Source organism: Pituophis catenifer, unplaced genomic scaffold, assembly GCF_029215685.1.
Source record: "Pituophis catenifer annectens isolate HBS135680 unplaced genomic scaffold, rPitCat1.0.hap2 SCAF_18, whole genome shotgun sequence".
Classification (NCBI taxonomy): Eukaryota; Metazoa; Chordata; class Lepidosauria; order Squamata; family Colubridae; genus Pituophis; species Pituophis catenifer.
This window is the reverse complement of record NW_027256898.1, coordinates 3,173,120-3,232,580: the sequence shown is the minus strand read 5'-3', so window position 1 is coordinate 3,232,580 and position 59,461 is coordinate 3,173,120. Positions and strand designations below refer to the sequence as shown.

At 43.5% G+C, this 59,461-nt stretch overlaps 1 protein-coding gene across 1 annotated transcript; it reads right to left on the bottom strand.

Moving 5' to 3' along the window:
* Positions 1-4,145: 4,145 nt before the first annotated feature.
* GNB1 (G protein subunit beta 1) lies at positions 4,146-58,416 on the bottom strand. Its single transcript, XM_070956330.1, has 11 exons — positions 57,742-58,416; positions 23,355-23,462; positions 20,955-20,993; positions 18,823-18,929; positions 16,291-16,354; positions 14,999-15,161; positions 11,472-11,538; positions 9,456-9,657; positions 7,869-8,085; positions 7,018-7,129; positions 4,146-5,492 (listed from the first exon to the last, which is right to left on the bottom strand). Exons 2-10 carry the CDS (start codon positions 23,409-23,411, stop codon positions 7,023-7,025), a joined length of 1,023 nt encoding a protein of 340 aa, XP_070812431.1. The 5' UTR covers positions 23,412-23,462; positions 57,742-58,416; the 3' UTR covers positions 4,146-5,492; positions 7,018-7,022.
* Between the last annotated feature and the right edge of the window lie 1,045 nt (positions 58,417-59,461).

Genomic DNA, 59,461 nt, shown 5'->3' with positions numbered 1-59,461 from the left:
CTATTCTATTCTATTCTATTCTATTCTATTCTATTCTATTCTATTGACTAAAAACGATTCTTAAGAGAGTGAGGGAACCCTAGCAATCCCTCCCCTCTACCTGGACCCGAATTGCAATTTCTTTTTCTTTTCTTTTTTTTTCTTTTCCCTTCCCAAAGCACCTTCTGTTTTATCTACTTAATTATTGTTTTTTTCTGGAGGGTTTCCATTTCGTCTGCCATTTAATGGCTCACCTGCATTTACAACCAGTTTTATCTATTAGAGGTTATCTCTTCTGGATGTGTATCTTGGAGGAATGAAAGATTGATTATGGCCATTTTCAGTCTTGGCAGCCTCGTTGCAGAAGGAAAACAGAAAATAAACAAAAGGCAGCAAGATTATTTTTGGTTTGCAAAATTTTAGCCTTCCATTCAGCCCTTTGAAGAAAGCTTAAGTGTTGGAAGGGTTCCCTCTAGTGGAGCAAATGAGTAAGGACAATTAAAAACTCAATAGTTAAGAATATGTTTCTTAGACTAAGAAAATGGTTAAATTTTAAAAAGAGAATGGGGTTAAGCTAAGGGAATGTCAAAAAAGATTTTATAATCGGGACAATGCCAGAAATTTGAGATCAGCATGTCTGAAAATGAGAGACGCATGGAATTCACAATTCCAAATTTTCCTAATTCTGCGATGTATATAATGGGTGCTATTTAATCATCCTTTCATTTTTGAAAAATGGTCCTGTGTCTCCTGAAACTACTGTTGTGCAGGAATATAAATAATGATAAATATTATTGTTCAGCAATATCAGTATCAACGTCTCGGGAGCCAAGAATCTTATTTCAGGCAAATACATTTGTCGTTATCACTTCTATTGGTGAGAATAAAGGCCCACTTTCTGGAATGTGAAACTGTCTCCCGAGTATGCAGACAATTTCTCCTTATTTGTACACAAATCAAAAGGACATTTTTAAAGCCACTAAGTCGCACTTTAGAGATTTAAAACCTGCTAGGTAGAATGACTTTTAACGAAACAAAGAGGAATTTTGTTTTTTAGATAGATTTCATTGGCCAATGATGAGGCTCTACTGCCTCATAAGCCATCACGTGAAGTTTCTTTTGTTTTTTTAAAAAAATAATCTAACCTGGAAGTGTAAAAAAACAAACAAACCAGGAAGTGTTTAGCTTGCCAACGCTTTTAGGCGCTTGGCAGTGTTGTGGACTGCCAGCTGACAGTGGAGTCATACGAAATGTCTTAATGCAAACAGCCACTTTGCCAACTTTGTGTGGACACAGAAACTAATCCGTCCCGTCTGGACGGGAGACCACCAAGCGATCCCCAAGTTCACGAGACAGGAAAAGGCGCGGTTAAAACAACGGGACCGGACAATGTGCGTATCAAATCAACCCAGATCTTTTTACCTTGCCAGCAGCTTCTTTTTCCGTTATTTTCCCTCCCGACTCAACGCCAGAAGAAAATGATCAATTTTTTTTTTTTTTTTAACGGTTACGAAAAGCTACCGGACAGAGAGATGGTTTGAATAAGCGAACATGTAATTATTTTGTGATTTCTTTCCTGGATCGCAGCCAGCCCTCTTACCCGACCTCCTGGCAAGCTTATTTTCTCGGCTCGGCTGCTACTGCATTTTTCAAGCCGAGACTTCCTGGGACCACAGCGGAGATGCCATCCGTCCAACCGCGTTAAAAAAAAGGCTGGGGTTTTTGCACCCAAAGGCCGCAGGTTTCTTTGGAACGGATTCCAGCTATCAAATCTTTTGATTTTTTTTTTTGCTCTTCTTCCAGCCAGACAATCGTGTCTTATCCAGGATCTGTTCAAACATTTTGATTATCACAATTGAGCTCTGTGTGGATGTATGAATGCATCACGCAAAAATCCCCCACCTTTTGGAGTTCAGGAATTCCTTTTTGGTTTTCCGGGGACTTTGCCAAGATCGCCAATGTCCGGCACGAATGGTAGTGCCAACGTCTTGTTTTCTCTGGTCCCTTCGGGGTTTACAGCACCCATCATCCTTGCCTAGCAGGCTCGAGAGCCTGTGCAATGAGCCACAAACTTGAGTGCACGCACCCTTTTAAACAAATACAAACGTACATTATTTTAGGGCCAAGACTGCAAAAACCTAGTGAAAAAGCCTTTTTGCAGACAGCTTAAAAAAAATAAATAAATATTTGAAATCTTCAGTCAACAAAAATAAGCCTATTCATTTTGCACAATTTAGGGCCTGCTCTCCACTTCACAATTCTCAAATGGCTTGGGCTTAAACAAAGAGAATCCAAGGTTAGTTCTAACCAGAGGGGGTATTCAGCCGGTTCAGGAGAATTGGTAGCGGAGATTGTGGAGCTATGCCGTCCTATTTAGCCACGTTTTCGAGGCCGGCGGAAGGTGTGCAGGCGTGCAAAGTGAGCACACGTGCGGCGAACCGGTGGTAAAAATATGCGGAACCTACCTCTGATTCTAACCTAGTTTAGCCGACAGTGGGATCACACACTTCAAATCTTCTCATTATAAACCTACATCACGCATTACAGATTATAGAATGTGTATATAATGATCTAATGATAGATAAAACCTACATTATATACCGGATGCTAAAAGAGATCCCACAATGAGTTGGTTCACACAACCTAAGACAAAGGCTACCGCTAATAGTTCCTCTGTACTTTGGGATATAGAGCCGAGTTCCAATCCTATTCTGTGCTGGACCGTAATGTGTTGTACACCCAAACACAAAAAAATTAATCGTCGTTTACCAGAGGTGGGATTCAGCCGGTTCGTACTGGTTCACGAGAACCAGTAGCGGAAATCATGGGTTGGCCTGCCCCGGCTCTATGCCATCCTATTTAGGCACTTTTTTGAGGCCGGGTGCATGCGTGGAAGGAGTGTGCGCCAACAAAGCATATGCACGGAAGACCGGGCACATGCGTGGACGAATGTGCATGCTCACATTCGGTAGGGAAATTAACTGAATACCACACCTGGTGCTTACCTAATCACATTTCATCTAAACCCAGTTGGTTTTGGCTTAGCGGGTCGTTGGAAACTCAGCAGTGGTTGCAAACCATGGTTTACGGCATATAACATTTTCTGGAGGAACCAGGCTACTTAGCCATACTTCCCCGAAGAACGACGACACCAAAAAAATGCTGTTTCCGCTCCCAGCAAAAACCACAAGGGCCCTCCGAGCAAGTCATGTCAAACTGCTTTATTACATCTTAAATAACAGTACATTTTAATATAGGATCTATCTTGCATCCAGCTTTCTTGAAGTACACCGACTTTAAAATTAAATACAAAAAGTGAAGGAACCGGGGGGGTGTTGTGTGCAGAGGAAGCTCTACAGAGATTTATCTCAAGGGTGGGGGAGGGCGAGGGGAAGAGGAAAGAGGGTGATTTAAAAAAAAAAAATCCAAAAAAAATAAAAATAAAAAATCAAGATGCCAAATCCAGGCCTTCTTTTAAAAAATAAAATAAAATGCACGATTACAGCACATTTTGTACAGAATGTCGCAGGGGTGGAAAACGCAAGAGAGTGAAAAAGGAAGAGGATTTTTAACAAATCCCTGCTTAGAAAAGAAAAAAAAAAGGGGAAAGGAAAGGAGAGGAAGAAATCGAAGTTTTATCCAAACAATTTGCTGTCCAAATGCTCAACTTTCAAAAATGCAAAGCGAGGAAAAAGGGGCTTAACTGTCTTTCTCCTTTCTCTACCTCAAATTTGAATCTAAGTGATTGTTTAAACAGCTGGCTTTTTGCTTTCAAATTTAGGGTTTTTTTTTGGGGGGGGGGAAATAGAAGAAAGGAGTGGGGAGGGGGAAACGTTATTAAAAACGATACTTCCAGATGTGCAAAAAAAAAAAAAAGTCTGGAGACTTTTCATTCTTTCGGTTGAAATCCGTTTTTTAATGCACCCCCAGTAGCGGCGGTAAGGAAAATCAACAATGGTTTATAACTAGTTGCTTTTTTTCTTTGTTTTTAAAAAAAAAATAAAAGAAAAAGAAAAGATTAAAGGATGAGGTTAATTTCCCGAAAGAAAACACAAACAGAAGGACGTCTTAGTTTTATTATGCACTTCAGCGTTTCTACAGCATGCGATTCTAAGAGAAATCCAACCCCCCCCACCCCAAAATTGGCAAATCCCAAACGTGCCCCCTCCCCACCCCAACTTTTCCATCATCATCGTTTTTTAATTTAGAAAAACCTCCGATCGTGTTTTTCACTAAAAAATAAAAAAAAAATCATATTTGGATCTTGCTTCGGACCCAGCCAAAGGTTCGTTCCACTGGTGGGGTTTTATTTTTCCACCCCCCCCTTAGCCTTTTTTTCCCCCCTTAGCCTTGCTCCTGAAACCCCAACCCACCAAATCTGGTTGTTGATCGAAATTATGGGATAGTCTTCGGCATTAGTCAAACAAACTCAGCAGATAGGAAATGGAAAATTGGCGAGATTTTAGGGGGGACGGGGGGGGACAAAAAAGAAGGAACGTATTTTATTTTATTTTTTTGTTACCCATAGAAGTGAAAAGGTTTTTTTTTTTTAAACATTCAATACCATGTACAGAGTGTGCTTGCTTATTTTCTTAACATTATCATATATATGCAATATTTGTGCAACGATTTGTGACATTAAGACAGAATTTTTTTTTTAAAAAAAAAAGGAAAAAAAAAATAAAGAAAAAAAGAAAAAAAAAACCCAGGGAGTAAATTTACAGCATTTAAACAACCCCCAGAAACATCTGGGTTGGGAACTCCTTTCTCTTGGCTCGAAATTGGACCGTCAAAAGCAAATTGCATTTTTTTTAAAAAATAAAAATAAAAATAAAATTTTAAGAAAGGGAAAAAAGGACATGGAAACATGGACCAAAAAAAAAAGAGGAGATACCGATCTTGCTACGCACGTGACTTCTAAGTTTCAAAGATGAGATTAAAACGAAACCTTCCCACCATTAACCCATAAAGTCAGTATGATTTGCCTTTTTTGTTTGTTTGGTTGGTTTAAACTACAGTGAAACTTAAAACTTTTTTATCTTTTGCTTTTTCTGACAAGGTGTTTTGTTTTCCTTACTTATTTATCATATCGTTTACTTTGCTTTTAAGTTTTGCCCCAGGCATGCTTAACGACAAGCGTGTGATTTCTTTTTAAGGTTTTTTTTTCTTTTTTTTTTCTCTAGACAAACCCCCCCCAAAATAATAATAATGTAATTATAATAATAATTAATAATAACATGTGGTCCCCAATGGAATGCACAATTTTGATCTCTTTTGCTATTTACTGGTATAACCACTGTGGTGATTCCTCTTTGAGAATTGTGCTCTTCGGCGAGATGTGAAAAGAACTTTTGCCCTTTGGTGGTGGGGTAGGAAGGGGGGAGAGGGGGAGGGAGGGAGGGGGGGCAGGGAAGGGGATCCAAGTTAGTATATTGAGTTGGATACATTATTTTAAACTTTCAACCGTTGGGGGGGGGAAATTCTTCTGATCAGCGGGGAGTCCACAGACTGTCCTGCAAGAGAATACACGGAGAGAAAAAAACCATGGTTAGGGTCTGGAATCAAAGCCACTGGGAATTGTCTGTCTGTCTGTCTGTCTGTCTGTCTATCTTTATCCATCCATCTATCTCTATCATCTATCTATATTCCTGTCTGTCTGTCTGTCTGTCTGTCTGTCTGTCTGTCTGTCTGTCTGTCTGTCTATCTATCTATCTATCTGTATATATCTATCTATCTCTATCTATCCATCCATCCATCTGTCTATGTACAATATCTATCATCTCTCTCTTCTATCTACAATATCTATCTATTATCTATCTATCTATCTATCTATCTGTATATATCTATCTATCTCTATCTATCCATCCATCCATCTGTCTATGTACAATATCTATCATCTCTCTCTTCTATCTACAATATCTATCTATTATCTATCTATCTATCTATCTATCTATCTATCTATCTATCTATCTATCTATCTTTATCTATCCATCCATCCATCTCTATCATCTATCTATATTCCTATCTATATCTATCTATCTATCTATCTATCTATCTATCTATCTATCTATCTATATATATCTATCTATCTCTATCCATCCATCCATCTATGTACAATATCATCTCTCTCTTCTATCTACAATATCTATCTATCTATCTATCTATCTATCTATCTATCTATCTATCTATCTATCATCTATCTATCTATCTATCTATCTATCTATCTATCTATCTATCTATCTATCTATCTATCACAGGTAATCCTCAACTTGCAACCACACAATTGAGCCCAAAGTTTCCGTCGCTAAAGTGAGATGTTAAAGGAGCCGTGCTCCGTTTTACAATCTTTCTTTTGCTGCCGCGTTAAGTGAATCGTTGAAAATAGCTAAGTTAGTCACGCGCAGGGGTGGGCCACCGGGGGTTTCGCAAGGGTTCGGGAGAACCTCTAGCTAAGATTCTGTGCAGTTCAGAGAACCCCCCCCAAAATCCCACTCCTGGCTGGCCCCGCCCACTCTGCCCCGCCCCTCCCAGGAGTCCCCACGTGGCTCATTTTGTATGCCGGTAAGTGCAGGGCATGCGCGGAGGCTCGGGGAGGGCGAAAAACGGGCCTACCGGAAGTTTGGGAAGGCCAGAAATGAGCCCGTTTCCAGGCTCCAAAGGGCCTCCGGAGCCTGGGGAGGCCGTTTTCACCCTCCTGGAGGCTCGAGGAAAGCCTCCGGAGTCCGGGGAGGGCCCTCTTGTTAAGCCACATCTCCAGCTCAAGCACAGGAAAGACAGATGGACAGGCAGCTGCTTATATCCCGTTTAAGGACCTAGCATCCCTTAAACTGGAATGCCTTGTTCCTACCCTGATGGTCATTTGATACAATGGTGGTTTCCCTGCCCCTAGAAGTAAATCAGGCCAAGATTAGGCTTGACTCTGTTGCTGATTGGTCTCCCTCCCCAACCCCATAATTTCACTTGAAGTGAAGGTGGAAGCAGATTCCGACCCACATTTTCCTCGCTTTGGGGGAGGGGAGCATGGGAATGGGTACCTACAGGCTTCAGTTCCAGATCTTGAGGAAGCTATCCCACGATCCTGTTGCCACCGCCATGCCGTCGTCGGTCACGCCTAAGCAACTGACGCGATTATCGTGGCCAGCTAAGACGCCTGTGGGGGGAGAGAGAGAGAGGAGAGGAGAATGAAACACAATGCGTGAGGAGAGTTGCAATACAGTCGAGTAGCAAATATATACCACCCACAGTCATCTCATAAGTGTGTGTGTGTGTGTGTGAGAGAGAGAGAGAGAAAGCAGAAGGGGGGAGGGAAGGAAGGAAGAAAAGAATAAGAGGGAGGGAGGGCGATGAAGGAAGGAAAAAAGAGAGGGGGAGGAAGGAAAGAAGAGGGAGGGGGAAGGGATGGAGGGAGGAAGGAAGGAAGGAGAGAGAAAAAGCAAGAGAGAAGGAAGGACAGAGCAAGCAGGAAGGAAGGCAGGAAGGAAGGAAAGAAGAGGGAGGGGGAAGGGAGGGAGGGAGGAAGGAGAGAGAAAGCAAGAGAGAAGGAAGGACAGAGAAAGCAGGAAGGAAGGCAGGGAGGGAGGGGGAAGGGGGGAGGAAGGAAGGAAGGAGAGAGAAAGGACAGAGAAAGCTAGAAGGAAGGAAAGAAAAGGGAGGGGGAAGGGAGGAAGGAAGGAGCGAGAAAGCAAGAGAAAAGGAAGGAAGGAACGAAGGAAGGAAGGAAGGAAAAAATAATCATGAGTGGCTGAATTTGCTCATGGATTTGATATTCATTCATTCATTCCTTCCTTCCCCACTTCCTCCCTCATCCGCCATCGCTCTTCTCCCTCAGCCACTTTTGTCCCCACCCCCCCCCAAAAAAAAAAAAAGAGAGAGGGGGGGGCGAGCCTGACCTGCTCTGTCCGCTTTGAGCGTGTCCCACACGTTGCAGTTGAAGTCGTCGTAACCGGCTAGCAGGAGACGCCCGCTCTTGGAGAATGCTACGGAGGTGATGCCACAGATGATGTTGTCGTGGGAATAAACCATGAGCTCTTGGTCGGCACGGAGGTCGAAAAGCCGGCACGTGGCATCGTCGGAGCCAGTGGCGAAAGCGTTGCCATTGGGGAAGAACTGCGCAGGCGGGGAGAGAGAGAAGGGATTTAAACGATTTACGATGACGGGGATTGGTGGTCGTACGGTCCAGCCAGATGTGGTTCAGCCTGCCTGGATTTGGCATTTCTGTCCATCTATTGAGTCCTTCCCAAGGATCTGGGAGGGGCAGATGTGGCTGCTTAATAATATGAAAGCTTTTTTTTTTTTTTATAAAAGCATACTGTTTTTATGCTTTTAATATTTTATTTGTATGCCCTCTGTGAGGGACATGGTCAATTCCTCGATTAGATAGGTAGATAGGTAGATAGAGATGTCTATCTACATCTCTCTCGATAGACAGACAGACAGACAGACATGCATAGATAAATGATGTAGATTAGATTAGATTAACAAGAGTTGGACGGGACCTTGTAGGTCATCTAGTCCAACCCCTCACCTAGATAGATAAATAGTAGGTAGATAGGTAGATATTAAAGATAGATATGATAGACAGACAGACAGACAGACAGATAGGAAAGAAGGAAGGAAGGAAGGAGATGGATAGATAGGTGGAAATAGAAAGATAGATAGATAAGAAGGAAGGAAGGAGATAGATAGATAGATAGATAGATAGATAGATAGATAGATAGATAAGAAGGAAGGAAGGAAGGAGATGGATAGATAGATAGATAAGAAGGAAGGAAAGAAGGAGATGGATAGATAGATAGATAAGAAGGAAGAAAGGAGATGGATAGATAGATAAGAAGGAAGGAAGGAAGGAAGGAGATGGATAGATAGATAAGAAGGAAGGAAAGAAGATGGATGGATAGATAGATAGATAAGAAGGAAGGAAGATGGATGGATAGATAGATAGATAGATAGATAGATAGATAGATAGATAGATAGATAAGAAGGAAGGAAGGTGGATGGATAGATAGATAGATAAGAAGGAAGGAAAGAAGGAGATGGATGGATAGATAGATAAGAAGGAAGGAAGGAAGGAAGGAAGGAAGGAAGGAAGGAAGGAAGGAAGGAAGGAAGGAAGGAAGGAAGGAAGGAGATGGATAGATAGACAGACAGAAAGACTGACCGACCGATAGAAACAAGAGAGAAAGAGTAGAGACAGGTAGACCAATAGAGAGATATAGAATAGAGTTAGACCGATAGACAGACACACAATAGGAAGATTATATATACACGTCTGTATGTCTGTCTGTCTATCTATCGAGAGAGATGTAGATAGAAAGACAGATAGGGAGGAAGGGAGGGAGGGGGAGGGAATCTTGGCAATAGATCTACCCCCCTAGTAGGAAATCTCATCCCCATTCCCTCGAGGGACATCACAGCATTAGCGGTCCTGATGACGAGGCAGCCTGACCGCCTCCTCGCCCGTCGCCTTGCCTACGTACACAAATGGCATTGATGTCCGACTCGTGGCCGGTGAAAGTCTGCCTGCACATCCCTTCTCGGACATCCCACAGCTTGGCTGAGGCATCGCAGGCACCAGAGACAAAACACTTGGAATCCGGAGCGAGGGATAGGCTCATGACATCGCCGGTGTGGCCGGTAAACGTGGTAGTTTGCTGTCCGGTTTCTATGTCCCACAGGGCGCTGCGGTAGGTAAGGCGGGGAGAACAAAAAAAAAAAAACGCCACCATCATCCAACGACCGAGTTAAGTCTCCTAGCGAGTTTCTCCCCGCCCTAAAATCTCTGCTGGATTCCCACACACAGATCACATTTCTAAATTTGCTGGCGACTTCTCCCCTTTTCTCTGACTCACAGGCCTTAAAAAAAAAAAATCACCTTTATTTTCATTAAAAAAAAAAAAAAGCATATTTCTCCATGATCTGAAGTGGCTTAAAAGAGGGCCATCGCTCTGTCAGCTGCTTGGATGATACGGGACGATCCCAGCATTGAAAGCTTAAGTATTACCTTGGTGGTGCAGCAGACTAAAGTGCTGTTAAGTAGCACTTAGCTGCCAACTGCCTGCAATTACTGCGAGTTCGAATCTCACCAGGCTCAAGGTTGGAGCCTGGTAGTACAGTGGTCTAAAGCACCCTGTTATTAACACAGCTGCCTGCAATTTACTGCTGGTTCGAATCTCACCAGGCTCAAGGTTGACTCAGCCTTCCATCCTTTCTAAGGTAGGTAAATTGAGGACCCAGTTTGTGGGGGCAATAAGCTGACTTTGTATAAATATACAAAAGGATGAAGGCTATTGCTTAACACATTGTAAGCCGCCCTGAGTCTCCGGAGAAGGGCGGCATATAAATCAAATCAAATCAAAAAATATATATATTAATTATTAAATATTAACCTTAATGTGAACGTGGGTAAATATTTACAGGAGTATTCCATGACAATTGAGAATTTTTTTTCTGTTTAAACTTTTCTTCCTTTGATGAGTTAGCTTAATGGAAGTTTGTACTTTCTCCAGGCGAAAATTGATACTTTAAAACTCTATATGTATTATATTACTCTCTGCAATTCTATCCATATTATTATATTTTTTTTCTGTATTTTTTAATAATTTTCAATTAAAAAAAAATTTAAAAAAAAAAAGGTTGACTCAGCCTTCCATCCTTCTGAGGTAGGTAAAATGAGGACCTGGATTGTGGGGGCAATAAGCTGACCTTGTATTAAAAAAAAGAGCACCGCTGGGGGGGGGGAAAGCCCTACTAAGCAGGTATATACAAAAGTATGAAGGCTATTGCTTAACGCATTGTAAGCCGCCCTGAGTCTCCGGAGAAGGGGCGGCATATAAACCGAACCAATAAATAAAATAAATAAATAAATAAATATTACGATTTACAGTAGTGGCCAAAATTGTGGAAACCTTTTGGGAACAGTTGTATTTTTGAGGTATGACGGCTAATAACACAACTTTTTTTTTTTTTTTTTGAGTTTCAAGATAATCCTATTCCACTGCTGGAATAGCCCAAGATCCAGGGGTGAAATGCTCCCGGTTCGGACCGGATCACCCGATCCGGTAGCGATGACGGCGAGTGGTTCGGAGAACCGGTAGCAAAAATCCCTGCCTCGCCCCCATGCCCAGCTGAGCCGCGCAATCATCAGAGGCTTTTTTTTTTTTTTTTTTTACTTTTAAAAGCATTTTTTCTACAACCTCTTTGGGCTGAAGAGGTTGTAAAATAAATGCTTTTAAAAGGCTCTGACGATCCCAGCTGAGTTGCCTGATCTTGCCTGATCCTGATTTCGGGGTACTAAAAATAAACTCCTGCTTGAACATTTGTGCTCGGAGAAAACAGCTTCCTCCTTCTATTTTTTTTTAAAAATGTTTCTGCAGGATTTAAAGACTGGCAGGGGAGAGATCAAGATTTCGACCCAATGTTCAATGTTTTGTTTGTTTTTTGTTTTTGAGCGCGCAAAGCTACAACGGGTCATGTTACCCGAGTTCGGATCTTACCAAGTGGTATCTCCAGAGCTGGTCACAATCTGATTATCATCCACAAACCGGCAACAGGACAAATAGCCTGCAAAAAAAGAGAAAGCGAGAGATGTTGTCAGGCAAACCTTCGAGGCGGTCCAAGAAAAGGGAGCTGGAATCATGAGGACTAGCGCCACCTTTGCTGTAGGGGTGGGTGGGTTACACCAACAGCATCTTGAAAGTCTGAAAGCATGACGCAGCCTCTCCCTTGCCTTTACAGGTAAGTTCTTGATTGGACTGCCATTTTGTCAGAAATGGTGTAGCATCTCCAGGGTCACGATTAAAATCCAGACAATTGACTTGCATTTATGACAGTTGCAGTGTCCTCGCGACCTTCTGACAAGCAACGGGGAAGCCAGATTCACTTAACAACCGTGTGGTGGCCCAAGTGCACTGCCAGCAAAAACCGGGCTTACGAGCTCCGTTTTCGGCTGCGACGGTCTCCTGCAACCCCTCTGCCAGCGAAAACAGAGCTGGGGTGGGGAGGGGAACATGCACCAGTCCTTCGCTATTTCCAGGGCAGACCCCCGGGATAGATCTAAGCACCCCACAGGTAGGATCCAGCCCCCTGCTCTTATCTGACAGCTGCCCTGGCTGCAGCTCTTCCTCCTTCGGTCTCCCCAAGGTTATTCTCACAACCCATAATAGAAAAATATGTTTCAGTTCATTGCAGGGAACTTCCACGTCCCGTATCTTTGGGTTCATTGCCGGCCCACCCGTCCCATTTCAACGGTGAGAAACTGAGGAGGGACGCATTGACGCCGGACTATCCCAGGACAGGACCTGATCCAGTGAGGTATCCCAGGATAACTTCAAAATAAACCAAAAGGCCAGAGGAAAAAACGGTTCCAGCCCTTCGCCGTGAATATTTTTTTTTCCCCTCCTAGCTTTCGACTCAAAGGCTTATTCAGAAAATGTTCCCATCTTGTCCTGTAAACCTGGCCGGATTTATAAATAGCTCTTTATTGCGGTCGTATAACCTCAGTTCCCCCCACTCCCACCCTCCCCGGCGAGTGTTCTCAGAGAGCTGCTTTTCGTCTCCATCCAAAAAGCCGGCAAGCCGAGCGAAGTCAGCGGGACGCAGAGCTTTGCTGGGGGGGGGGGGTGTCTCTTTTAAGAACCGCCAAAGGTTTTCCGGAGCCAAGCTGGCAAGTGGGAGGAAGAGTCCCTGAGCTGAGTCGCGCCTTCAAGTCTTAAATTTTTTATTTTATTATTTTTTTTTTGCAAACAGAAAGAGCAGAGTAAAATAAGGGCTGCTGGATGTCCCGGTGAATAAGGGGGGCTCGTTTGCTTTGGAGAGGATTCGTGTTACCTGACAATTCCATATTTTAAGAAGCTCCGTAGAACAAGAGGTGGGTTATGGGTGGGTTATCTCTAGGGACCAGCGCCCCAAGGCCATATAGGAAAGATGCACAATTCTGGGCTGTGCTAGGATATATTAAAACAAGCCTAATGTTTGGTCAGGCAGCCATCTTTATTCGTTGAATTACACCTTGCTTTTCCTCTACCGTGTTTCCCCAAAAATAAGACCGGGTCTTATATTAATTTTTTGCTCCGAGAGATGCATTAGGGCTTATTTTCTGGTTAAGAAAATAAGGAGGAAATACGATACTAAATGCATCCATCTGGCTGACAATCTTAACTGGGGCTTATTTTTTGGGGGGTAGGGCTTATATTACGAGCATCCTGAAAAATCATGCTAGGACTTATTTTCTGGTTGGGTCTTATTTTCGGGAAAACAGGATATCCTGTACTCTAGGCCACTGTTGAGGAGCGCTGACGAAACACAAACAAAAACAGCGCAAGGTTGGCTTAAGCTCATCCAGAAAACTGGATCCCTCAGATAACAGGATAAAGTCTTCCTGTTAATCCGCAAGAAGGCAACAACAGCTCTACAGGGTTTCTTTGCCAAATACTTTTTTCACTCTCAAGGTGTGTTACATCACTTGTCTTCACACCTGTTATTTCTCTGCAAGAATAACAAACGTTCCCAAAGGAATCCGTCACAAACCAGAACCACACACACACACACACAAAAGGAGACACTGGTTGTCCTTTTGATCCTGAAAACCTTTTAAAATCTGACGCCCACGACCGAGATTCATATCCCATCCGCTTATCCTCTTAAAAAGCGTTCATCCTTTTTATTAGCGCTCTGAACTTCGCCATGCCGAATTTGGTTTAATGGCCTGCGTGCAAGTGGACAGATGCCGATTTGGAGATATTCCCAATAACCTCCCTGGGGAGGTAGAATTTCTCGGGATAATCGTGCTAAGTCTATTATGACAAAAGTGAGATTATCATCTTTTTAATGGCACCCGGGGGCGGGCAGAGGGAAGAAACCCAGCTGTTTGGCATATTGAACAGCCTAATCTCTTGGGACAGATGTAGTCAGTTCTCTATCTCTTCCTCTATGATTGGGGATGGGAAAGTACCACCCAACCACTAAGTCAGTGGCCCCCACAAGCTTTTGAGCCTGAGAGACCAGTTCCATGGAGAGAGATTTTTTCACCGACTGGAGGGACGGTGGTTTCGCGTGCTGCCTGCATCCCGCCGATGGGGCTTCCCTTGTTTGCGCGGACTGGTTGCTGGCATGCCGCAGACCGGGGTTTGGGAACCCCTGCACTAAGTAATACCTTGCAGAACCAGCCCCCACCGCCAGAGAGCCTTCATATCATCTTCTTTTGACGACTCCATAATCCCTTGCGGGGTAGAGTCTGGGCAACTGAATGAAGCTGAGTGTCTACACATAATTCCTCAGAATCGATCTGCTTTCCAATAAAAAAATTGTTGAAAAATTGTTCTAAAGGTATCACAAGTCCAGGAGGCCGCCGACACCGATCTAACAAGCGAGGAATCCAACTGGAACTAAAATCATCATCTTCTTTTAACCATAATCCCTTGCGTCGGGGTGGAGTCTGGGCAACTGAATGGAGCTGAGTGTTTACTGGCCGGATGCCCTTCCTGTTGTCAATGCGGAGTTTTGTTCAGGAGATATATTCTCATTGTGTCCAGAGAGAGAAATATCTGCCTCTACCTAGGATCAAACTCACAGCCTCCTGATTGTGAGGCAAGAGCTCCATCTCTAGGCCACCGCAACCACTCACCTAGAGATCCTTCATATATCCTAGCCAAACTCCCTGCCTCTATGTTACATTCAATCTGGAGAAGTGAAGTTCATACAACCACAGAACATGGAGGCAGTCAATTTAGCCTCCTTTTTAAAAAGCTTGCGATTCATAGATTGAAATTCCCAACATCCCAAGAGGGCTGGGGACTCTGGGAGTCGGAGTCCACATATCTGGGAAAAGCAGAACACTGAACTGAGCATCTTACCTGTTCCAGGAATTACCTAACCTGCTGTAAGGCGAGCCTTCCCTTGAGTTGCACAAAAATTACCCAGAATTTGGGACATATTCTGAAGCCAACAAACAAGGTGACTTTTACAAGGATGTAGCATCACCCAGGGGTCAAATGAACTGAGTCTGGATGGGAGATGGACGTACCTGTGTGGCCGGCCAGCTCACGGCTTACTCGGACGTTGCCTTCACGTGTTTTCAAGTTGTAAATGGAACAAATGTTATCGAGACCACCGCAGGCCACGTAGTTTCCGGAAGGGGCGTATGCGCAGGTCATGACCCAAGAGGAACGCAGTGGGATGGCATGGACCTAGCAAAAATACGGAAAAATAAAAAATGGGATAATTTAGTGAAACAAAATAGGCTTCCGTGAGCAGGTAGATGTTTCGCTGGCAGTTAAGTGGCAGGGGTGTGAATTTCCTGGCAAATTGGAGGAGGGTCCTGTTTTATCAATAAATCATCCTGAAAGAAGGCTAAAGTTGTTCAGACTTTGACACACAAGAAATGGAACCCAGAAAACGAATTGTGGCTTTCTAAAAAGCTGATCTGGCATCGCGTTGCTGCCTTTTAAGCGGTTAATTTTTATTTGGCAGCCATTTAGGGAAAAGGCCTCTTAATCAACCCATGGAAGAGAAGTTGCCTTCGGATGTTGTGGGGAGAGCTTCATCGTTGGAAGCTTTCAAGAAGAGACTGGACTGCCATCTGTCAGAAATGGTGTAGCGGGGTTGGACTAGATGACCTACAAGGAACCCTTCCAACTCTTGTTATTCTGTATCCGAGTTTTGCTAGCACTGAATTGTTTGCAAATGGGCTGCTTGCCTCCTCTTGTTTTTCCCCACCACGGCCCTTTGAGGTAGGTTGGACGGAGAGACACTGAGTGATTTGAACTCCCCGAAGGAGCTTTTACGGCTAAGGGAGGGGAGACACGAGAACCTGGGTTTCCCTGCTCTTAATCTTCACTACTTTAAGTACTATACATGCTGGTTCCCTCTAAGTTTACAAGTGTTGCAATGAATTTTGGGAGAAAATACACTGGAATCGAGAAAATGGAAACTTCTGATAAGATAGCTCTGTTGGGTACTTTAGAGAACTTTGAGAAAACAATGATAGGGGAAATGTTTACAAGGTTAAGTAGCTCTTTGCAAACTGTTAGTAATTTCCATTTCCTGCTGGAATTCCCTGTTTTTCACCCAGCTAGTAGCTCTTAAATGTAATATGTATCTACTGCCAGCAGCAGAGGCTAAACCTGTGTGCGGCTTCAAGAAATAATTACTTTTGGCCTGCAACTTAAAGGAGTAAATGGGCGTGTATCTTAACTCTTCACTAGGGCTACAGCAGACATAAAAAGAACACTGGCTTTAGGGAACAAAGTTGTGTTGAAGTCTGAATGGCTTTGCTGCAATTCAACAACCAGCCAGAACATTTGATTCGTCTCTCACCTTGTTTGTGGTGTAGCTGTCCCAAATGATCAGTTTTCCATCTTGTGATGCACTAACCAGAAGCCTAGAAGAGCAGAGAAGGGAGAATAAATTGATTTTTTTTTTTTTTGGGCTATTCATACAGTGAACTGGGCCAGGCTGGCCTCAATCAATTGACTGAATCTTTCACAAGAGTTTCCCAGTAAATCACGTCGCCTTAGCTTTAACCCAGGAACTGTGTCAATGGCTTCGGCGCTGTTTAAACCCTGGAAGCTTGGAGTGCAGCCATTTGTGCGTTATCTTCGTTAAATGGCCGTTTAACCATCCATGGGAAACACTCGTATGGTTAAGTCCCCGAATCGTGACCGCAATTGAAACCAAAACTTCCACTGCTAAGCAGAGCGGCTGCTAAGCGAGGCATGCCCAATTTTACATCTTTTCTTTTTGTTGCCGTGGACATTAAAAGTGAATCTCAATGGTCGTTGAATAAAGAGCACGGCCGTTATGCAAATCCACCTTCCTTCCCCCCCCCCCCCCCCAATATTGATTTTGCTGGTTGGAAGCTGGAAGGGGAGGTCGCGAGCGGCAATCATGCGACCTTGTGAGGCGGCAACCATTGTAAATCCATGCCTGAATTTTGATCATGTGACTGCAGAGACATTAGAATCAGTGGTATTCAGCCGGTTCGGGCAAACCGGCTGCGGAGATATTTTCAAAGCCGGGCACATGTGCAGAAGGCGCGCGAGTGAGCAAAGCGCACGCGCAGGCCAGGGGCCAGCTTGTTCTGTGTTTGAATGCCATTGTGACACAGTTCATAAACATCAGTTAATAAAAAAAAAAGAGGAACACGGGTTATTTGACTTGAAGAAACAAAAATCGAGTCATTAGTAAAGATTCTTTTCCTTGGATTAAAAACAGCCCTTCCGATACAGCTTTGGTCAATTCCAAAAACAGGGGGGGGGAAGGGGGCTGCCGTCTTTTTGAAAAACAAGCCCAGTTCTCTGTCAACAAAGAAGAATAAATGTTAACTTTTACTTGTCAGCATCGCTTAATGTTTCCCCGTTCTGGAGCAGGAAAAGTACAATTGTAAAACTTTATTAATGACGGCGGTGGCTTTGTTTAAATAAATCTTTCCTCGCTGTGTGTGTTTGTGTTTCGGAGTTTTGCTCAACTCCAGGCCCAAAAAAAAAAAAAAAAAAAAAAATGAACTGGCCTGAAGCTCGTATCAAAAATCCCACCTGTTGTGGCCCATCAGTGGCCTGTGCGGATTGTAGCTGATTCCGACAACGAGGAGGCTGGTGTGGTGCAGCGCCAGCAGCCTGTGCAGCTGGCGCTCGAGTTGGACAGTGAGGAGGCTGGAGAAGATGTGGTGCCAGAGGCGGGGATTCAGCCAGGGCCTTCAGAACCTCCAGAAGCTCCTTTAAGTGAAGAGGAGGAGCCTCTTCTCGATGCACGGGCGCGCAGAGCTGCCAAAAGGCAGGAGTGGCTCCTCAGGAGAAGGTCTCCTCGAGAGTAAGGCTTGGGGCTAATTGGCCACTCCCTTAGTCTATTTAAGGAGGAACACTGATTGCAGCAAGCTGTAGGGAACAACTTTAGTTCACTCTCCTTTGTGTCTGGATTCTCTGCAAAATTGCTTCTGGGCTTTCTGCTTATCTTAGAATTCTGGTAGGCTGTTATGACAGTTTATTAACAGCCTGTGGTCGATAGAGACTGAGTTATTTGAGTAAAATAAGCTTTGTATAGAGTTTGTGTGTGTGCTGCGTTCTTTGGGGTCCGTAGCTGGGACAGAACACCACCACTATGGTCGAAGTGACGTACAGCCGCTTGTTTAGGGACCGTTCTTGACTTACAACCACTTGTTTAGGGACCGTTCAAAGTTCCAAAAGTACTGAAAATAGTGACTCGCGGTTGGTCCTCAGCTAACAACCATTCCTGCAGTCCCATCCTCAAAATTCAGGTGCTAATGGCCACCAGTATGTATTCGTCATGGCTGCTTTGTCCCAGGGGTTGTGTGATCACCGTTTGCCACATTTCCCAGCCGGTTTCCGACAAGCACACTGAATGGGGGAAGTCAGATTCCCTTAACGACCGCATGATCCACTGAACGACTGCACTGAAATGCTTAATTGGTTGGAGGGTTTCCTGCCTAAGCAGGGGGTTGGACTAGAAGACCTCCAAGGTCCCTTCCAACTCTGTTTTCTCTGTTCTTAATGACCGTGGCCAAAAAAGATTGCAAAATTGGGGGCGACTCACTTAACAACTGCTTTGCTTAGCAATGGACATCCTGGGCCCAATTACGATCGTAGGTAGAGGACTCGTCATAAATTGAGGAAAAATAGCTGGGGCGAAGCAGGAGAGGCTCATTATTGGTCATCTGTTGTGTTGCACAAAGCAGTAGCGCAACCAGGAGCTGCTCAGGCTCACCGATTTCCTCCCATCTCCCTTTTTTTTGGGGGGGGGGGGGTAAATCCTTCCCTCTTCTCATGAGAAGGGAGGAATCCTTAGTATCCAACCTTGCGTTGGGGGACAACCTGTCCAACCCAGGTAACTTACCTGGAATCGGTTCCCCAGTGCATTGCATAAATTTTGGCCAAGTGTCCTCGCAGTGTTCGTCTAGTGCGCATCTGAATACGACCCACAGGATCAATGTTGGCTGTGATCTGAAACAGAAGAAGAATTGCACATCATCTGTCAAACAACAGCTACTACCCAAAGGGGGTTGTGTGTGTGTGTGTGTGTGTGTGTGTGAGAGAGAGAGAGAGAGAGAGAGAGAGAGAGAGAGAGAGAGAGAGGGAGGGAGGGAGGGAGAGAGAGAGAGAGAGAGAGAGGGGCAGAGAGGGGAGGGAGGCAGAGAGAGAAAGAGGGGGAGAAAAAGAGAGATGAAGGAGGGAGAATGAGAGAGACGGAGAGAAAGAGACAAAGGAGGGAGACAGGAAGGAAGGAAGGAAGGAAGGAAGGAAGGAAGGAAGGAAGGAAGGAGAGACAAAGGGAGAAAGGGGGGAGAAAGAGAGAGATGAAGGAAGGAGGGAGACAGAGAGAGAGGGAAGGAAAAGAGAGAGCGAGGGAGAGGGGGAGAAAGATAGATGAAGGAAGGAGGGAGAGAGAAAGAGAGAGATGGAGGAAGGCAGGAGAGAGAGGAGAGGGAAAGAGAAAGAGAAAAAGAAAAAGAGGGAGGGAGGGAGGGAAGGAAGGAAGGAGGGAAAGAAAAAGAGAGAGGGGGTGGAGGGAGGCAGGGAGAAAAAGAGGGGGGAAAAGTGAGATGAAGGAGGGAGAAGGAGAGAGACAGGAAGACAAAGAGAGGGAGGGAGGGACAGAAAGAGAGAGATGAAGGAAGGAGGGAGAGAGAGAGGGAAGGAAGAAGGGAGGGAGAGAGAAAGAGAGAGAGGGAGGGAGGGAGATGAAGGAAGGAGGGAGAGAGAGAATAGAACAGAACAGAATTCTTTATTGGCCAAGTGTGATTGGACACACAAGGAATTTGTCTTTGCTGCATACGCTCTCAGTGTACATAAAAGAAAAGATACGTTCATCAAGAATCATGGAGAGGGAGAGAGAAACAGAAAGAGAGAAGGAGGGAAAGATAAAGGGAGGGAGGAGAGGAGAGAGGGAGAGAAAGAGAGAGAGAATATACACTGTAGCAGAGGTATCCAACCTTGGCAACTATAAGACCTGTGGACTTCAACTCCCAGAATTCCCCAAGAGAATTCTGGGAGTTGAAGTCCACAAATCTTAAGAGTGGGCGAGGTTGGGCACCCCTGCCCTAGAGGATGAGGTAAGAGGAAATGCCTGCCAGGGTCTTATTATTGCAAAGTACTAAAGGGCCCAGGGGAATTCGTTCAAAACCTGAAGGTGTCACCAAAAAAAAACAAAAACAAAAAAACAACCCAACCTCTCAAATGGCAGCACCCTAAGAGGAAACCTGATCAGGGCCACTTAAGCCATCATTAAGAAAATAAAACGAGGGGCTTTTTGGGGGTGGGAGCCAGGGTCATGTGATCAAAATCCAGCTGCTCAGCAACTGGCATGTACTTATGACGGTTGCAAGGTCCCAGGGGTCACGTGAGATCGCCTTTGGCGGCCGTCCAACCAGCAAAATCAATGGGGAAAGTCAGATTTTACTTAACTGTGTTACTAGCTACACAACCGTGTAGTGGTTCACTTAACAACGGTGGCGGGGGGGGGAAAAAGTTCGCAAAACTCCACCTAAACAAACGTTTTGTTGAGGAAAGAATAGGGATAGGGATAGGGTAGAATGCAGGATAGGATAGGATAGAATATAGAATATAGAATATAGAATAGAATGGAATGGAATGGAATGGAATGGAATGGAATGGAATGGAATGGAATGGAATGGAATGGAATGCAAAATAGGATAGGATAGGATAGGATAGGATAGGATAGGATAGGATAGGATAGGATAGGATAGGATAGGATAGGATAGGATAGGAAGTTGGAAGGGACCTATGGAGGTCTTCTAATCCAACCCCCTGCTTAGGCAGGAAACCCTACACCACCTCAGAAATGTTGGGCTCAATTGTAGTTGTAAGTCAATGAGCACCTGTATGCCATATTTAAGGGACACAAAACACTTCAATTAAATTTCTCTCTCCCTCTGTCTCTCTCTCTCTCTCTCTCTCTCTCTCTCTCACACACACACACACACACACACACACACACAGCGCAATTACCTGGGCCAAGGTAGCGTCAGCACAGGCTTTCCTAGCATCCTGCAAGAAAAGAAGAAAAGAATGTGTGAATGCTCGCAGAGGAAAAACAGTCAAACAAACAAGAAAGAAAAAAAACCACCGCATTTTTTTTCTCCTGCTTCTGTTTTAAAACGACCGTTCGCCGTCCCAGGGCTGCGTCCCGATAGGGAAAGTGCAGACATAAATACCTTGGGAGGAGGGAAGCCCTTCTCTATTTATCGGAAGCTTATAATCTGCTAAGAATTTAGAAAGCCTGTTAGAGCCAGCATCTCCCTCAATCAAATGGCAAAAAAAGAAAAAGAAAGAAAGAAAGAAAGAAAAAGGGGGTGATGAGGATGAAGGGGGAAGGACGGGTGCAAAAAGGTTTCAGACATGCTAAACCGGATAATCTCTTTATGAAACCCCTTTCCGTTGGGCATTGCAAGCGGCATCAATTCTGCACTGTGCCCGCGTTGGTCTAAATGTTAAAACAGCCACTCCAAATTTAATCCGGTGACTCGTGATTAGGAGGGAATTCCATCATGAGATTTCAATCCGGCGGGGATAGATTTAAAACACAATTATGCTGCTCGGCCGGCTGGAAGATTAGGCCCGTTTTTCGCCCTTCCCAGGCTCCAGAAGCTTTCTTGGAGCCTGGGGAGGGCAAAAACAGCCTCCCCCCCCACCCCCCCTCCCCCCGAGGCCCTCTGGAGGCAGGAAATGGCCCGTTTCCCAACTTCTGTTGGGCCCTGAAAGGTCAAAAATCAGTTGGCCGGCACGCACATGCGCACTGGAGCTAAGCTAGGGCAACGCTCGTGTGCCCACCCATATGGCTCCGCGTGACCTGTGGCACGCGTGCCATAGGTTCACCATCACGGCCTTAGGCATTTTAAGACGTGTGGACTTCAACTCCCAGAATACCACAGCCAGCATGGAGGTTGAAGTCCACACATCTTAAAATGCCTAAGGTGGGGAAACACTGCTTGAGAAAGAGGAGATCTGAGCTCCAGAAAGAATTTCACCAAAAGCTTCTGCTGGATTTTGATCTGCATATAGAAAAGAATAGAATAACAGAGTTGGAAGGGACCCCGGAGGTCTTCTAGTCCAACCCCCTGAAATGGTAGAGGCAGGAAACCCTATACCTGTGATGGCGAACGTGTGGCATGCAGAGCCATATTGGTTGGCACATGAGCTCAGCTCCAGCGCACACGTGGGTGCCAGCCAGCTGATTTTCGGATCTTTTGGGCCCACCGGAAGTTGGGAAACAGGCCATATCGAGCCTCCAGAGGGCCTCGGGGGAGCTAGGGAAGGCTGTTTGTGCCCTCCCCAGACTCCTAGAAAGGCTATGGAGCCTGGGGAGAATGAAAAATGGGCCTACTGGGCCCACCGTGCCATCGTGTGCCAAAAGCAGGGAGAGCACGGGGGAGGGGGGGCACATAGAATTATGAGTGTGGGTACACCCACGACCCCTCACTTTTGGCACGCGATGGCAAAAAGGTTAGCCATCACTGCCTTATACCATTTCATTTTCTTTTTTTCTTTTTTTTACATTTTTTAATTTCCTTTTAATACAAACATTTCATCTTTCCTTAAAGTCTGTCATTAAAGGGTGACTCATTCAGTGTGTCGTCTGGGTACAAATTTTTTGTGCAATAACCATTAAAATTTAGAGCCACGTTCATTATTTATATCTATTCTTGGATTAATGCTAATACATAACGTATCTACTGTTGTAACATTTCTCTTCTTAGGTTATTTGACTTAGTAATACATTTTCGATATTTCGCTCCTCCGCTTTTATTTCTAATTTTCATATTTATTCTCTAACCGTTGATAAAATAACTCCCATATACTGTAATAGTCAGATTCTTCCTTTCCTTTAATTGCAAGTGTTAATCTATTCCTTTCTGCACACTGTAATATTTTCTTAATCACATTTTCATCCGTAGGGATCTCTGCACTTTTCCAATTTTGTGCAAATACAATTCTAGCTGCAGTTATTACATGAATAATCAAATATACATTTTCTTTACTATAAGTTCCATATTCTTGGGGTGGTCATTTTGCGCTACCCTACGGTCACTGCCAAATTGTACTTGGTGACTTAAATATGTCACGGGGCGTAAGAGATGCTGAAAAATGGACTTAAGAGTAAGAAAAAGAAATAGAAAAAAACCACAAACCGATTTCAAGGCCATTTTAATGTGGTTGTTATCTCAGCCCAACGCTACCTTTCATTCCATACAATTCTTTAATTTTAATGATTTTTTTTCATTTTAATGAAAACATCTGTCGAAAGCCAATTTTAGATATCCCCCCCCGCCCAAATTTTTGAAAATTCTATAAATCAAAGATCTCAGGAATATTTCACTGAAGGAGGAGAGCAAATAAATTAATACTTACTCTGATTTGGTTCTTTAGTTGTTCAGCCTCCTGGCGTAACTGATCGAGTTCACTCATCTTCCCGCACTAAAGGTGTACAGCTTTGACACTCCTTAAAAGCTTAAAAACCTGCAAAATAAACAAACAGAAAGTGTGACTCGGCTAATCTTTTGCTCATCAATGAACCAAATATTTATATCGACATGCACACAATGTCAACTTGCAAAGCATCCCTGGCCTGCTCTCGAGTTGCCATAGGCAAGGGGGATGGGAAAATGGTGAAGCAGCATGGCAGCCAATAACAAAAGCACATTCCAGACATATCTCTCTCAAGGCTGTCTCCCAGGGTTACCCACAGCAGCTGGAGGGGAGTGATCTGTACAACCCACAAAATTTTTCTGTTGGCAAATGTGACTGATGACACACCCTGGGGGGAGGGGGGAAACAGGGTCAAGTCTGGGTCGCAAATTACATGGGGTAAGAGTTGGCTTCACTTGGAATGTGCCGACATGAAGCTTGTAATAAATAACTGAATTTCTTTCGAAGCTTGGCTCGAGGCTCATGATTTAATTAGGGCATCCATTGGAACCCTGATACACACATCATCTCAAAATCTTGGGCTAAGAACAAGCAATTCTCGACTTATGTCCACAACTGAGCCCAAAATTTATGCCGCTAAGTGAGACATTTGTTAAGTGAGTTTTGTCCCATTTTACGACTTTTCTGGCCACAGCTGTTAAGGGAATCACTGCAGTTGTTAAGTTAGTGACACGGTTGTTAAGCAAATCAGGCTTGTCAGAAGGTCGCAAAAGGGGATCAAGTGACCCAGGGACTCTGCAACAGTCGTAAATACGAGTCAGTTGCCAAGCGCCTGAATTTTGATCAGGTGACCGTGGGGATGTTGCAACGGTCGTAAGTGTGAAAAATGGTCATAAATCACTTTTTTCAGTCTTGTTGTAACTTTGAACAGTCACTAAATGGACTGTTAAGTCGAGTACTACCTGTAATGCTGAATTATACAACATTTGTAAACTATGCACTCTTCTCCATTATTCTCGTATTATTATTTTTCAAAAGACTGCAAAGGAGAAAATAATTGTGCATTTCACTGCTGGCTGGTTCCTCTACTCAACAATAACGCTGGGATGGGAATTGATTAAACAAACCAAAATAAAATAATTACGTCGATCCATCTGAAGCAGAATTCATGATTAAAATTGGCAACAACTTTTTTTTTTTTATACAAAAAATGAAAAATCTTGATCAAAGAGGTTTCCGCACAGATCCTAAAAGAAATACAGAAAATAAAATAAAAGAAATACTACTTCGCCTGTTATTGATTTTAGATATTTCTGTATGTTTTTCTTGGGTTCGCTCTTGAATTTTCCTTCGAGAAATAGAATAGAATAAAACAGAACAGAAGGCAGAACAGAATAGAATATAGGACAGAACAGAACAAAATAGCACAGAACGGAATAGAATAAGAACAGAACAGAATAGAATAGAATGTAGAATAGAACAGAATAGAATACAGAATGTAGAATAGAATAAGAATAGAATAAGAATAGAATGTAGAATAGAATAGAATAGAATAGAATAGAATAGAATAGAATAGAATAGAATAGAATAAGAATAGAATAAGAATAGAATAAGAATAGAATAAGAATAGAATGTAGAATAGAATAAGAACAGAACAGAATTCTTTATTGGCCAAGTGTGACTGGACACACAAGGAAATTGTCTCCGGTGCATAAGGTCTCCTTATATGTCCAATCACACTTGACCAATAAAGAATTTTGTTCTGTTCTGTTCTGTTCTGTTTCTAGTCTATTCTGTTCCTGTTCTTATTCAAGAGCGAATCTAAGAAAAACTTTTATAATCTATAAACATCATTCAATTCTTTTATCCTGATGAACCATTTTTAGATTTGCCCCCTTTTGAGGTTTATCCTTTTAATTCCCCCCTCTCCCCAAAAAAACATAGCCACTGTCTTTCAGAAATAGCAGCCTGTGGAAGAAATCCCAGTTGCTTTTCCCCAGCTCCAGCACAACCTCTCAAACTACTTTAAAAAAAAAAAAAAATCTTGCACAAAAGCGTGTGAAATGCTGCAGGACGTCTGATGGCAACAATTTCATCTTTTCGTGTTCCCAGACCCTCAAAACTCCCAAGGATCCTTTTCACACCTTACAGAGCTGTAACTGCTGTTTTAATTTCACCCACCCAATTTTCTTCCCTTTCGCTCCCCAGGATCCTAGCAGAGTTAGCCACAAAAGACCCATCTCCCAAGCTGATCTGACGCTGGCAAATGTCCAGCCGTGGCAAAAAAAAAAGATAATATTTGCAAAATTTCAATTTATTCCTTCCGGCCCAAGGTTCTGCTTAAGAGTTCGGAGCCAACCGTCATCCAGGGTTCTCCATTTATCAGCTACGTTGATGGAATTTTTTTGGGGGGGGGGGGGAACCCATGGCCAAGTCCTCCTTTAGCCACCTAAGCCCACAAACTCACACTTTGTGGCAATCTCTCTTTCTCAGACACCCCACCCCCCCAAATTGTGGTTGGGAGGTGGGGGAAAAAATGGGGGGTGGGGGAGAAAAGCATCATTTTGAAGCTCTTGAATCAGAATGTAACCAGTGGCGGGATTCAAATAATGACCGGCTGGGTGGGCGTGGCCATGGTGGGTGTGGCCAGGGGTGTGCGACAAGCAGAACATGGCCTTCTGCACCTCCCGGGAGCAAAAATGGGCCACAGGGAGGGGGGGGGAAAGTAAGACGTGCATTCCCGCGCCCCGTTTTGAGCCGGCAATTTAACTACCGGTTCGCCCGAATAGCACCGCTGAATCACCCTAAGCGATCAATAATTTAAAATAATTTTTACAGGAGCTACCTCAGTCTGAACCTGCAGCCCTTATCCCGTCTATACCCAGGAGCATCTCTGAAGTTCTGGATTGCCGGATCGTTGCTAAGGCTTCCTAATCTCCCGGCTCGAGTTAGCCATTGGTGCAAATCCAATTAAGATGATGCCTGGGATGATCTTAAGTCCAGCCTCTATATCCCGGCGGTTGTTTCAAGAAGCTCACCCCCCCCCCCGGGAGAGACGGTATGATGGAAGAACCATAAGGCAGAGTTGTGGGCAGTTTCTTCCTGTCTCGACGCAATTCAAAATAGTTAAAAGAGAGTCTATAAAGATTCTCAGTCATCCAGGTCACAGTTGTCTCAAAGGTGCTTTTTCAAAAAGCAGCTTTGTTTTTCCTTGGAAGACGTTTTGCTTCTCATCCAAGAAGCTTCATCGGTTCTGACGGACTGGCTCAGAACTGGAGAAGCTTCTTGGATGAGAAGCAAAACGTCTTCAAGGAAAAACGAAGTCCAGCTATCTTTTGGAAAGAGCACCTTTGGGACATGTCAGCCAAGAGTTTCTTTTGAATTGTCTTCCTAAAATGAGAATTAGGACCAAGCAGGTTCTAATTACAATTAGTTGCTGCCTAATCGGGGGGTTGGACTAGAAGACCTCCAAGGTCCCTTCCAACTTACTCTAGTCCACTCCACTCCACTCGTCACTATCCCTAGGAAAATGGACAACCATTTACCTGAAGTGATGTAGGGTTTCCTGCCTGCCTAGAAGACCTCCAAGGTCCCACCCAACTCTTATTCTACATCTATAGTTGTTTTGAAGGCAAGCAGGTGTTTTGAAGTCCTCGATCTCATTTTATTTATTGCCTCCGTCAGGTTGCGGACTTCAAGCTTGCTAGCTTCGGAACATTGCAACATCTATAATCATCAGCCCCTGAAACTCATTCTAAGTATGCGCGCGATAAGGCAACTGGTGATTTTTGCATTAACGGGAAGCTGGTGGAGAAAGGCCACAGACTAGAAAAGGTTCAATCTCTTCTTAAAAACTTCCAGTGTTGGGGCATTTACAACTTCTGGAGTCAAGCTGTTCCACTGATTAATTGTTGTAACTGTGAGGAAATTTCTCCCTAGTTGTAGGTTTGCCTCCAAACTGCCAAATCAACCTTTCCATCCAAGTGCGGGGCCCCTAATGCATTTAAAACTGCCCGAAGCCACTATTTAATAGCAATTTTTGATGGGGTTGAGCTACCGACAGGCAAGGTCCCATCATAAAGACGGCTGGCATTATGGACAACCAGCACAGAAAAAGGCCCTTAGGTAAGGGCATCTAATTATTAGAGGGATGTCTAATTTGCTACCCAGGTTCAATTCGAGGAAAGCAGCAGGTGCAATCCCATTCTTGTGCAGGTGTGAAAATTCTTGCCCTACAAACAAAACAGTTTGCTTTGCTCGAAAAATTCTTTTTTTTTTTTCCCCCGTCTCGTATTTCAGACAAATGGTTATCCAACATCTTCTTAAAAACTTCCAGTGTTGGAGCATTCACAACTTCTGGTGGCAAGTTGTTCCACGGATTAATTGTTTTCACTGTCAGGAAATTTCTCCTTAGTTCTAAGTTGCTTCTCTCCTTGATTAGTTTCCACCCGTTGCTTCTTGTCCTGCCCTCAGGTGCTTTGGAGAATAGCTTGACTCCCTCTTCTTTGGGGCAGCCCCTGAGATACTGGAAGACTGCTATCATGTCTCCCCTGGTCCTTCTTTTCATTAGACATACCCAGTTCTTGCAACCGTTCTTCATGTTTTATCCTCCAGTCCCCTAATCCTCTTTATTGCTCTTCTCTGCACTTTTTCCAGCGTCTTAACATCTTTTTTTTTTTAATATCATGGCAACCAAAGCTGGATGCAATATTGCAAGTGCGGCCTGACAAATCGAATGAACGAATGAACGCTTTGCCAACAATTTCAAACAGTCAAAAGATGTAAAAAGCGTTTTCAGATGTACATTCATGCATCAGCCACGTCGCCTTTCCAAATAATGTGGTCTTCCTCTTTTTGAACAGAAAGGCCATTTTCTTACAGCCAAACGGCTAAACGGGGGGAAACAAACTCGAATCGCCGTTTCAACGGTCACTTGCAACGAACCGAACCAAAACCAAAGTCAATATTCTGGAAAATATTTTCTGGGCGTTAAGAGTTGTAATTGACCAGCAAGTTTTTTTCCAACGGTGCTATCATACCCCCCCACACACACACACAATTTAACACAAATTAAATTAGGGTGGGGTGTTTTTTTGCCTCTGAGCCAAATGACGCTATAATCAGAAAAAGATTGAGAAAGGACTAAGTTAATCAAAGGATGCTACCCGGTATTTTTGAAGCAGTGAACCAATTGAAGAAAGTGAGGCTGATTACTTAAACTCACCTAGTGAACTGCTGTTAAGCCACCGAAATTAAATCCTAATTATTCGTAGGCTAACTGTGCTGTGCTAATATTCACAGCAATAGTTCTTCCCGGGTTTTATCTTAAAATCCCACAGAAACTGCCCAGATTTTCTTTCAAAATGAAATTAAAACAAGCGCTGTTTGCACCATAATTAACAAGGTAAAGCTGTTATTTTTTTTAATAGGGGTTACGGTTGCAACTTTAGTGGTGGTGGGGTCTGTATCAGCCTACCCGTACCAATTATTGATGCCATTAAATATCATGCTAAATTTCGAATTAACAGAAGGACTGCGGCTTTGATTAATTATCGGCATGCTCCAAATCGTAACACTGAGGTTTTTGCCCTTTCTTCAAAGATTTCAGAGGTGAAGTTTCCAACATTTGCATATAGGGGTAATCCTCGATTTACAACAGCTCATTTAGTGACCGTTCAAAGTTACGACGGCACTGGGAAAAGCGACCGATTTACCGGTTTTCACACTTACGACCTTCGCGGCATCTCCCACGATCACGTGATCAAGATTCAGATGCGTGGCAACTGGTTCATACTTATGACCGTCGCTGTGTCCCGGGGTCACGTGTTCCCCTTTTGCGACCTTCTGACGAGCAAAGTCAATGGGGAAACCCGATTCACTTAACAACCGGGCTGCTAATTTATCACAGTGCAGTGATCCACTTAACGACTGTGGCAAGAAAGGTCATAAAGTGGGGCAAAGCTCACTTAACAAATGTCTCGCTTAACAGCAGAAATGTTGGGCTCTATTGTGGTCATTAAGGGCTACCTATATAAGTATTTACAGTTAAATCTTCTTGTGTTTAAAAGAAGGGTTTTTTTTCTAAGTAAGAAGCCTTCACCCCAAGCTGGAACTTATGAAAAATTGAAAACTGACCCACCGCTAAGAACTGAAAACGAAAGAAATCAATAAGGCATCAAAACGGAGAGGAAGAAGCCATTAACCTGACACAAAAATAGTAATTTAAAAGGTTGAACAAAGAAGGAACAAAAGGCCTCAGCACTAGACCACCCCAAAGTAAAGATTCCTCACTTTTACAAACACCTAATAAATACACTTCCCCCAAAATGGATGTTTTACAAGATTAAAAATATCCATTTGCCCGATCGAGAGAACTGTGCTTGCAAACCATCAGTTGATATAATGTGGTTCCATTAATCCGAAAGAATTCCATTCCAACATTTCTGAACTGTCTCCAAGGTCAGCCCCACAAAGAATGCCTTTACAGTGCAGGTAGTCCTCGACTTACGACCACAATCGGGACTAGAAATTCCACAGTGAAGGAAGAGAGGGAGGGAGGAAAGAGTGAGAGAGAGAGAAAGCAAGAGAAGGAAGGAGAAATAAAGCAAGAGGGAAGGAAGGAAGGAAGGAAGGAAGGAAGGAAGGAAGGAAGGAAGGAAGGAAGGAAGGAAGGAAGGAAGGAAGGATGGATGGAAGGAAGGAAGGAAGGAAGGAAGGAAGGAAGGAAGGAAGGAAGGAAGGAAAGAGAGAGAAAGCAGGGAGGGAGGAAAGCGTGAGAAAGAAAGTAAGAGAAGGGAGGAGAGATAATATTTTAAATTTTTGTATTTATGTTTTTTATCCTCTGCCTGTTCACCGCCCTGAGTCCTTCGGGAGTAGGGCGGTATAGAAATTAATTAAATAAATAAATAAATAAATAAATAAATAAATAAATAAATAAATAAATAAATAAATAAAGCAGGAGGGAGGGAAGGAAGGAAGGGAAAGAGGGAAGGGAGGGAGGAAGGAAAGCATGAGAGAAAGCAAGAGAAAGAAGGAGAGATAAAGCGGGAGGGAGGGAAGGAAGGAAGGGAAGGAGGGAGGGGAGGAAGGAAGGAAAGAAAGAGAGAAAGCAGGGAGGGAGGGAGGGAGGAAAGCGTGAGAGAGAGAAAGCAAGAGAAGGAAGGAGAGATAAAGTGGGAGCGAGGGAGGGAGGGAGGGAGGGAGGGAAGGAAGGAAGGAAGGGAAGGAGGGAAGGAAGGAAAGAGAGAAAGCAGGAAGGGAGAGAGTGAGGAAAGTGTGTGAGAGAGAGAAAGCAAGAGAAGGAAGGAGAGATAAAGCGGGAGGGAGGAAGGAGGGAAGGGAGGGAGGGAGGGAGGAAGGAAGGAAAATTGAGGACTGCCCGTAATCTAACCTACCTAGAAGCTTCATAACATGAACTACCTTAACCAAGTTATCCTCACCCAGGAAGGGCTGCAGCTGATGAAGGAATCAAAGACAAGCAATAGGCAAAACTAGTCAAGAATATTAATATCAAGCGAAAACGTGGAATACCTGTCATGGCGGTGTGAACCTGACCTCGGGAGAGCGCGACCTCTCACTGCAATCTCGTTTTCTCGGGGAGATTCTTGGCTCCCTACATGGGCAGATCTCCTAAGCTTCCTAAACCGAAGGCAGACATCTAATCTCACCCCATTCACAACAGGCTTAAAAGCATCATCGTGATTCCTTGGGAGATGCGATCCAACGGCTGGCAAAACATTTGAACAAACTTCTTTTGAGACAAGATGCTGGGTAAGAATTAACTTTTGAAACCTGAGAGAAACCCGATCTGCCTAAACAAGGAACCAAATAATAGTAACGTGAACAAGGCAGTAATATCTAGCAATACGGTTTTTTTTCCGCATAAAATCAGACTGCAGGAAAAAAAAATCTCCCCCATTAACCAGTTAAAGCAATAGCGCTTTAAGACATATATACCGCTTCATGGCGCTTTAAACATTGTCTAAGCGGTTTTACAGAATCAGCCTATCGACCCCAACAATCTGGGTCTTCGTTTTACCAAGCTCAGAAGGATGGAAGGTTGAGTCAACCTTTGAGCCTGGGTGGGATTCGAACTCCTGGCTGACTCAGCCTGCAATACTGCAATTCTAACCACTATTATAATAATTCAAGTGAATTTTTTTTTTAAAAAAATTCCTTCCGTAGCAATGATGTACAAGTAATCCTCGATTTACGACCACAATTGAGCCCAGTGGTGAAATCCAATTTTTTTTTTACTACCAGTGCTGTGGGCGTGGCTTGGTGGGCGTGGCAGGGGAAGGATACTGCAAAATCTCCATTCCCATCCCACTCCAGGGGAAGGATACTGCAAAATCCCCATTCCCTCCCCTCTCCTGGGGGGGGAGGATATTGCAAAATCCCCATTCCCACCCCACGCTGGGGCCAGGGAGAGGTGGTATTTGCCGGTTCTCTGAACCGCTCAAAATTTCCGCTACCGTTACTCCAGAACCTGCTGGATTTCACCCCTGAATTGAGCCAAAATTTCTGTTCAGCGAAACATTTGTTAAGTGAGCTTTGTGTGAAAAAACAGGTCCTAAGTCACTTTTTTCAGCGCTGTTGTAACTTCTAACGGTCACTAAACAAACTCTTGTAAGTTGAGGACTACCTGTATTAGAAATAATTCTTGTCAAGTCTTTTGCTTCACCTCAAAAGTGGTTAGGAGTGTCAAATCTTACGTTTAAAATACTTGGGGGAAAAAAATCATTTCCTTGGGAAAACACATGCTTTCGTGTAGGTATTAAAGAATACAATGATTCAAACATACACCTTCCTCTGGATATATATAGGCCACAGCTTGTTTTTAGTAGATGCTTAAATAGTGATAAAGTGAATTATGGTTGAGAGGGTAAAGGTAAAGGTAAAGGTTCCCCTCGCACATACGTGCTAGTCGTTCCCGACTCTAGGGGGCGGTGCTCATCTCCGTTTCAAAGCCAAAGAGCCAGCGCTGTCCGAAGACGTCTCCGTGGTCATGTGGTCGGCATGACTCAATGCCAAAGACGCACAGAACGCTGTTACCTTCCCACCAAAGGTGGTCCCTATTTTTCTACTTACATTTTTTTTAACGTGCTTTTGAACTGCTAGGTTGGCAGAAGCTGGGACAAGTCACGGGAGCTCACCCCGTTACGCGGCACTAGGGATTCGAACCGCCGAACTGCTGACCTTTCGATCGACAAGCTCAGCGTCTTAGCCACTGAGTTGAAGTCAATTTCTTTTCTATTTTGGAGGAACATCTGGAAGGAAACATTCAACTGTTTGCAGCCGATTTCTTTTCCGTCTTGGAAATTATGAGGCTGTATCCAAGTGTGCCAGTGGTGGTATTCAGCCGGTTCGGATGAATCGGTAGTGGCGACCTGCGGGTGGGCCCGCTCCTGCCCAGCCACCCCTACGCTATGCCATCCTATTTAGCCACGTTTTCTAAGCCAGGTGCATGCGTGCAAGCCCCTTGCATGAGCACCAATCTGGGCCGCTGGTTAAATCTCCAGGCGTTTGGGTGATCCACTTCAACCAACCAATGGTAAGATAATGTCTGGCTTTGGTAAGCTTCCTCCATATTTATCTTCCTGGGTTTGTTGCACTGCGTTCTAATTTCCACGAAAATCCGTCTTAAAAACTCCTGCTACCTGGACTCTCTTCCCCCCCCCTCTTCTGCAGGAAATACAAAATTTATGAAACTAAAAAGTCCCAGTTTGTCTGAAGAGATGCCGTACAGGTGAGAGAGGAACGGCTCATCCCTCGGAGACCAATTAGGAACTGCGGCTGCCGACGCATCTCTCGGATTAAACATTCAGCCCTGACGTGTTTAATTTGTATTAACCAGTGGGTAAAGTAGGGCTATGAAAGCACGGATTAAAGCCCTTTTGAAGCTTTCCTTGCATGACATTCTCCAACCTTCAACACCAGGATAGGACAGAAGACGACGATGCCATCCTCCAACTCCAAGAAAAATCCAAGAACAGGTCAAAAGCACGAGGGCCACCCAAAACACCTTCACTGCAGCCAAATCCCTGGGCCTTCTTTTCAACCGAAGGGGTGGGGGATGGGGAGGAAGCTATTTATTGCTGCCGCGAAAAGAAATCTCACTCAACGCACAGACGGTCCACGCAGCTAAATGCTGGTGTGAAACAATGCCACTGGAATTTGAATTTTTTTATTTTTTTTTAAAAAAAAGAAAAGCTATTTTCGTTCCGCGGGGCTTAAATGTGTGGTGGCAACAGGCCTGTAATTTTAGCATTCAGGAGCAAAGAAAAAAAAAAAAAAAGGCTGCATCTTTGCAGAGCTCAAGAACAAAGGAAACCAATTTATTTTTCTTTTTAAAGGCAAATAGAGCCTCTCCAAACTCTGCAATACTTTTGCTCCAGCCATGCAGGGAGCTAAAATGCAGATTATGTCCGTTTGTCATTTTATTCTTAGCCTTTCTCTCACCCACACTGATTTCTTCATTTTTCTTTAACTGGTTTCCAGTTATTACTGCTGTTCTGGCTGGGGGGGAGGGGGGCGCAAGCATCTCTTAGAGAGAACAAGGGCTTTGGGGCCAGATATATTAACTGGACAGAAGAACATCTATCTAGCAGTGAGAACTAGACAAGGAAAAGGTGGGGGGGGGGGGAAACGGACGTTGCTTACCTGAACGTCCCTTCTAGGCGCGCTACTGGAGAATAGAGGAATATGATGCATCTGGATAGCAGAGGTTGTGTAGATGATGAGCAGCCTGAGCCGAAGGAGGGATCAAATGCGTCATAAGTCCCTACATGCCCGCAACAGATCTTCAGTGCCTTCCTTATCTCCCGCTCATTTCCCTTGACTGTTAGTTGGTCAGATTCTTGTAGCGAGCTTAAGCTTGCAATAAATCCTTTATATTCATTTGAACTGCCCAAATCTCCTGGTTTCCCCGGTGCTTGTGTCCCTGCGTGCCCATAACAGATCTTCAGTGCCTTCCTTATCTCCCGCTCATTTCCCTTGACTGTTAGTTGGTCAGATTCTTATAGCGAGCTTAAGCTTGCAATAAATCCTTTATATTCATTTGAACTGCCCAAATCTCCTGGTTTCCCCGGTGCTTGTGTCTCTGCGTGCCCGTAACAGATCTTCAGTGCCTTCCTTATCTCCCGCTCATTTCCCTTGACTGTTAGTTGGTCAGATTCTTGTAGCGAGCTTAAGCTTGCAATAAATCCTTTATATTCATTTGAACTGCCCAAATCTCCTGGTTTCCCCAGGGCTTGTGTCCCTGCGTGGCCGTAACAGATCTTCAGTGCCTTCCTTATCTCCCGCTCATTTCCCTTGACTGGTAGTTGGTCAGATTCTTGTAGCGAGCTTAAGATTGCAATAAATCCTTTATATTCATTTGAACTGCCCAAATCTGCTGATTTTCCTGGCGCTTGATGGGTTACCTCAAGGATGAAAATATGGTTCCTGGTGGTTACTGGCCATGTTAACACTTTGGTCATCTCTAATACTGGTTTGACAACATGTGGAAAATTCAGCTGCCAGGACAGTTCGTATCTCGCGTGATCACTCTACCCGTGTTCTGCCTCATTCAGATTTCTTTTTTCTTCAGATACCAGGAAGGATTACCAAATTATCCAAGTAATGGCAGGGTAGATCTACAAATTAATGTCCACAATTTTGACCTTTTTATCACTGCCATCTAGTATTTGGAAGCCAAGTCTAGAATTCCAACACAACACTACTAAATTACAGGTAGTTCTCAACTTACAACTGTTTGTTTAGTGACCATTCGAAGTTACAACAGCACTAGAAAATGCAACTTATGAGCGGTTTTTTTACACTTACTACCATTGCAGCATCCCTGGGTTCATGTGATCAAAATTCGGTATGCTTGGCAACTGCATGGACTTATGACGGTTGAAGTGTCCAGGGGGTCATGAGATCCCCTTTTGTGACCTTCTGACAAGCAAAGTCAACAGATCACTTAACAACTGTGTGACTAACTTAACTGCAGGGATTCACTTAATGACTGGCAAGACAGGTCCTAAAATGAGGCAAGTCTAATAACAGTCTAGCTTAGCAATGGAAATGTTGGGCTCAATTGAGTCAAGGACTCTTTGTAAAAACCCCACCAGATACAAAGGACGCATTCAGTTTGTAGGTGGTCCACCTATCCCAAAGATCTGACAGATAAAATATATCCAAAAATGGCATTTTGACCACATACCATTTGTAGCAACAGCATGTTTAAAAAAAAAAAAAGTGTATTTAAGAAGAATGGGAGCTTACTTTTACATCTCAAGGGGCCACATAGCTGCATTGCGAATTTTGTAAAAAAAAATTAACAGAACCATAAAACAAGAGCCGGAAGGGACTTTGGAGGTCTTCTAGTCCAACCTCCTGCTCACGCACAAGACTTTATACCAGGGGTCTGCAACCTTAAACACTCAGAGAGCCATTTGGACCAGTTTCCCACAGAAAAGAAAACAGCGGAAGCCACAAAATCCTTCCCGTGCCTGATTATTTCTTGAGCGGCCACAAAACTAGCATATATAGTTGAATTAAACCTTCTGTTTTCTTCTGAAACTTTTCTTTTCTTGGATTTATCCATGGTTGGCCTACCGGGGGGGTTGAAAAGCTCAATAAATCGCACGCCGGCAGGTGTCGCACATTGGCGGTTGTGATGCAGGGAGCTGCAGCAGAGGGGTGCAAGAGCCACATGCGGCTCCAGAGCCGCAGGTTGCTGACCCCTGCCTTATATCATTCCAGACAGGTGGCTGTCCGGTTTCTTCTTAAAAGGCTCCAGTGATGGAGCATCCACAACTTCTGAAGGCAAGCTGTTCTACTGATTCCATGGATCTCAACCAAGTTTCCGACCAGAAGAATAGTAGTACCTTCTTAAGAGTCCATTCGTTATTGTCAACAGAAATCCTCTTAAAACACCATGTCAAAAAAATAACTACAGTAGCAACGGTGAAGTTTCATTCCCTCTCATCTTCTAGGCGATGAAAAAAAAAACAAGCAAACCACCATCGACTTTCAAAAGGGTTCAACTTTCACTTCAATATTGAAGTTTTTAAGAGCTGTGGAAAAAAAATTTTTCCCCCCAAGCCCGGGAGAAAGAGTTGTTGTTTGAACAAAGGAGTGATTTTTAAATTCCCTTGCTTTTTTCAGAGGTTGTTGAAAGGCCCGGCCGAGTACAACCCAATTCTCCAAATTATTGGTTTGAACTGAGTGTTCCAAGTGCAAACGATTTGATGAAACAGCTGCGAGTTAGAAGGATGCTTTGGGTGTTAAGCATGCGGGCAAGGTCTTTCCGAACGCCCCATTTTAATTCAGATTTTGCTTGCCGACAGGAACTGCTCCATCCGGAAGAGATTCATGGAAACGGTCCAACTGAAGTTCAAAAGAGGCAGCCGGCAAGCTTTAGGTTTCAGGGTTATGACATTCCAGGTACAGGTACAGGTGAAGCTCCGGCTATTTTCCATGAAGAGTTTTAAAGGACGGTCCAGGATTTACATTGCAAAGTTAAGGTGGGTTTTTTTTTGTTTAGACAAGGTGGAAGGCAGCTCTCCGGCGATTTTGCATATCCAAAACAAGAGGGGAAGGATGGACTGCAGTAGGTAAACAGGAGAAATGATAAGCCCAAAGACAGAACTCCAAAAAGCAGCATTCAGAAGAATGTAAAGGAAAAAAAGGAGGAGGGAAGCAGGGTGAAAGAAAATGCAGAGGCCTATATTTGTTCCAAGTAATCAACTGAAGTTTGGATTGGACACCTTTTCATCATCATCTTTTAAAGACCCCATAACGACCCTTGCGGGGTGGAGTCTTGGGCAACTGAATGGAGCTGAGTATTTACTGGCCAGATGCTCTTCCTGTCGCCAATGCGGAGTTTTGTTCAGCAGATATATTCCCATTGTGCCCAGAGAGAGAAATACCTGCCCCGTCCTAGGATCGAACTCACAGCCTCCTGATTGTGAGGCGAGAGCTCCACCTCTAGGCCACCCACCACTCTTGGATTGTGCACCTTTTGCTGGGAATAATCCAGGGGTGAAATGCTACCGGTTTGGACCAGTTTGCCTGAACCGGTAGTAATAAAAGCTACCGGTTCTCCTGAACCCATAGTAAAAAAAATGCTAGCAGTTCAGGCAAACTGGTATTTCCGACAAGGAAATAGAATAGAATAGAACTTTTTATTGGCCAAGTGTGATTGGACACACAAGGAATTTGTCTTGGTGCCTATGCTCTCAATGTACATAAAAAGAAAAGATATGTTCATCAAAAATCATAAGATACAACACTTAATGATAATCATAGGGTACAAATAAGCAATCAGGAAACAATATCAATATAAATCGTAAGGATACAAGGAAATCCTGCTTTCTAGCGAATATAAATCGTGTGGCACAGCTGTCGTCCCACCCCTCTCTGTTCTACTTACCCGAGAAAAGCCTTCTTAATCCTCCTTTTTCAGCACTGCGCGTTAGTGCCTGTGGAGCGCATGTGAGCGAAGAACGCATTTGGCACGTACCGCGCATGTGTGCGCAAAGCGAACCGGTAGTGAAGCAAACCGGTAGCAGACTTCAGAGCATTTCACCCCTGGAATAATCCCATAACCAAATGTTAAGACTCAGGTAGAAGGCAAAAGTTCTGATTCAACTTTGGAATGGGGAAGTTGCTTTAGGCGATTGGGTGTTGGCACCTACCCTAATTAAATCTGGATGTCTTCGCTACAAAAGACGGTTTGGAGAAGAGAATTCTAGCCCCGTTTTTGGAAAATATCGCTAACACGCAATGTGCCCCACGGCAGGATAGGTTTTATCCCTTCGACCCTAATGGGTGAGTTTTTCAGGAGGAGTGAAGGTTCACAACTTCACTCAGGCAGCTTAATAAACCCAGGTAGCCCTCAGCTTACAACAATTAAATTTAGTGACTGTTCAAAGTTATAACGGCGCTGAAGAAAGTGACTTATTGTTGTGGTCTTAAGTCAAGGACAACCTCTGTATGTTGCTTATTGCCTTAAAATGACATACATCTACCAGCTGTAGATCTACAGCTGTACATCTATCTTCTGCTATCACAGTTCCATTGTACGGCCATCATAAAAATCTAAATGTTTTAAATCTCTGAGCTTGGTGGTTTCCTTGTAGACGTTTCATTACCCAACTAGGCAGCATCATCAGTGCAAAACCCTTTATGCAAAACCCAACACGGTGCCTTTTTTTCCCCTTTGCACCTGTTTGACTGCCGCGATCCATGGGACAAGGAGAAACGTTTCCTGAAGGTTAAGGAAAGACCCTGAATAGACGACGAGTCTGAAAAAAAGATAATTCTGTATTCCTTTTGGATAACGTTTGGACCTACGCCAAGTGGTGGGGAGCTCTGCCTATTTAAAGCAACGCTTTCTCCTGAATACAACCAGTTGGCCTAGCGTGCTCCTAAACTATGACGCACCCAGGTGTATACCCATCCTTCCCTTGGGGAAGTTTCCAGCAGACCCTGTCCTTTACAGACCAGCTGTTAGTTAAGATTTCCAAAAGTTTTTCCAAAGTGGCAGTCCTTTAAACCAAATTCCTCATGGATTTTAACGTTGGTTTTGCACACATACATATATATATATATGCAAAATTAACTTATATATTTATTCATTCTTAAGTGCAGAACTTACTGTTCATTACCTTAATCCCCAGAGCTTTTCTTTGTCAACATCGATCAACCCTCCAGTGAGTTAAAATCCCCAATTAACTCCAAATGCCTCACTCCTTGTTTACCATTGGGCAGGGAGAAAAATAGCAGTGAAAAACAAGACACTGTACCAGCCGTTAGTTCTTCCCAGACAGGTGAATAACCCCACATGTATTTATTTTTCTTTTTCAGAGAGGCGCATTTCATACCTACCTGTTCATCCAGTCAGAAGCTTAAAGTGGTTTATGGGTCTGGTATAAATCCAGGTGTTTTTCTGTTGGAAACCCGCACAGCTAGAATTTGCTACTTCTTCCCATTAATAAAATAAAATTCTGGTTTTATCAAGCCCTCCTCAATAACTTGTCGTCATAGGATGCAAATTAAGTCAAATAGTTAAAAAAAAATATGAAGGTTTAAGAAATCAGGAAAGCTCAGGAAGAAAGAAGGATTTCTTCAATCAAGGGCAAATCTGAATTCTGTATATTTATTGATTAGCCCTTGGGCCATATCAAAGTGCAGAGTTCCAGAAAAACAATTTATTACTAAAATTTGATAAAAGCCAATTTAAAATGGAATTGGAATAAAATACAATTTGAAATGAAATTGGAATAAAATACGATTTAAAATGAAACTGGAATAAAATGCAGTCCTAAAATGAAAAAATGGCCAATCTGAATTGAACCTGGTTGCAATGATACTAAAGTCGAATTTTAACCCATCATGCTATCCATATTCTGGCTTTGGGCTAAGTCGACTATACTGACTCCTAGCCTAGAAAAGGGACACAAAAAGTCTGTGTATACACAGGCACAGAATTAGCATTTACGTTGTAATTTCACCCTTTCCAAGGCTCCTTATATTCGTTTTGCAGCCCCCGTGGAGTAAATTAGTGTTAGGGTTGGAAATGGCTTATCTTAAATATGTAAGATCTACCATTAGGATAAGTGCTGTATTAGGGACTTTCCAGCTAATGTTATTAGCAGTTATATAGTTCTTCAGCTTTTAGATTATTTCAAAGCAAACAAGGAACGCGATTGCTGCTTGAATTGTATATTATGTCATTCTGCACGCACAGAATGTACACACAAAATGGCATATCCATAAACTGTAGTCTGCAGCTTTTTAACTACTTCTGTGTCAGCTTCTTTAGGAAAGATATTGTTTTATTCGGTGGTTGGACTGATTAACAGCATGACAAAACTAGAATGGATAAAAGAAATAATGTGTCTGGATGCGTGGCAAATGGGGAAGGGAACAGAACAGAGAAAATGGCATTATTTCCAACAGTAAGGCAATGACTAAGCATTTGAAATGACATAAACCTTCACTAACCCACTTATTGTTGTAAAAATAAACACTTTTTTTTTTTCTTGGTTACCGGGTTGCAAAGTTTAAAAAAAAAAAAAAAGTACAAAAAAAAAAAAAACACCACCACCAGAGGAAGGAAGCCGGCATGAAATTAACGCAGAAAAAAAAAGCCTCACCATTCCTTTCCAGTTTTCATTAGTAATCAGAACAAAAAAGGAAGCCACACCCTGAAGCTTGTACAGTTTCAGACTACATCGCATTCGCCCAAGACTTTTCTGTGTCACGGGGAGAGAGAGAGAGAGAGAGAGAGAGAGAGAGAGAGGGAGGGAGGGAGGGAGAGAGAGAGAGGGAGGGAGGGAGGGAGGGAGGGAGAGAGAGAGAGAGAGAGAGAGAGAGAGAGGGAGGGAGGGAGAGAGAGGGAGGGAGGGAGGGAGGGAGGGAGGGAGGGAGAGAGAGAGAGAGAGAGAGAGAGAGAGAGAGAGAGAGAGAGAAACGTCGAGTGGCTTGGATTTTTCCCACGTTCTGCCACAGGCTTATCATTTCTCCGATCAAAAGCACATCGCCGTACTTTTCCGAAAGGAAAACGAGTTTGCATCGTTTTGGTGTAAGGTTCTCCTACGCCTAAGTCCAGGGGTGGGCAATTGTGGCTCTTTTGCAACCTGTGGACTTCAACTCCCAGAATTCCTGAGCTGTCTCAGGAATTCTGGGAGTTGAAGTCCACAGGTTGTAAAAGAGCCACAACTGCCCACCCCTGGACTAGTCGAATGAAAAGAAGGCCGGGGAGGGGAGGGGGACATGATAGCAGTCTTCCAATATTTGAGGGGCTGCCACAAAGAAGAAGTGGGGGGCAATCAAAGGACCAGAAGGCAGGAGAAGAAGCAAAGGATGGAAATTAACCAAGGAGAGAACCAACAAGGAGCCTTGGTGGCGCAGCGGACTAAAGTGCTGTTAAGTAGCACCAGCTGCCTGCAATTACTGCAAGTTCAAATCTCACCAGGCTCAAGGTTGACTCAGCCTTCCATCCTTCCGAGGTAGGTAAAATGAGGACCCGGATTGTGGGGGCAATAAGCTGACTTTGTATAAAAAGAAGACCTCTCCAAGGTCCCAACGCTGGTATTCTGGTGTTGCCACCAAAGAGGCATCTCACATCCGCTTTCCCCAAATACTACTTCCCAATTCCTTGGCCTTCATGGGTCCTCATAATAGCCCATAATGTGGGTGGCTCCATCTCAGGAAGTTTTCAAGAAAAGTAGGGGAAACCATTTGTCCGGGATGGTATAAGGGGGTTGAACTAGAAGGCCTTCAGAGGTCCTTCCAGTCCTAAGATTCTACGTCATTCTAAGCCAGGGGTCTGCAACCTTAAACACTCAAAGAGCCATTTGGACCCGTTTCCCACAGAAAAGAAAACACCGGGAGCCACAAAACCTGACTATTTCTTGAGCGGTCACATAACTAGCATATGTAGTTGAATTTCTTCTGAAACTTTTCTTTTCTTGCATTTATCCATGGTTGGCCTACCGGGGGTTGAAAAGCTCAATAAATCGCGTGCCGGCGGGTGTCACACATTGACGTTTGTGACGCATATTTTGAGTGACAGGGAGCCGCGGCAGAGGGGCGAAAGAACCACATGCGGCTCCAGAGCCACATGCGGCTCCAGAGCCGCAGGTTGCTGACTCCGGTTCTAAGCAATTCATAAATGAGAGTTAGAGACCAAATTCCAGATTGGAGACATCTAGAGAGAATATAGCATAACAGAGCAACTAAACTCACAGACAACTTGCCTCTTGCATCACCTTTTAAAACATACATGCGGGCACAGACGCTTCTGCGCCAAGGGACCTAAAATGTACAAAAAAACAGGAATCCAGCTGAGAAATAGGAAGTCGGATCGAAACGCTAAAATTGTAGACGCGCCCTTACCATTTAATTTGTACAGTGAAAAAAGGCTGCCGGGTTTCTGTGCATGCAACTGCTAAAAATGGTTGGTTATGAACCACCTCTAAATAGGAGCCACTGATATACGTTTGGGTTTTGGAAGGCGTTCCCTGCAGAGATGTGTCTTGAAAGAATCATTATATCAGCTAACAACATCACGAGGCCGGGAAAGCAAATGCCAAAAGCAATATACTTCATTAATTATTATTTTTTTTTAAAAAAAAGAACCGCACAGACAGACTCAAAAAAGTGGAAGCAATGTGAGATAAATTGCTTACATCAACCCCTTGGCTCCCAGATGTGGCCCAACAGCTGGTTGGTCGTACAGCAAGGGTGGAATAATTCCTTTTTTATTCAACCTGCATCAGTTTCAGAGCAAAGCTGTTAACTGTGGATGTCGGCCATCTTTTTACTAATGTTTGGGGGGTGACACACAATAACTCCAAGGTTTAGCCTCATCCCATTCCCTTTTCAAGCCTCTCCAAACCATTTCCTTAATGTCAGACTGTCTGTCTCCACATTTCATGATCTTGGTCCCTTAAATATCGATCAGGTGTGATATGAAAGGCCATTTAGCCTTTCAGTAACACACATTTGTGGCCACTCGCTTTGAGGATAAACACAATCAGATCTACTCCACTCCATTGTGCCAAGCGGCTTGGTAAGCATGGCTCGCATATGACTGTCACTAAAAACTCTACTTCCCATTGACATAAGGCAAAAAGAAGAGCCACCAAGAGGATTAGGGGACTGGAGGCTAAAACATATGAAGAACGGTTGCAGGAACTGGGGATGTCTCGTTTAATGAAAAGAAGGACCAGGGGACACATGATAGCAGTCTTGCAATATCTCAGGGGCTGCCCCAAAGAAGAGGGAGTCAAGCTATTCTCCAAAGCAGGACAAGAAGCAATGGGTGGAAACTAATCAAGGAGAGAAGCAACTTAGAACTAAGGAGGAATTTCCTGACAGTTAGAACAACTAATCCGTGGAACAACTTGCCTCCAGAAGTTGAGAATGCTCCAACACTGGAAGCTTTTAAGAAGATGTTGGATAACCATTTGTCTGAAGTGATGTAGGGTTTCCTGCCTAAGCAGAGGGTTGGACTAGAAGACCTCCAAGGTCCCTTCCAACTCTTGTTATTCTATTCTATTTCTAAATAACATTTGGAAATAGAATAACATTTTAGTAATCCCAATGATGCCATCGAAGATGTCCGCCATTTTGAAATGAAAATGGGCTTATGGAGAGAAGAAGTCGGAGTACCAGTAACTTCCCCTCCTGTGCGTTATCCACCTAGGGTGAAATGCTACCAGGAAAACAAGAGACCATGATGGTGAGAAGATGTTTTTGTGTCATAAAACGCTAAAGTGAGAAGTCATGAAAATTATTTGGACTACTCTATGGATCTCTAGAGAAAGATGCAACCTAGAAGGAAGGAAGAAGTTTTCTGACGGTGAAAACAATTAATCAATGGAACAGCTGGAGTTGTGGGTGGTCCATCATTGAAGGTTTTCAAGAAAAGATTGGGCAATCGTTTGACCAGGATGATATAAGGTCTCCGGCCTTGAGTAGGGGGGCTGAACTAGAAGACCCCATAGTTTCAGTGTACCGTAAACCAGTGGTCACCAACTGGTAGTCCATGGACCACTGGTGGTCGGTGAGAAAATTTTGGTGGTCCACAGAAAAAAATATTTGCATTTTTTATATTACACTAAATCAGGGGTCCTCAAACTACGGCCCCTGGGACAGATACGTGCAATGAACGTTTGTGTTGCTGCAGAGAGTCTCCCCCTTTTGGGTATTTTTGTGCGGGTTGGAGGAGGGCAGAAATTCTGACTTGGGGGTCTGCTTCAGCCTCCTGGTGCAGGGCTTTGGACAAAGGCTGGAGGGAAGCGCCGCTGGTGGCGAAGAGCCGGAGGGCCTCGTTCCAGTGGGACTGCCTCATGGCCTGGAACTGACTGACCATCTCAGCTCATCTGAGCCTCCAGGTGCCGGTACCTGGCCTTGCACTCCCGCAGGTCTTCCCTCTGCTTGGAAAGCCTATGCTCCTAGTCCTCAGTGAGGTGCTTCTGCTGAGTATCCTTCTCGGTCAGATCCAATTTGAACTGAGCTGTTTTGCCAACTCTTTCTCCTGGTGCTGCTTAGCTCCAACAACTGCTTCCTGTTGGGGCCCTAAAGAGTCCAGGCGGGCAGGCGAGGAGTGGCTGGGAGGGGAGGGGCGAGTAGAGGCTGGCGAGGTGCCCCTGGACGTGAGCGACATTGGGTTGGCCACGCCTACTCAGTCCCACAACCACCTAGCCACGCCCACCCAGCCGGACATTAGGCAGATCGTATTAGTGGTCCGTGGGATTTAAAATTATGAATTTAGTGGTCCCTGAGCTCCGAAAGGTTGGTGAACCCTGCCTTAAACAATGCAATGGCTCTTATGGGGCTCACCGAGAATTTTTGGATGAGAATTTCGGATCTCCTTCGAAGGCCTACGTTTTAAACAATCTCTTCCTCGGAGGGTTACCGAGAGAGAAACAAACAAAGGTCAAAGGTGGAAAGAAAACCAGAGAAGGTAACCTGGCCATGTTCTGAACCTGGAAGACAATACTTCACCTCTTCAGTTCAATCTTGAGATATCTTTCTCCGATTGCAACAGGAAAACCCTTTTCTCTCCCCCCCCCCCCAGCGATTAAGAGAAACGCAGGCGCAAAACGCTCCTCCACCCTAATTTGTTAGAGGGAATTTTTCTGGAGCCTCTGCGAGAGGTGAACCAGGCTGCAGTGCCAGGAGGCTCGCCATTTATGGGAATGGCCCTGTTCTTGTAAGAAATGAAACATCCTGTGTTTATGCAACTGGTGGAAGTATTTTGGAAGGAAGGGGCAAGGCGCGGGAAGGGAGAGGCTGACACAATGCGGAGTTGAAAAGCTGAGCTTTAGCCTTTTATTAATACACTGTGTGCAAACGACGAAGGCAGTTGGGTAACATTCGTGAGGGGAGGAGGAGAAACATATGAAAAGCCCTCCTCATGGGCTCAACCCATGCTCTTATTTCAGGTTGGCCTATCGAGGTTTGAACCAGGGTTAGATGAGAATGTGAAAACGTGAACATGAAAAATCCTCTCATTGTTCAATGATTCCTACTCAGTTTTACCTCTCCAGACTCATCCCAAAGCATCGGGGTCATATAAACAGGATAAAGCATAGAATATCTGCGGCTCGGGATGGAGCCCTTCGTGCTCTCTCTGAGCTTGGTAGTTTTCCTGCAGGCATTTCATTACCCAACTAGGTAACATCTTCAGTGTTAGTAGTAGCTAGGGTCACGAAACATCTGCAAGAAAACAACCAAGCTCAGAGAACACCAAGAGCCCCACAGAATAAAACACGGAAGCCACATTATGCAATGAGCTCAGGATCCCACTCTATCTAGCGTGAAACCCATTCGCATTATCCAAGACAACTAACAACCTGTTGTCCTACGCTGCTACTGAAGGTCTCCTCATCTTACATGCTGCATCCTTGGCCAGATTCAATGGAATCAGATTAGGAGAGAGAGGAGGGCCTGTTCAACCCAACCGAGAATAGGGAAAGGAAGAAAAGCTTGGCGTGGCCTATCTGGCAAACCCTGCAAGCCACTTCCTGTTTAGAGCAGGTGTTCCCAACTCTCAGCTTCCTGTCATGCAGAAGGCTTCTGTGTCAAGTGTGCACATGTGAGCACGTGAAAGCAGAACCAACTTGGCTTTGAGGGTAGGCTAAACTTAAGTCAAGGGGAGGGGGGGAGAGAGAGAGGAAACGATGGCCCTTTTGTGATTGGTGGATTTAAACTCCCAGAATTCCTGAGCCAGCCATGGAATTCTGGGAGTTGTAGTCCACATCAGAAAGAGGCCACTGTGGATAGTGGGAAACTATCCACTTCTCACATCCTAAAATCAAATAATATCTAAAGATCCAAGAGAGATGGTTGATCCCCCTTTCCCTGGAAGGCCTCCTGAAAAACCTCCGTCTATCTGGGATATTTTTAATCTGGACTCCATTCGGGGAGTTGACCACCAAGACTTAAAAGGCCTCTCCTTAAAACTCTATGATACTCTACAAACACCATTTCCTTGCTTCTGATTAGCAGTGAATGTCTTTTAATTGAAGGGAGGAGAAAGACGGTTACCTTGCATTGCATCAGGTTCTAAAACAGTAAAATTATTTTCCACACAGAATTATTATTCTCAGGCTTTGGAGAGTATACAATTGCTTAAAGAAAGCCGAACAGGTGTTAAAAGATGCTTCCTATTTTCCACCATCATAAAACAAGGCTGGAAGATTTGATGGCACTTATTTTACAGATCCCGATTTTTTTTTTTTTAAAGAAAGGAACAGTCTGATTAGTAATGTCAACGTAACTGCGTAGCAATGGCAGGAGGAGTTATTTTAAATTTCACAGATATTGCCTGTTGATTCAAGTAATTGTTAAGAGGCGTCCTCGAAAGGGATTCCTATCGGTTCACGTCAAGCGCTTTTACCTTTTAAATAGAATTTATTTCAACTTGTTAATTTTACTCGGGGAAACAAATTCCTTTTGCATTGGTTCATACGTTCCTATGAATGTTACAGCTTTGCTTATGAAAATAGGACAGGGAAAATGTGATGCATGCACTTACAATTTCACCCCCCAAAAAATTCTATGAGGCTGGGAGGACATCCATTGTTAGTCCATTATACATGGGTGTGAAGAATTTATCTCCTTTTTAAATATTTGAACAAGCATTTATTACTTAGAGAGTCCCATCTGGTGGACGAATTAGCCATTTGGATTGTTTCTATTCATTTAAACTAGATTCATTTCGTTTCCCTCCACTACCACCCTATTATCCAGTAAAATGCCTAAAATGCTAACAATCACAACTGGGATTCAGGATGCTGTGGGACTTTTGAGTTTCAAACACCTCTATTTGAAGTTTTAAGAATCTGAGGGGGAGGGGGAAACCCATTCCCTCCATAAAATTATAAACCGTAAAGACCTGTTTCTCAAAAGACAGAGTGCAGATTTCACAAATAATTAAAACTAGAACTGATAAGCTGTCATAATAATAAAGCCAGAACTTAATAACCTGCACTTAACACATAGAATAAGAGATATTTTGCCTATAAAAATTAAACACAAGATTGATCTTTGCCCCAACACCTCCTGATATCAGTTGTCAATTACAATTATAATGTTCTCCAGCTTCTGTACATCACCTTATATTCCAATTTTCTGCAAGAAGGGGCCCAAATCACCTCTATTCTTTTAATTATTCTATATTTACAGATGGCAGGGCAGCTGTGCTATAGGCAAACCTGTGGCAGATGTTATCCACCATTTCTCACACACACATACACACACACACACATATTCTCATACAACATGCTATCAAACTGATAAAGACTTTAGAACATCACAAGTCCCAATACATTCCATCAATACCTCATTTCTGATGAGTTGATCAACCATTAATCATCTTCCTGGATTCATAGTTATAATTTTCATTTTTTTTCATGTATCACAAGAGTCACTTATTTAAGAAGGCTGGGCCTTCTTAATAATAATAAACACTCAAACCTGATGGATAGATTATAATGTTTGTTATCTAGAGAACACTTTCTCTGCCAACAGAAATACCCCAGATCATATCTTGACATTTCCAAGCAGCAACGAGAAAACATCCTTTTTAAAAAAATCCCAAGAGAACAGTAACCAATCAGAACAATCAATGCAGAGCTAGCGACCAATAGCTGGTGTCTACATAAAGATGTTTCCCATAACATAATCTATTGGGTGACCCATGCTATATTAAGTGATGAGTGCATATAAAGAAGTGAACACACACATACTGAAGGCAGTTTGCATAATTTTAGCATGCTAAGTGATGGGCAAAAATGAAAAAAAGGAAATTAAACCCAGGAATGGTACTTTTGCTAATTTGATAATAACAACAACAACAACTACAACAAAAAATTCTTATTTCAGGAGGGGGGAAAATCTGATATTTATCCATATATTCATTTTTGCCCCTCTGCATACAATAACTACAACAAAAATTCTTATTTCAGGAAGGGGGAAAATCTGATATTTATCCGAACATTCATATTTGCCCCTCTGGGTGTCCAAATTCTAGACAATCTTTCTTTTCTCCAAATTATCAATTGGAATTTGCAAAAGATGGGGAAAGTATCATGGGAAAAACCGAAATCTCTATTCCTCTGGCACCAAAACATCCTTTTGGGCAAAGAATGCTGACTTCAAACCGGTTAAAAGCATATATACCTTGCCTTGCATAGTTTAACTTGGTAGGCCAACTCACTTTTTATCAAAAGGCTGACATACTTTTACTTCCCCTCTGTGATCAAAATTAAGATACACCAGCCACTTTTGACAGGTTTCAAAGAAAATGCTTCCCCACCCACCCAGATACAGTTCTATAATCCTTGTTCAAGGTTAAGACACAGGCTCTTTTAAAAAAAAACACCTTCCCATTCCCTTTTCTCCCCCTCCTTTTTTTCCCCCTCCCCTTAGGATTTCTTAACAATCTTTATATTTGAATTATACTTTTGTTTTGAAACCCCTGTTCATGTTTACTTGCCCATAGGAAATTATTAATGTATCTATTTGCATCTTTATTCTATTTTTCTTGCACCTATATATCTTTATTAGCGACGTTATACCATAGCTATAATGGGAAAAACTACTAGGCTAAACATAAGGGGAAAATCACAACTGTATTAATTGAAGAACCACTACGAAATATTGCTTTAAGAAAATTTACTTATACGTTGTATGTTTTGTAAATGTTTTTTATATGTGTTTTATATGGGTTTTAATAAAGTTTATAAATTTTTTAAAAAAACTTGTATCAAAAGTTGCAGAACTTCTGATTTGACAAAAAGATATTACTTCCTCCTAGATTGCTAAGGGGAATGAAAACTGAATTTCCCACCTAACCTCTCTGAACCTCACGCGGGGGTGGGGACAAATTGGAAAACCCAAAATTGCACAGCCGAAGGTAGGGAAAATGTGAACTCATCTCTTCATCTCATGTGCCTCCAAGCCAGCAGCAGCAGCAGAATTGTTATTCTAACTTGCTTCAGATCAGTTGATAATGGAATTAGCTTACAAGTCTTACCTTGATATGCATCTCCTCATTAAGATGCATTTTTTTTTGGTCAATATTGTCTCTTGCAACTGCCTGTAAGAACATCTTTTGGAAGTAAGATGCCACGAGCTACAAAATTAGCAGCAAATCGATTTTTGCAACCTGGAAGGCAGGTTGCAAAAATTCAAGATTTGGGTCAAGGCAATGCCATCTAAATTCTGCTTATTTTTATGGGTAAGGCATATAAAAAGTAGGTGGAGCTTCGCAGCAACCATCTTCAAATTTTTGGACCCCATCTTCTTGTTTCTACTGACAACTTCTGCATCCATTTTTTTTTCCTTTTAAAAATGACTGTTTTACTGAGATTTTTTTTTTTAATTATCTATTCCCCCCCCCCCCCCGCTGTCAATGGGACATTGTCTTCAACTGGTTGGCCAAGTAAGCACAGGTAGTCCTCAACTCACGACCATAATTGAGCCCAACAATTCCGTTGCTAAGCGAAACATTAAGCGAATTTGCCCCATTTTAAGGCTTTTCTTGCCACGGTTGTTAAGTGAATCTGCTTTCCCCGCTGACTTTGCTTGTAAGGAAGTCACAAAAGGTGACTGCATGACCGGGGGACAGTGCAACCATCATAAATAAATATGAGTCAGTTGCCAAGCGTCTGAATTCTGATCCCATGACCATATGGGGATGCTGCAATGGTCGTGTGAAAAAATGTCTGTAAGTCATTTTTTCCCCCAGTGTCAACTTTGAATGGTCACTAAGTGAAATCTGTTGTAAGTCGAGGACCACCTGTACAAGACCTCCATCTATGAGGCTCAGATGACCAAACAACTAACAGGAATTCTATAAATTCTGCCCTAGGAATTGGAATTATTTTTCCCAGCGTTTCTCAACCATGGCAAGCTTGAAGATGTGTGGACTTCAACTCCCAGAATTCCCCAGCCTGGCAGGCCTCGAATTTCACCGCAGGGAAGGCTCCCAAGTTAGTTATTTCCCTAGTTTACTTCTTCAAAAAAATAATAATTGCCAGCTGGCCCAACAAAGGAAAATGAGATGGGGGTTTTACTAAAGAAGTGAAGTGTGTGTGTGTATGTGTGTGTGTGGGGGTTGGAATGGGGTTGCTGCCAGCCAAATGCACGGTTGCTTTAAAAAAAAAAAAGGCCAAAAGAGACTCTCAATCCACTCCTCTCTTCTTTCTCCGCAGCCGCAGAGAAATTATCTTTGCTTCCTTTCAAAAGAGCAGTGATTCCAAGAAGCCAGGAAATCATCATGAGCTCAGCCTACACTCAAGACAAAATGGCAAATTGTTGTCATCTTCATTTTATTACCTCGGTCCCAATTTCGCAGCTGCAGCTATTCGAGAAGAAGCTCCTTTTGTTGTTTCTCAATCTTTGAGCGCCCCTTGAAGCCATGCGGGGACTTCGATTCCCAGAATTCCTCCCTAGCCTCCGGGGAATTCTGGGAGTTGAAGTCCCACAGGTCTTCAAGTGGCCGGAGAGGGGGGTGTGAGAGAAACACCGGCCTAGACAATCATCATCATCATTTGGGCCACCATGACAGAGTTGGGCTTGAAGCTTATACAATGCTATGATCCTGAACAGGCCTTCAAGTTTAGGGAAATAAAATCCAACGGCAGTTTTGTTCCCCCCTTCTCTTAAATCTCTAGTCGGATTATTCTCTTCTAATAGGAGACTTTTCTTATTGATAATTGTAAGCTTTGTCTTTGTGCCAGTCGGGATTTTGATCTTTTTATCATCCAAGAAATTCATTTGGGGATTTTGTCTTTCAACAAAGCCTCTCCTGAATTATCACATATTTATTTTCCTTCCTGTCTGCCTCTATCATTTTTCTCCCCGTCTCTTTTCCTTACTCCCTTCCTTTATTCGTATCTCCTTCCTTCCTACCTCTCTCCCTCCCTTTCTTTTCTTCCTTCCTTCCTTTCTCCTTCCCTTTCCCCTTTCCTTCCTTTCTCCCTCCCTTTCCCTCCTTTCTCCTTCCCTTTCCCTTCTTTCCTTCCTTCCTTTCTCCCTCCCTTTCCCCTCTTTCCTTTCTCCTCCCTCCCTTTCCCTTCCTTTTTCCTTCCTTCCTTTCTCCCTCCCTCCCTTTCCATCCCTTCCTTTCTCCCTCTTTCTCCTTCCTTCCTTTCTTCTCCTTTCCCCGCTTTCCCACCTTCCTTTCTCCTTCCCTTCCCCTTTCTCCTTCATTCCCTCTTTTTCCTTCCTTCCCTTCCTGTTGCCTACTGCCCTTCTATTTAGAATCCACTTGTAATAACCACTTCAGTAGTACCCACATAAAAACAACTCAACGCTCAAAATATTAAAAGCCAGCCACTCTGAAGTTGTTTCAAAATGTTCTCAAGATAATGGCTCTGAAGCACATGCCTCTTTAATTCTCATTATCCCTTTTACTTCCTGGTGGAGTGAATAATATGGAGGATTCTGTGACCCCCCCCCACTTTTCTCCTGCAAAAATCGTAACTGCTATCCCAGATTATCTATCGTTTTTTCTCACCACCACCCCACCCTCTCTCTCAGGCCAGCATTAGCAGTACCCAGAACGCCACACAGCTACATCTGGATATTAAAATTGAGAATATCAATTACCAATCCATTAAAGCAAAGCCAAAATCCATGGACAGTAAGAATTTAATCCTATTCAGGGACTGAAATCTGAGCCAATTGAAACAGACAGGCAAGGAAATCTACAGGGCTTTGGAGAAGCCTGACTATTTGGCCAAAAAAAAAAGTTCTCACAAGGAGGGACACAGAGAGAGAGAAATTGGGGGGGGGGCATTATTAATGAAACCAATTGCACTAATGAAGCCAATTGCATTATATAGTAATCGAGACGAATCAGGCTTCTCAAGAACAGGCTATTTTTACAAACCCAAGTTCTAGATCCGTCTGAAAAAGTAGTCACAATCTCTTCCTCTGGCTCTACAGAGCTTGAAAAAAAAAATCATATTTTCCGGGGACGTTTGCTATTCATGCAATGAGGAACTAACTTCCTGGTGTTTCACAAAGCTGATTGCTAACTGTCAGCTGTCACCCCTTAAAGGGAAGGACTGGCCTGCAGAATAAACCACACAGCCTATTTAATGTTGATTTAGTCCCATCTCTCAAAAATGTACCCATCCGACTCTCTTGCTTTCCCCTTTTTATCTAGCACAATTCGGACCCATTAGGTTACAGGGACAACATTCTGATGCAAAGCATCATTTGATTAGATTTTAAGGTTTTTAACACAGGCAATTGTACATAATTGTATGTTGGGACACTGCTTGCTGCAAGCTGACCAAACAGCTACAAAAATCAATAGGAGGAAAGTCTACAATGCATAACATCTGGGGACCTACAAAGCTTCATATTAGGTTGTGCCTGGGCCTACATGGCAAAAAGCAGGATAGAAAATACGAAGATATGTATGCAAGACATTGTATTTAATGACAATGCAAAGTGCACCTTAATCACAAAATACTGGAGAGGAAAAGAAACAGGCCCTGAAAAGTAAACCTGATTCCAAACTCAAATCTAATAAAAGAAGTTTTTGATCAATTTTTCTCTCCTACTGGTCCATAACGTTTTAAAACCTACGGTAAAATATTTGGTTAACTGAATTTGAAAATGGTTTATATGATTAAAAGCTGTGTTAACACATGTCTAAGCTGTTTCCTATTTAAACAGGAAATCAAAGTACAATAAAATATTCAACCATATCTAAATTATTCCAGAAATGCTTGATTATTTAAAGCCTTCTTTTTTTTAAAAAAAAAAATAGTCCATTGCTTTTGTTTATATTGTTTCAATTAGATGAGTTTTGCCTTTGCTGATTGTTCAGTATTTTGGCTACAGCACTATTAAAAGTTCAGGATTTAGGTTTACTAAGTGAACATTTATTTTGTCTTAATAAGTCTTCAGATATAGGCTGGGAATACAACCCATACAATTGTAATAGTTGGATTTTTAAATTAAGACTATCATTTTCATGCCAACTGTCATACTTCCAAAGTATTCAGGGCAGCATTATAAACCCAATCTTCAGTTAAATGGTAAGGAAAAATGCAGAATATTTTTGGAATAATTTTTTGTTTAAACTCTGTTCAATTTGGGCTTTATTTTAAACAGATAAGACCCACCGAGTTCAATGTTTTCCCAATAAAGCAACAGATCAGGTATCATTTGGGAAAAAGTGACCAAAACAAGATTTTTACCTACAGAATATTTATTTTATGAAATAATTTCAGGTAAACTGCTGTTTACAGAAACTGACACGTACTGGCAAAGGGCAAAAATTCAGTATTTTACAGATGTGCAAATTCTACCCTTTGGTTTACACAAAACCAAGGTAACCTTTACCAAATAAATAATGAGAACCTTTTTTTGTAAAAGGGATACTTAGGTCTAATCTTCCTACCTTCCTTCATCCTTTGATCTCTTATCCAGTCTGTAACAATTTTAATCAACTACTCCACCCACCCCATGGCTAACAGAAAAGTAGGAGGAGGGAAAAAACGAGAAAGTTTTTTTTAAAAAACCAAACCAAACCAAAGCAGAGCATTTGTCAATTCCCCATCAAAGCACTATCTGTCAATGATGGGGGAGGGAAATCGAAGTTAAAGAAAGCTCTTTCCAGCTGCGAGATTGAAGCTCGGCGAAAAGCAGCGAGATGCCGGGGAGTTGCAAAACGCAGAAGAGAGATGTTTCCTGCAAACGCCATCTTGTTGCAGTTCCCCGGTTCCAAGCACACAAAACATCCATTCATTTCCAGAAAAGAAAAAAAGAAAAAAAAATGGGGGAGAAAGAAAAGAAAGAAAGAAAACAAAAAAAAAAAAAACCTGGGCGAGGGCATGTGAAAGCAACACTCCTTCCTGATGTGCAGTGACCAAAACATTGTTCGATTCTTCCTCTCAAAAAATAAAAATAAATCACAGAAAGGGAGAAGGCAGGCTAAGATGAGATCGGTTTTGTCTGCATTTTCATGTGTGTGTGTGTGTGTGAAAGGCAGCAACGGAGGTGGCTGGTCAGGAAAGCATCACAAAAAGTGTCACAGCCTGCTTTCGGGTTGCACACTCAAAAGACCCAGGAAGAAAAGAAGGAATTGGGGGTTCGATTAAGGGGGGGGGGGTGTTTCTAGGTTTCCTTCCCACCTCTGGATCCCGAAAAGCAGCCAGCCACCTGCTGGCTCCCATTTTTTTTTTCCCCCCAGGAAGGCTTTTCTTTTAAAAAAAAAAAAATTGGCAAAAGAAACATTTGCATGTCTAAAGCAGCGGAAGAGGCAATCCCAGGATTCTCATCTTTTTTACATAAAGAGATGGTGGTGAAAAGAATCACACACATTAAAATTTTAGCTAATTGTCAGAAATGACAAATGGGCAGCCAGGAAAAGGGGCTGTAGATCATTCTCATTTTTCTCTTTTTCGGCGCTTTACTAAAGAAACCCTGTTTTTTCCTTCAGATTTACCCTTTCTTTAAAACCATGCAAAACTCACAGCCTTTTTTTCTACCCTCCCCTCATTTTAAAGAGCTTTAAAAAAAAAAAGACCCTGTTACCCCTCCCAAAGCCACCTTCCTTAATTTGCACTGCTACTTAAAAAAAAAGAAAAGCCTTAAAAAAAAAACACGATCCTTCCACATCCCCTTAGCAACCACAAAGAGCTGAAACATTGATGGCAAAAATAAATTACACAACGCCTATCAAAACAGAGAAGCAACTTTAAACAAGGATTTAAAAAAAAAAAAAAAGACAGCCAAAATTGCACAAGACAACAACAGCAATAACAAAAAACCATCCTCACTGTTTCTCACCCCTCTGTGCCCCACAAAGCATTTTTTTTTCCTACCATGGGAAGAGAGGAAGCAGCAAAATTTTCATTTTTCTTTTTAAGCCCTTCCTTCAAGCCAAAACTTAAGACCGGTGCCCTGGTTTCAGTTCCTTTCAAGCAAGCAATCTTCCACCATTATACCAAATGCACATAATACTCTGGAAAATTTCTTCCAAGCGTATCTTTTTTCCCTTCTTCTTCTTCTTCCCCTCTCTGTGGTTTGGCACCTTTTCCTTCCCACTTTTCCTGCCTTTTCAGGGGCCAGAAAAGACCCTCCCTCTTTCCCCCCCCCCTTCCTATCTCTGCCTACAAGGAAAAACTCCCCTTTTCCTGATGCTGCTGAAATGGGTGGGACTGTGATGATGAAGACAATGAAAAAAGGGGGCGGCTGGGCGGTGTAGATTGCTTTGATTTCCCTATGTCAGCAATCTGGGGAGGGGAAAAAATAAATAAATAAAAAGGTTGGGCTTCTTTTCCACTCACCCCTCCCTAGATCAAAAGAAGGGAAAAGAGAGGACCACATTTCTGAGATTTCGGGGAGGAGAGAGCAAAATGGAGGGGAACCGGTTAGAGAAAGGCTGTGTGTGTTTGGTGGGGAAAGAGGATTTGAAAAAGGGGAAGAAAAGCAGAAGTAGCGGAGAGGGGGAGAGAGAAAAATGGCCAAAGGGAGAAGGGAGGGAAAGACATGGTGGCGGGCCAGAGAAGAAGGGAAAACAGGAAAGGAGGGGGGAGGAAGGAGAAGAGAAAGGAAGAACATTTTAGTCACCCAGGGAGGAGGGAGGGAGGGAGGCTTTAAAAAAAAAAAGGAAGAGGGAATAAAAATGAAAGAAGACAATATCTCGGGGTTGGGAAGGGGAGGTGGGCCTGAAGGAGAAGGGAGCCTGGGTAGAATAAAATAAAATAAAATAAAATAAGGGGAGCATGATTTGGCTAAAAGGGAAAAGGGGGGGAGGGATGGACAACTGGTGGATTTCCATAAGGAGACGCCCTCTCCAGAAAGAAGGACAAGGCCCCAAAAAATAATAATAAAAAAAATCAAAGGGCAGGATGGAAGAGGAACGGATTGAAGTCCCGTTAAAAATCAAGAAATGAAATGATTAATTCGGGTGGATAGTTGGGGGAGAAGGTTTGGGGTCTTTGGGAGGGGGGGGCAAAAGATGGGGAGGAGGAAAACGGGTCCCTAGTTATAGGTCTTGATCAGATCTAGGGGAGGCAGTCATGGGATGGAAGGGGGGGGGGCTTTAGTCTATATATTTAGTCCATGCTTTAGTCCATAGATAGATAGGATAGATAGATAGATAGATAGATAGAGAGATAGAGAGATAGAGAGATAGATAGATAGATATTGATTTCATTCCATGCTTTAGTCCATAGATTAGCATCTGATATATTAAATATATTACAGTCGAATATCAGCCTACATGATAAACTGAGCCAAGCATGGTTTAGTTTTTTTTTTTGGGTGGGGGGAAGAGTTGCATTTTGGAGATAAAGAGGGAAAACAATTGATTCATTGAAATTAATCTAGCTTGCATTTCAATGTGAGGAGGGCTTTGGGGGACTGGATGGGGGGACAGGGGTTAGAGGGGAAGAGAGGCGGATTGAACCAGAGCAAAATAAAAATAAATAACCCTGGAGGAGGAGGAGGAGGAGGACTATTATTACTATTATTATTTATCTTTATTCATTAAACTTGAAACTCGGTCAACTGAACATTCAAAAATGCATCACAAATACCCTTGACTGGTGCTAATGGTTGATACAGGTTGCTGCCAGCGTCCTAGGTATCAAAATAATAATAATAATAATAATAATAATAATAATAATAATAATAATAATAATAACAATATGCTTGGGAAGTGTTCGACTAGTGATTTGGGATACAAAATCCAGCATGGTCATTCGTTTGCTGTGTATACTGTCGTTATTATTATTATTATTATTATTATTATTATTATTATTATTATTTTCCCAGGAAGCATTTGAGAGATTTGGGGAGGGGGATTGCCAGAGATGCAGTGCCTGGGATTCAAAGGGGGGGGGAGGGGGAAGAGAAAAGGGGTTCATTGTGGGTTCAAATTGGGGGGAGGGAGGAGAAAAGAAGGGAGGGAAGGAGGAGGAGGGGAGGGCTAGAATTGGGGGGCGAAAGGGGGCGGCTAACATTTTTGAGCCTGGCTGGGAGATTATTATGGGATTTCCAGAGAGGGGGGGGAGAGGAATGAATAGTGGGGGGGGCAAGGGCTTATTATGGGATGGGTGGGGGCAGACTGAGGAGGGGAGGGAGCACTCCTGCCTTGCTTGAGGGAGGTAAATTGGGGTCTGGGAGCAAGAGGAGGAATATTATGGGATGGGTGAGGGCAGACTGAGGGGAGAAATTGGGGTCTGGGAGCAAGAGGAAGGATATTATGGGATGGATGAGGGCAGACTGAGAGGGGGAGGGGGGGAAATTGGGGTCTGGGAGCAAGGGGAGGGATATTATGGGATGGGAAGCTCATGTCAAACCTCCCCCTCCTTCCCAGTCTCACCTTCCTGGGCGGCCTCGGCTCTTCTTCTTCTTCTTCCTCCTCCTCCTCCTCTTCCTCTTCTTTCTCCTCAGGCGCCCCCGGTCGACCCCCGCCGGCCCGGCTGCCCGGCCGCGGGCGACCTTCTCCCGGCGCTCCCCTTCCGCCTCAGCGGCGCCTTATCGCCTTCCCCGGCCGAAGAAGAAGAAGAAGGGTGGCGGGGTGGGGTGGGGGGACCAGCCGGGAGGCCGAGAAGGCCGCTGTCCCCAGCCGAGACCCCCGCCGGGGAAAAAAAAAAAAAAACGAGGGCGGCGGCCGCAGCAACCACCGCAACTCCGGCGCGCGCGGGCAGGCAGGCAGGCAGGCAGGCGGGCGGGCGGGGGGGGGGTAATAGAGAAACAGAGAAAAAGAGAGAGGGGAAAAAAAAAAAAAAGAGACGACGAGAGAAAGGGGAGCCCCGCTGAGGAGAAAGACGCTCGGGCGGGCACGTTCGGAGGAGGGGGGGGGACGAGCAACGTCCGTCCGGTCTGTCTGTCGGTCGCGCGCGCAGTCCTCCTCACGGTCGTCGTCCGTCCGTCCGGAGGGAGGGAAGGGCGGGTGAGTGAGTGGGGAGGGGGGGGGAGAAGACGAACAGCCGGAACAGCCTCGCGCGAGAAAGGTTGAGGGAGGGGAATACCGAAAGGGAAAAAAAAAAAAAAAAAAAAAACTACCACCCGAGAGAGGAGGCAACGGCGTCTCGCCTGGGCGCGGCAGGCAGGCAGGCAGGCAAACAGGCGGGCGGGGGTGAGGGAGGGAGTGAGGAGGGGAGGGAGGAGGGCGTTCCCGGCCGGCGCGCACGCGCGGGCCCCGCCCCTGCGGCCGCGGCCGGGAAACCCCGACGGCGACCCCGCCTCTCGGGCCTCCGCTTTTTTTTTTTTTTTTTTTTTTTCTCCTCAGCTTCCTCCGACGCCCCTGAGGGGGGGAAACGCCAGCCAGGGCCTCGGCCGGAGAGCCTGGAAGGGCGGGCAGGAAAGAAGGCTGCCGGTGGTCGATGTGGCCTCTGGATTAGGGAGAAGTCTGTGCATAGGGATTGTGCGCGTGGGCTTCTATAGACGTTATGTACACTGTACCTAGGCAGAGATATATCTATCTGTTTATCTGTACCTACCTATCTATCAGCTATCTTATCTATCTATATCATCTATCTATCTATCTTCTATCTATCCTATCTATCTCTATCTATCTATCATCTATCAATCTATCTTCTATCTAATCTATCTTTAATATCTATCTTCTATCATCTATATCTATCTAATCTATGTACTATATCATCTATCTAATCTATCATCTATCATCTATCTATCTAATCTATATCTTCTATCTATCATCTATCAATCTCTTCCATCTATCTAATCTATATCTTCTATCTATCTAATCTATCTTTTCTATCTATCATCTATCTAATCTATCTTCTATCATCTATCTATCTAATCTATCATCTATCTTCTATCTATATCTAATCTATCTAATCTATGTACTATATCATCTATCTAATCTATCTTCTATCTATCATCTATCAATCTCTTCTATCTAATCTATATCTTCTATCTATCATCTATCAATCTATCTTCTATCTAATCTATATCTTCTATCTAATCTATCTTTTCTATCTATCTAATCTATCATCTATCTTCTATCTATATCTAATCTATCTAATCTATGTACTATATCATCTATCTAATCTATCTTCTATCTATCATCTATC

What these genes read in the sequence shown, in the direction of transcription:
- GNB1 (XM_070956330.1), bottom strand. Translation starts at nt 23,411, where the DNA reads ATGAGTGAACTCGATCAGTTACGCCAGGAGGCTGAACAACTAAAGAAC. An exon ending in CTGACGCTACCTTGGCCCAG is followed by an intron (nt 18,930 to 20,954) that starts GTAATTGCGCTG and finishes CTTCTGTTTCAG; the next exon opens with ATCACAGCCAACATTGATCC. An exon ending in ACAGCTACACCACAAACAAG is followed by an intron (nt 15,162 to 16,290) that starts GTGAGAGACGAA and finishes TATTTTTGCTAG; the next exon opens with GTCCATGCCATCCCACTGCG.